This window comes from Emydura macquarii, unplaced genomic scaffold (genome assembly GCF_026122565.2).
Source record: "Emydura macquarii macquarii isolate MOO-44397 ecotype Brisbane River unplaced genomic scaffold, CSIRO-AGI_Emac_v2 contig_3485, whole genome shotgun sequence".
In the NCBI taxonomy this organism is placed as follows: Eukaryota; Metazoa; Chordata; order Testudines; family Chelidae; genus Emydura; species Emydura macquarii.
This window is the reverse complement of record NW_027133622.1, coordinates 906,729-971,168: the sequence shown is the minus strand read 5'-3', so window position 1 is coordinate 971,168 and position 64,440 is coordinate 906,729. Positions and strand designations below refer to the sequence as shown.

Genomic DNA, 64,440 nt, shown 5'->3' with positions numbered 1-64,440 from the left:
TGACGGAGCAGGGCTCCCGAAGTCTGTAACAGCTGCCACCTGCCCCGCAGCAGCCTCCCGCTGAGGCCAGTCCTGGCACCGCCAGTCTCACACTGGCTTTGTGGCTTGTTATTAGCTGTGGGGTGGCAGAGCCCAGGGGCCACCCATCGCACCAGGCACTGCACAGACAAACTCAATTGAGATCATGGCCCCATCCCACCGGATGCTGTGCAGACCTACCTGACCAAAATCGGGGCCTGTATTGTGTCAGGTGCTGTACGTACTCTGAGTGAGATCAGTCCCCCCATCATGCCCGGCACTGCACAGACCTCACCCTGACCAAAATGTGCATCCCCATCACATCAGGCAAGGCACTAACTCCCCTGACCAAGCATGACACAGCAGGAATTTAATGTAATATTTTAATGAGCCTTACGTATGCCTCAGTTTCCCCCGATATGCTGCATTGTCACTCAGTGTGTGGGAAAGGGACTGTTTATTCTCAGGGCAGGCTAGAGAAATATGCCTGGATGGCACTAGGAAATTAGGTTAGTAGTACTATATCGCTCAGGGGCATGAAAAATGCACTCCCACAAGTAACTTAGTTATACTGAGCTAACCCCGGGTGTAGACAGCGCTATGTCAATGGGTGCATTCTCCCATCAACCTAGGTACCGCCTCTTGGGGTGGTGGATTAACTACATGTGATGGGAAAAGAAAGGACTGGGGTGGTGGGAGCTGTGGGATAAGGGTTGGGTGCTGGACGGATTCAGGGCTCTCACCAGGTCAGATGGAGAGACAGACAGAGGTTGAACCTGGGGTTCACTTCAGCTTGGCTGGCTTTGGGCTGACCGGGATGGGCCGTGCTTTAAACTTCAGTTCTCTGTGCTCCCCAAAGGATCCCTGTGCTGTGTGCTAGGTGACTAAGAAACCTGGCTGTTTTGACAGCGCTGTGTGAGTGTCACTGCAAATGCAGGGCGAGATGTATTCATCTCTGCAGCGTGGACACTTCTCTCCCAGGAGTCTAGCTCAGTTGGACACGCTAAGCCGAGCTCATGGTGTGAAGCAGGGGTGCTGGAGCCCCAGAGGTCCAGTCTAAGAAAGTGGTGAAGACCTCACGAGGGGGTCCGACAAACTGAATGTCCTACAGACAATTCCAAAGCTGGGGCCATAGCACCAATCCTGTGTCTCTGTGAGAGGAGGTGGGATGCTGAATGCACCAGGAATATTTTGCAACCAGTGACGTGCAGCCATAAAACTAGGGTAGTCAAAGGAAATAGCAAGAGAATGGCTTATAAGCACCTACCTAAGAAGGCCTTTGCCGAACTGTGCAGGGAGGGAGTGGTGGGAGCTGGGAATCTCCACAAGGCGCAGCTGATTGCAGGGCTGGAAAACGTTTATTAGACAAAGAAGCAGATTCCAGACCCAGGTGGGAGCCACAAGGGTCCAAGGGCAACAGAAGCAGCAGCAGGGCGTCCTCCCGACCTGGTTCCCCGTTGATAGTTTTGGAGTGATGGGAGCTGACAGCAAAGGAGCTAGCTGGCCGGAAAAAGGAGGGGACTGACGTGTGAAGCAGCTAAAGCAGGCAGTGGAGATGGAAAAGGGGAGGGGCAGGAGAACCCACAGAGCAGTTCTAGAGGAAAGGCCCTGAACCTAGATACTAAATTGTTGCCCAGGTTTAAGGCAGTGGGGTGTAGATGCTGTGGCCCTGGCTGGTCAGATGCTAGCTATTGCCCAGGCAGTAGCCATTAGCTAAGAACTGACAAACTCATAGCTGGGGATCAGATCAGGTCACCTGTATGTTAGCTTTGCTCAAAATAGGTATGAGTCTTATACGAATGTGTTCAGTGTTTAGACTCTGTGAAATGTTGGTCTGTTACTGCCTGCCTTCATCTCACTTGTCATATCTGTATCCCATGTTAGAAGGCAATATTTAAGTGCTTGCTCTGTGACTATAAAAGTGTTTGCTCCGAAACTGGAACACCCCCCTCGCCTTCCTCTCCCAGTTAGGAGAGAAATATCACACAGTGTGAAATACTCATTCACCACTGGTGTTATGGTTCATCCGCCAAAAGAAGGCCAATCGACCTGCACAAATCCAGGCCAAGGGGTTGGATCCCCCTGTTATTCACAAGCCCAGTTCTCTCCCCCACCCCCCAATCTCACTCCTCTCCCCCTGGAAGGTAGGGGCTGGGACCTACATCCACACCCCACACTCACCCTGTAGCAGGGCCATAGCCAGTAGAGCTAGGGCCAGTGGGGCGCAGAGATGCCCCATGGTTCAGCCTTCCCCAGACCTGTCTTGGCCACATGCAGCTGCCTCCATTGCTCTGACCAAAGCCCAACTGGGGAATGCAAGAGCTGGGGCAGGTTTTTATGGGCACCTGTATGCCCTTCCCTGGATCGATAGAGAATAATGGGGTTGAGAGCATCATGGGGATAAGGGTATCATAGTGGTTGGGGTTATTATGGGATTGAGGATCTCATGAGGTTATCATGGGGATATCATGGGGTTAAGGGTATCATGGGGGCTGGGTTTGAGGTTATCGTGGGGTTGAGGGGAAGGCTATCATGGGGATTAGGGTTAAGGGTATCTTGGGAACTGGAGTTAAGGTTATTTTAGAATTAAGGTGAAGGGTATTATGGGGGATGGTGTTATTGTAGGGTTCAGGTTATCATGGGGGTTAGAGTTAAAGGTGTGACTGGTCTCTTGGGATGTTGGTAGGCTAGGTGCCAGGTCTCATGGAGGCTGTAGGCACCAGCTCAGCACTGAAAATTGATAGCTGGAAACCATTCCAGCTCACCTGTATGTTAGTATTGTTCTAGGTAGGTTTTAGACTCATAAGAATGTGTTTAGTGTTTAGACTCAACGGGCTGCTGCCTGCATTAATCTCACTTGTCATGTCTGTATCCCTTGCTATAAGATGGTATGTCAGTTTTGCTTTATGACTGTAAAAATGCCTTCTCTAAACCTGTGAACCCAGACAGGAGGAGTGGCCCTCCTTTCATCAAGAAGGACTATCAAAACTAAATGGGCCACTGTGGAACATCTCAATACAAAGACTTGTTAATGGCCCTCTTGCATGCATGGAGGTACTACCACAAGAAAGCCTGTTCCATCAGCTTGAATGCTGGAAGAAGGAGATAAAATGGGGACACAGCATTGTAGGAGAGTAAAGAGTTAAAGCTGGACAAATGGTCAGGCCTAAGCTTCAGGAAATGGGGTCATGGCATGGGCAAACTTTGTTTATCTCTCTTCTTTTCCTCCTTCCTAGCCATCTGCTCAGGGAATGAGGCTAACAAAATAACTATCTCCTCTCCCGTGCAAGGTCTTTGGTGGGAAGAAGCATTATCTTCTTTCCCTCCCTTGCATACTGTGTTCAAGGTAATGTGCCTGCGCTCTGTAAAGTAACTGTAAACAACAAACAGGGGTTGGTATAATTGTATTCATCATATAGTTGTTAATATTCATTTTATAGTTGTTAATGTAACCAAATAAAGGTCTATGGGGAGTTGCTGGAAACAGTGTTATGGATAAAAGGATTGTAAAGTAACCCCTCGTTGCTCACTCACAGCATCGAGGTGGAATGAGCAGGTAATAAAGGGCAGCTGTTGATCCCAATCCGCCTCTGGGACTCCCTGTTCTTTTTCTCTAACAGTTGGTAACTACATCAGGTGCCTGATACGTAATTGTGTTTGTATCAACCTATAAAAGAGAAATCATAGGAGGGGCACCTTTGTCCAGCTGAGGGGGCAGCAGAAAGTCCCACTGCTGACTGAGCTGGGTCCATTGTTGTGGGCCTGCATATTTTAGTGCATCTATAGAGTCTATGGGGTGCTAGGACCATGTTCTGTTGGCCAAACGCCTTCGCCACCCAACCGAGTCTGGGGTCTTTTTGGGTAGAGCTAGCAAGGTCTGCTGAGCCAGCTACCTGTGCAGGGCTGGGACGGCACACAGAAAGAGGACACACGCACGCCAAATACCACCTTGACATGGTTCACCCTCGGTGGGGAGGGCGGGGGGAGAGGGACAGCTACAACAAAACCAGCTAAGCCGTGTTGAACTCCAATTGGCCTGTCTGCTGGGGTTGTAAGACACATTATCTGACAAATTCTCTTTTAAAAAAATTCCTTTTGAACAGAATGCAAACTAGCAATGAAAGCCAGGGGAGGAGATGAACCCGCAAGGCTAACAAACCATGAGAGTGACTTAAAACACCTACTCCAGTTTTTGACCCTATAGGGCATCACATTTTCAAGCTTTCTACCCAACCAGGAGGGCTAGAATCTTACTTGTAAATGAAAAGAGATTCTCATGAAATCCCAGGACTTCGGCAGCTGGGGCTTTAAGAAAAACACCAGATGTGATAAAAACGCAGAGGACAGCAACAAAGGAGGCCAGTGCAGAGAAAAAAGACAGGCAAGATTATTTACTTCTTTCCTGAATGTTATTGAAACTTCAATCTCTTCCAGGTGATTCAATGGGTTTCGGAAAAAAGCTTCCAGAAAACAAATGGTGGAAAAAAGGATGACAGAACAGCAAGCCCAGTTTTCCAGAGCTCTATGCCGAAATTGCTTTATGTGCAGGTAAGGGAGGTAAATTTTCGCTCCCTGAGGGCAGGTTTACACTACTGCCTAAATCAATATAATTCACATCGCTCACAGGTGTGAAAAAGCCTCCCCACCCCCGCCAGCGACACAAGTTCTGTGCTGTCCACACCGGCGCTATGTCATCCTGCTGACATAGCTTCCGCCTCTCACGGATGTGGAGTAATTATGTCAATGGCATGGACAGCATCTTCACCAGATGCTCTGCAGCGGCGCAGCTGCACCGGTGCAGCTTGTAGGAGAGTAAAGAGTTAAAAGTTGGACAAGTAGTTAAGCCTAAACTACAGGGAATGGGGTCATGGCAAGGACAAACTTTGTTTCTGTTAAGTGGTATAAATTTTAGTTAGAGTCTGTTATTTCTCTTCTTCTCCTCCCTTTCTGCCCATCTGTGTAGGGGATGAGCCTATTGCTATTTCTGTGCAAGATTTTATGGTGGGGAGAAAGCGTTATCTACCCTCTTCCCCTGGCATGCCTTTACTTCAAAGAATGTTAGTGTAAAATTTATAGGTTTTAGGGTGATGTGCCTGAACTCTGTACAGTAATCCTGTAAACAACAGACAGCGGCGGGTATAATTGTATTCATCATGTAGTTGTTAATATTCATTTTATAGGTGTCAGTGTAACCAAATAAGGGCCTATGGGGAGTTGCTGGAAATGTATACATTTACATACCTTTATGGCTAAAAGAATTGTAAAGTAACCCCCTTGTTGCTCACTCACGCTATGGAGGTGGAACGAGCAGGCAGTAAAGGGTTCCGTCTCCCCAATCTGCCCCCGGGACAGCCTGTTTGATTATTTCTAACACAGCTGTGCCGATGTACCACTCTAGTGTAGAGTGCCTTGAGACGCCCTTCCTTTTAGTGCTGATCTGGTCAGAGAGAGTGAAGCGGTATTTCTACCAACTGAACTTTCCAAAGTGGCACCAACAGGTTCCCTGCAAAGCTTTGTGGGAGAGGCTGGGTTGCAGCCCCTTGGCCATTTGGGCAGAAAAAGTCACTAGGGACGGATCATCTAACCAATGTTCTCGCTGACTTCTCTTTGCATGTGTGGATCAAGAACTGATCACGTTTGTCGCTACAGTGGCAATGTAGTTCAAGGGACCCGCAGCTGACAATTGTTCCAGATGAGTTCAGAATTTCACGACAACAGCACTGCTTGGCCCCAGGGACTGGGCTCACTTTGGATCTGGTGTTTGGTTCAGAAGGGGAGGTTGGCAGAATGGCTAAAACGGAAATGGTCGGAGGGGACCCGCAGTCCCAGAGAGGAGAAGGGACTTGCCCACAGTCACAGCAGGTCAGGGACAGAGCCAGAGCCAGGAGAGAACCCAGGAGTCCTGTCTCCCAGCCCCCCTGCCTTTAATTAAGTAAAATCTCTCCCTCTTCCTATCTCAGCAGTGTGCCCCAGCATCTGGAAGGTGAGTGATTTCTAAAGTCTAATTCAATGTTTGCACTGATGATCTGAAGGTGGGGACAGGAGGGAGCCCTCCTACGGTGACGAGACTCGCAGATAATGCTAGATTAGGAGGGAATTGCAAGAACAGCAGCGAGCACTAGAAAAATACTCCAGCCTGTCCCTCTCTTTTGTTCAGCTGACCAACTGCTGCGAGAAATGGAGAAGCTATCCTCCAACAAATTTCCCAGTAAGTATCCCAGCCCCGATGGGAGAACTCTTTTGGGAATACTCACCTCTTTCTTACATTATCTATAGAGGTCTCCCCTTCCAAGCCCGATCCCAGCCTGACCGTGCTTAGCATGAAATTTGCCATGGAGACACACTCCAAGGTGAAAGTCATGTCCCATTCCACGGGGTAGGTGGGTGGGGAACAGCCATCTAAATTCCAGGCTGACCCTTTCAACTCCCCCATCTGCCTTTCCCAGGAAAGGAGAATCTAACTCTGGACCCAGCCATGGCCCATCCCCTGCTGGAGATCTCGGCAGATGGGAAGGACGTGAGGTGCCTGAACTTCCAGAAGAATGTCAACTGTAGTCTGCAAAGATTTGACACGGTCTACTGTGTGGTGGCCAGGCAGAGCTTCAGCGCAGGTGTTCGTGGGCTGGAAACGAGGCTGGAACCTGGGAGTCATCTCAAGCCAAGCAAAGATACGTGGACAGCTGATGCAGAGGAGACATTGGTAGTCATCCAAGGAGGTCTGCACCGAGGGCTACTGGATGATCAGCTACAATGGGCAGAAGGGCAGGAAGAAGTACTGGATATTTGACACCAACCCATGGTCCATAGACATCTGTCCCCACCCTGAGACCATCAGGATCTATCTCGACTACTAGGCCATGGAGATCTCCTTCCACAACGCAGATCACCCCAAAGCACCCATCCACCTGCACACCTTCCACAGCACCTTCAACAGAAACTCCATCTACCCCTGCTTCGACCCCTGCTGGCACGACAACGGGGGCAACACGCAGTCCCTCAATATCCTGTGACTTGCCAGCTCACTGATGGGGGATAGAGACTAAAGTAATCACAGCCATGAGATATCAGCGTAGCTATAAGGCCAGGTGTATTTATGCTGCACGCTTAGGGGGATAGTTGGGACTAAACCAGAGACTTCATGCTTTTCAACTCTGGGCCTGACACAGTTACATGACACAGCAGTTCTGCTACATCCAAACTCTTGTGTGGGTGGGTGGGAGGGCATTGAAAACACAGCAAGTTGAGATAATGAATGACTCTGTCGGCCCCTTCTGACACCCATGCCCATCGCTGACACCAGCATCACCCCCTCCGCTGAGCAGCAGCCAAACTCAGGGCTTTGCAGGCCACCTGGCTGATGGAGGAGAAATCAGTGACCTATCGGTGTGATGTTGGGGAGCCATACTGAGATGGCTTAAACAGAGCAAAAGTGCAAAGAATGGGGCAGGCAAAGCCCTAAATATTAGATGGTTTTTCTTCCATGAGCTATACCAAGCCAGCAACAAACAGCTTCTGATCACCTCACTGGTTATTCAGAAGATGAAATACAATTCCCTTAATGTTATCCAGCCCTCTGGCCTCCAGCTAGACAGCCAAGTCAAATATGATTGGGATTACTGAAAATCTTGTCTATCATATGTGAAAAAAGTTCTACCAACCCCAAAGGATTGGACACATTACCCACCAGGTCAATGAATAGTTCAGATCTTACCCAAATACATGCTTGAAGCCAATGCTTATTAACTAAACTAATATTTATTAAAAAAGAAAAAAAAAGGGAGAATATTGGTTAAATGACCATTGCACACACAAATGTGAATAAAAGTCATAGGTCAGTTTCAAAGTAGAGATGATAACTGAGCAGCAAAGTTCTTCATTTGCAAAGTCTCTGGAATCACCCAAACAGCTTGGGTGAGGAGGGGGGGGGTCGTCAATCCTTGTTTAGAGCTTCTTTGTTTGAAATCTAGTCCAGAGAAGTGAAGCAGCAAATGCAGACAAAATAGAGACGTTTTCAGGGACTTAAATAACCTCTGCCATATGGGAAATTCACAGATTGTGGAAATTCACAGAGACAAGATGGAGTCCGGATTAAAGGACTAAGTCACACGTCCTTCGATGCTTTGTTGAGTCCTAGGAGCAGCAATTACTTAGTCACTGGCTAAACTGTCCACAGGATAGCTCACCGGATGGGGTCAAGCTCCTTTTATCCATGCATCCAGCCAATTCTTATTAACTAAACTAAGATTTATTTTTAAAAAAGAAAGAGAGAGTGTATTGGTTAAAAGAGCATTGTACACACAGACATGAATAAAGTTCTTAGTCAGTTTCCTAGTAGAGATGATGAGTTGCTTAGTTGCAAAAAGTTCTTTCCAGAATCAGTTCATCAGGTTATAGTCCAAATAGGCAATCCATGTCAAATACCAGGGTAATCCCACCTGGAGCTGGAGACTTCAGTCTTGAGATTTAATCTTCCCCTGACAAAACCTAAGCAGAGCTGAGATGACAGAATCAGGGCTCTTGAGTTCTTTCACACACCTCTGGCAGGCTAGATAGCCTCTTGTCAGTAGTTAACGTCACAGGGATTCCTTGGGTGAAGAATGTATATGGTTGTTTTGAAACTAAATCTCTACTTCCTAGGCACACACTGGTAATTAGCTGCATTGATTAGCATAAGGTAACTGCCCATAACCAGCCAAGCACAGTTACAAACTTCAAAAAGAAAGAAAGACAATGCCCAAATTTCATCTAAGTGTTAATATCCCCTTTTGATCTCTGAATCCACAGAATATAGTGACAGAGAGGAACCATCTAGTTACATTGTTAACTTCTAACAATATAGATGTAAACACAGACAAATACAATAATCTTTTTCCAATTTTCTAACAATACAAGTCTAAATTTCAAAGTTCTAGTCTATCTAACATGGCTTTGTTAGCTATTTATAAGAAATGGCTCTAATTACCATTTATATATTCTTCTAATATGTGTTTAATGGTTGAATTTGGGACATTTAGTGTCAGGAGCCAACTCTTCAGACATTCTCCTTGCCTCTGTGTAGCCAGATCATAGAGACTGAAAGGCCTGTTGATTTCATGCCAGAGACTCTCCTCGTGGATTACTTGGTGCATCTCCACCAGTGACCAGCTGTCCGGTAAGTGACCGTTCTGTTGGGGTTTCAGTTCACCAATTTTAGTTTTAGGTTTTTGGGTTTTTTTGGGAAAAAGTTAAAATATTCCACAGAAACAAGCACCCGGTTTCTGACCAGCTCTATTCAAAACCCTTTTACCTGCTGTTGGAAATTTGGATCCTTATCTCTGAATAAGCCTCTGAGTTGAAATTTAGCCAAAAGCACATTTATTTCCCAAAGGCTGGGCTGCGTTACTATAGTAATAAATCGCATACGCTCTGTTAAGCATAACTATAAGCCCTACTAGACATGATAATACTAGAAACTAACAGCTGGTTACTGAAAGTAGAGCTAGGAGGATCCACCTCATTATTCAGGCGTTCCCATCGGTCCCGGCTACCAATGGACCTCCTGCGCTAAAGCTTGCTGCTTTTTACCGCCTGTTTCAATTGTGTGCCTAGGCTCACTTGTTTGTCAGTGAGCAACTGCTTGTCCCATGTATTTCCTCACAGCGGTTTTAGCTCGCTTGAACGAGGTCTGTGGTTTTGACTAACAAGAAAACAACCCCTTCTACCTTACACAAGCAACTTTCATCTGCCTAAAACTCCAAAGCGAAACATAACAAATTGGACTACTTACTAATTATCTTATTAGTCTTGTATCAATCACCAGTTTGAATTATCTAGGCCATGTCTACACTACAAAATTTTGTTGACCTAAGTTACGTTGGCATACGGTCGCCACACTAATTAAATTGCTTTTCTGCATCCACACCACGTTCCTTGTATCAGCAGCGCACGCCCTCCCTAGCAGCACTTGCATCAATGCAGAGAGCAGGGCACTGTGGGTAGCTCTGGCACTGTGCAACTCGCCCCCATCTAGCACAGGCCAAACAAATCATGCAGGGTGAGGGGGAACGTGATTTCAATGTCCCATAATGCAGTGTTCTTCATCCCATAATTTCATCTGCATCCCATAATGGTTCACCCCTCTTTTCAAAAATCCCCACAAACCTGCAGGTCAGTGCAGTCTGGGCAATGTGCAGAACGGAGTGGGTGATTTTGCAGCAAAGGGGTTCCCAAACTGCGTGGAGTGGTACACGGCACTCCTATCCCTATTTTGGTACCAGACCACCTTGCCACACAGCACAGCGCCAGAAAGGGCTACTTTTCTGTGGTATTTCAAGTGTTGGGGGACCTATTACTATTATCTGTGAATGATGTCAGCCACAGCCAGCATATGTGGGGAACTGATAAAGATGAATGAGTTTCCAAAAATAGATTTTTATGCCACCCCCGTGCAAGCGGTCTCATTTATAACTGAATGAAACTTTATAAATCCAGGGAAAAGACCCTTTGAAGGGAAAAGACCAGTCGTTTACGTTTACCAAAAAAAAAATCCTGCTGGCGTTCACAGCGCAGTGTGTGTGGCTCTGGGATTGCCTGTTCTCTCCGCAGGGTGGAGCGGCAGGGGCTGTGCAGTGGCCCTGGACGCCACGGGAGATGGGGTAAGAGCGTAGGGAAGTCCCAGAATGCAGTTCTCTATGGGCTATGTAGGGAGGCAAACACGGGACTGTTGAACCTGAAGGTCAACCACAGTCTGCAGCGTGTCTGTTTGCTGCGGTTAGAAGGTATCACACACTAAATGGAAACTTGGTGTACTGGACTCACTTCCTTTGATCCACAATTTGCAAGCACTACATTCTCACGTCTCCTTGGGCCTCATACAGCCTCAACCATGGTGATTATAGCCCGTGGGGGAGAGTTGGGGAAATAAGAGGGCAATAGCCCCCGGGCATGAGTATACACAGATAGGGTAACTGAACTGAATTCTGCACAGCCTCTTCTCCCGACAGATCCAGGAGATCCACCACCTCCTGTGTATTCCAGACAGGAGTGTGTCTGCGGCGTGGAGCCGGGCTGCTCAGCTGGGCAATTGGTCACTGAGCTCCCCATGCCAGGCAAAGAGGAAATGGAATTTCAAAAATTCCTGGGGCTTTAAAGGGGTAGGGCGTGTACCTGTGCACCTGGCCACTGGGCAGCGGAGTTCAAAATGGTGACCAGAGTGATCAAGGCAGGGCATTGTGGGACACATCCTGGAGGCCACTAAAGTTGACATAAGTAACGCAATGTCTGCTCTGACACTGCATCGACCTGACTACGTCAACCTAAACTCTATGCCACTCCTGGAGGTGGATCTATTAAGTTGGTTTAGCAGGTGAGTTATTTTGGCATGAGCAAAATTTTAGTGTAGACATTTACAGAGTTAGATGGACTTGAGCTGCCTTGCGTCAACCAACTCTGCAGTATAGACCAGGCCCTAGAGTCCTTCACCTGCCCAAAGTTTCGGAAAATTCTGGCAATATATTCTTCCCTCTGTGGTTTCTAGAGGTAAGAACAAGACTGGATCAAGAGAGAAAAATTAAAGGGGATTTTTATAGGTAGGACAGAATTAGTAAAAGGGAGAGGGAAAGTGAAGGAAAGTTAGCAGAACAAACATACATGGGAAACAACTCTGAGCTGCTTTTAAATAGTCACATTGTAATTTAAAGACATGCCAAGAAAAACACTGTCAACATGTGTTACCTGTAAAAGACCAAATATGGAAACTTGACCTGGCTGGTTTTCCATTTTCTGGTGACTACGTGACTTGAGACACTGAGGCAGAGGGATGGCTCATTCTGAAGGCGATAGCCAAAGAAATTGCAGGGATCTGCATTCTGTACAGCAGTCCTGGGCTCTTACTGGCTGAGACTTTCCAGTCAGCATGATTACAGTCAGACTGAATATCTAAATAAAATTAGTACAAGTCCCAGCCCCCAGCCATTCAGTTTTTTTTTCAATCAAACTAGCTGCAAGTGCCTGGTTGTCTTCGGGTAAGTCCTTCACCATGGTTGTTATCAAAGTCTTTAGAAGACATAACAGGGTTGAGGAAGCTGCACTGCCTAGTGAATAGTGTAGGAATGAAAGATCTTGGTTTTATTATCTGCTTTGACTTTAACTCCCTGTGAGAGTTGGGGGAAGTCACTGAATCTCTCTGTGCCTCAGTTTCCCTTTCTGTAATCAGGGATCAAGATACTGACCTTCACTTGTAAAACCTATTTGAGAGATTAAAGCTCGTTAGAATGTTTTTCAAACTAGTTTTTAAAATGTCAAAATGCAGCCTTTTTTCCAAAAATAATTATTGGTGAAAATCTTTAGATTTTTTTTCAAAATTTTCCTTTTTAAAAGAAGTTAGAAATCTTACATTAAAAATGTGGGTTGTTTCTGCCAAATGGGATTTTGTTTGTTTGTTTTAAGATTTCTTTTTTGCTGTGTGTCCCACCCCTTTTGTAACCCAGCATTAGCTTTTCAACAGAAATGGTACATCAGTCTCCTTGCAGGCACATGGAGCAGCATTTTTCTGTTGCTGTTGATGCTGTTAAAGTGTCCCATAAAACATCCTCATTTATATCGCACGGCTAGTGTGTATTGGTTTGTCTCAGACCTACCATTCCAGTGGCAGACAGCACTCCTAAGTTAGAGCTACCACAGTGAAAGACTGAGCGGATGCGGTTTAAAGAAATAAGGTCCCACGGTTACTTAGTGTAGTGTGCAGGGGAATAGGCTTGTATTCCCTTAAATACTTGCGAGCCCTCCTATGGTGCTTGCTGTGTTGTGTTTTAGAAGACATTAGAAACCAGTCAGAGCCACAGTGTGTACGAATTTGGCAGGGGCGCCATTTCAGCACACACTCTGCTACAAAATGACTGCTTGAGGGCAGTGGTTGCAGGGCGGCCATTTCAGATATTGGTAGGGTGGGGTTAGGTGCTGGAACTAAAGGTGCTGGGGGGTGGTGGGGGCAGTACCCCCTGGCTTGAAGTGGTTTCCATTATATACAGGGCCAGCACAGCGGCTATATGATCACTAGATCAACGGTTCCCAACCTGGGGGTGGGACCCCTTTGGGGGGCTGCCAGAGATTCCAGGGGGTCCGTGAGGCTTCAGTAACATTGAGGTGATTTAGCCCCCCTGAGCGCCACACCAGACACAGCAGCCTCAAGCTCCTTGCCAGCTGGAGCAGAAGAGCAGGCCCGCCGACAGCTCCCCCAGCCAGGCCCCTGACCACAGAGGAACACCCCCAGGCTGGTGGAGGCCTGTAGCAGCCCCGGCCTATCCACCAGAGCCGCCTCCATTACGCTCAGTCCCTGAGGGACAGGAAAAGGGGGGGGCACACAGGGCATGTGGTGGCGGCTGCACCAGGGAAGGCTTCGCTTCTTACTCAGTTAAGAGTCATTTATTACTATTATATAATGTGGTGGTGTTATTATTATCATGATATGTGTTTATGGCCGGTGAGGGGGCGGGGCAGGTCTGGGCAGTGGGGTGGGTGTGTGTGTGTGTGTTTTACCTAGTGTTCACTAGTGGGGCTTTCACTCAAAAAGGTTGGGAACCACTGCTCTAGATTATTCCTGGGCATGGTATTTTTGGAGATCTTTCCATCATGAAAGAAATTTTCAGATTATGTGCTGTAACTTGATCATCATTCACCACTAACATAAATGAGCTGATGCTAAACTACAGGACTTAAGATGAACATTTAAACATTTGTGAAGGGGGAAAGATGTATTAAAGAGAAAGTCTGTGCATTAATTAACAAATGGAGGAAGGGGTGAAATTAATGATGGCTCAAAAATAGCTGAGATACCAAATTTAAAAAAATAATCTCTTAAAAAAATCACTATCTAGAGCGTAATTAAATGATTGATGTTAGCAGCACGGATCCATAATGAACAAATTTTGGCCGCCAAATCTCACAAATGGTTTATGTAGGATTTGGTTTATGTGCACTGAAGGTTGGTTTTATGCAAAGAGTTATGATTAAATATTAAGCTGGGAAGGAGGTTTCTAGTGTTTTGCTGTAAGGATTTGAGAGAGCAAACATCACTCCAATGAAATTCACTGAGGCACTCAAGTTTGTCAGACTCTGCCCGCCTCAGAAATATTAAAGAGTAAGTAGAAAAGGAGCTGAGATTACTCACCAGTTGGAAGAGAAGGACTCACAGCACGGCAGACACACAGCTACAAAATGGCTGCTTGACGGATTAAAGAATTTTTAAAAATTTAATGTTGTTGGTAACTACTTATGTGCTTTACTTTCTGTGTTTCTTTAGCTCTAAGTGTAGACAATGGGGGGAAAAATCAATTCAACTCCTTATAATTCATTTCACTTTCAGTGTCCTAGTAAGTGCTCCAATGTTTGGGTTGCACACACTGCACAGGAATCTTATTCTAAGAACGAAGTCAGATACATTTCAGTCAGATACATAGCCTTTTTAAGCTGCAAACTCAGATGAAAGTTACCAGACTTAAACTCCAGATCGAAGAAATAAAAGAACAGCAAAAACTGTATCATCCTGGAAGTGCAGCTTCTCTGAACAGCAGAAATTGGGAGAGAACCTGTCCAGTTTATAACAATTTGGATATGTGTGGTAATTACATAGTACCAATGTTTAACCAGTTTAGTATCATACCCCAGTCCCAGAAAGAGTATGGATGTGAATCTCCTGGATTACCTGTAATCAACAGGGAGATTTGTGGAGAGGGGATGTATGTGTCTGAGCAGTCTATGGGAAGTGATAGTGAAACTTTGTTTAATCAGGTTATTACCATGAGTCAGTCTCAGGAGAATTATGACAAGGAAAGGAATGTTCCTAAACCTGTCTTTGAAGAATAATAACTCACCCATGGAGGGAGCTACCCTGATCTCCAAGTCTGTATTTGACCTGTGCGACAAGGAAGAGAGATTCCAGGATCTGGCCCACATGTCAGCTGAGCGTAGACATTCATGTTTTCCAGAGGGCATTCACTCTGACATTTAGCCATGAAGGCTATGAGGTTTTGTACCTAAGTTTCCCTTTTTTGCACAACAGTCTAAGCTTGCAATGGGTTTTCTGCTGCGGGGAGTTTTAGGGTTGGTTACAGACATTAGCTGTGAAATGTTAACATCATCAGGCTTTTCAACACAAAGTGAATTTTCATTTAACAAAACAGCATAACCATAAGGTTTTTCATAACATAGTGTGTTCTTATGTACCCTTTTTTCAAAAGATCATGCCCATTGTGCATTTTTACAGATCTTGATATCAGCAAGAAATTGGTTACAAAAGTTAACATTAGCATTAATTGTAAATCTACTACAAGCATGCATTTACAAGCACTTTTGTTATGCCATGCCTTCTGTTCAGATAATTTGTCTATGTTAGTTTGTTTAATAACCTTGGGGTTTTGGTGTTCTAGCCATAAGTGAGGTGAAACAATAAAAGTATTCTGCCTTCCCAGGATTAACTTGCTTTTCTCCTCTTTGATAACAGCTACAGGCAAATCTGTCTCCCCCCTGTCATCTGAAAACTTGCTGAGGGTGCAATCTATCCCATCCTCCAGATCATTAATGAAGATGTTGAACAAAACTGGCCCCAGGACCGATCCTTGGGCCACTCCGCTTGTGACCGGCTGCCAGCTAGACATGAAGCCACTGATCACTACCAGTTGAGCCTGATGATTTAGCCATTTCTCTATACATTTTATAGTCCATTCATCCAACCCATACTTCTTTAACTTGTTGATAAGAATACTGTGGGAGACTGTGTCAAAAGCTTTAATAAAGTCAAGGTATATCACGTCCACTGCTTTCCCCATATCCACAGAGCCAGTCACCTCTTCATAGAAGGAAATCAGTTTGGTCAGGCATGACTTGCCCTTGGTGAATCCATGTTGACTGTTCCTGATCACCTTCCTCTCTTCCAAGTGCTTTAAAATGGATTCCTTGAGGACCTGCTCCATGATTTTTCAGGGATTGAGGTGAGGCTGGCTGTAGTTCCCTGGATCCTCTTTCTTCCTTTTCTTGAAGATGCACACTATATTTGCCTTTTTCCAATCATCAGGGACCTCCCCCAATTGCCCCGAGCTTTCAAAGATAATAGCCAATGGCTCTGAAATCATATCAGCCAACTCGCCCAGCGGTCTCGGATGCATTGCATGTGGCCCCATGGACTTGTGTATGTCCAATCTTTCTAAATAGTCTTGGACCTGTCCCTTCAGCACTGCAGGATGTTCACCTCCTTCCCATTCTGTGCGGGAGCCTGGGAGCTGACCTTGTCTGTGAAGACAGAGGCAAAAAAGGCATTGAGTACCTCAGCTTTCTCCACGTCCTCTGTCACTCCTCTTCTGTCTGCCGCTTGGTCAGTGATGCAGACTTTCTGCCTTTCCTGTTGTTTTAAAACTTTCTTTGCTGCTTTTCTGAATTTATTTTCTCTCTTTTTGTAACAAGCTGAAAGGCTTTTGCTTTTCTCAGCAGTTCTACAGCGTCTCTCACTTTGTGTCTTCTTTAACCCCACCCTGCTTTATTTTCTCAAAAAAATGGATGTTCTATTATTAATATTTAATGCCTTTATTTTGAAAGACATACAGTTATTTTCAGACTATAGTTCAAAATATCCTAAATTCATAAAATTATTTTTCTCTAAAAACACGTTCTGTTGCTAATTTTAATGCCTTTACTTCAAAAAACATAATGATTTTTCAGCCTTTATTTCAAAATAACCTAATATATAAAAACATTTTTTTCTAAAAAGGCCTGTTAACATACTTCTGCCTTACCACTTTATTTCTCTGTTAATAAACTATGTTTAAAATTTACAAGAAGCGTATTTTCTTCTGAAAAAAGACTTTTTTATTCTAACCTTTAAAATGGCTGTAAAAGTGAAATACACACACACACACAAGCAGTCCTAATGTTCTGCATAAAAATATTTCAAAATGACCACCATGCCAAAAGTCTACATGTCGAAAAATGAGACTGGAGGGAAGGACATAAACCAAAAAGGCGGGGTGGAAATCTGTCAAAATTATATGGTGATGAAAGGTTTTGAGATCTTTACTGGAAGGGCCACATCTCCATTGGTCACAATTATCAATCTTCAAATCATTAGGAGCGTCACATGGCCACATGCTCATTAGGTTTCTGGTTTAGTGAGCATGGATGAGATTCTTAGTGAAGAAACCAAGGCACATCCCAGATTCGAAGCTTTGTCACTATGGAGTTATGGCTGAGGGGACAGAGCAAATTAAGTAAATTACATTACCAGCAGGTAGAAATGATCCCAAAGCCAAGTGTTATAAACCCATGAAATTCACCACCCAGGTTACGCGTAGCACAACGCAGACATGGTAAGGTCCAGGATGCAGAGACAGGGTGTGCAGAATAGATGAAAGCAGCAGGGCCTGAAAGGGAGACAGGGATGTGTGGGAGTGTGAGGGGGTGTGGGCACAGAAGGTGAAATGGCCTTTGGTATCTCTCCTTCTCTCTTGCTTCTTTCTATTAAGCCCCTTTTGAAAATCACGAGGTCCCTCAGTGTGAAGGTGCAAGGCCCAAAGGACTAAGGGAACTAATACTGACAATGAGGTGATGGCCATGGTACAGAGCTGGGAGACCAGGAAAGGACCGGTCCTGATCTCTGCTTAGCCCAAAGGAGTGAAATGCAAATTGCAGCAATTAACATACACCTAAGACACTGTGGGAGCTGTCAGTTCAAGGAAGGGAAAGGCCCCATGTCCCATTCCCTGCTCCAGCCATCACTATTCAGATGACAATCCCAAACTCTCTAGAGTCAAGGATAGAATCCTCCCTAAAAAGGAAGGCCAAAAGCGTTGCCCAGTTACATGAGAGTTCTTTGCTCTCTGTGGGGTGGAGATTCCCAGTGGCTGGGGGTCAGGTTCCTGCTGGGCAGGGACAGTTGAGACCTCGTTGTCTGTCCAGCAGAGAGACAAGCAGAGACAGCAGCTAATCTACCCCCAACATTGCCCGCTTTGGCTCATGCCATGATTTGAGACACAGTAGAACTCTAACCAGTTAAACCAGCTAAAACCAGGGCAAATCCCTGTGTATGTGGAGTCCCCCAGAATGCGCCTTGTCTTATGTTAGCCATGATCAGGACATTTACAGGCATAAGCTAACCCATGGAAGTAGTGCTGTCCCCTCAGCTATTCCCCTCCCCCCCCTAAAAAAAAAGAGGGGATCTATATTTGTTTGTTGGTCTTTAGAGCCCCCTTTCCAACTTCCCCCACCAAACCCCACGTGCGAGCGCTGGGAACAGGAGAGCTGGATGCTCACTGCTTTGTTTTAACACAGCGCAGCAATCCCATGCCTCCAGCAGCTGGGGATTGCAGGAAAACCCCAACTGTCCTGAAAAGCTGGCAGCTCTTCTGTTAATGAAAACCTGATAGATTTTGTCCAAAGATGGAGGTGTTAGGACTCCCTGCTCTTTCCCTCTCAGTTCCCAGACACAGTTTGCCAGAAAATAACAGTCCAGAGTCCAATCTGCAGGCTATGCGATGGGTTTATTGGGGCTAAACAAGCAAGCATAAAATCATAGCCCTTCACACCAGTTGGGCTTCCTTTTCCCTAACTGTATTTGTAGCCCTTCACACCAGCTGGGCCTATCTCCATATGTCGATAGTTTCATTCCCCCCCAACCATAGCTCCATGTCCTAACTATGGCTCCATATGCTGACAGAGCCCCATCCTTCCCTTCCTTCTTCTTGGTAGGCTGAATTATACCTGTATGGCCTACCTCCACCGGTAACACCCCTTGCAATATATGGTCACGTTCTATTCTGGAGGGAGTCTGGGGTCTTTAATACCACCTGAGCATCCTTTATACCTCATGGGAGGGGTTAGGGAGCGAGGTTACATTTAGCTACAGTCCCTCTCTCCTAGTGTCAGCGTTTCTCTCTCTCTCTCCCTGAGCTGCTTGATTACTGTAGAAACTCCTGCTGGGGTCTGTCCCCTTATCCTCTCTTATTACAGAGAAGCGAAACTCTTGCTCTGTTTGGGCAGGGGCAAATTTAACCTTGTGCCTTCATTTACATTCTTGTTTGCCTCCTAGTCTAAAAAGCAAGGCCAAAATCAGGATTATTACTTAGTCTTTCACCTTCTTTGTTCACAGTCTCCTAAGAGGAGGGAAATAAAAATCTCATTTTCCATCTATCTTGGGGGAAAAATCCATTTAGGATGAAAAAACGAATCACGCCGGCCCTGGAGCTCACTTAAGCATCACTGCTGGTAGGACGGGTAGAGCAGGTCCCATTCCGGGTATGTTGGTGGTTGGGAGGGATCCCAGGCTGGGAAATTGGGAAGAGGCTCCAGCAGAAAAAGAGATGACTTTGGAGCTCTGTCATCAAAGTCCAGCACTGGAAGAGGGGAGTTAGGGCAGAGCATGTTCTTTCCCCTTTCTGTGCCTCAGTTTCTCCACCCACGCCCAGGGCTTTACAGGTGTGAAAGGGTGATTTTGTTTTCACTCCACCAGGAGGAAAGCTCAGCTCCCAGCTCACTGCCTGATGGGAAGGAAGCTATTTCCTTGCTACGCCCTGAGCGTAGCCTTTCCTGAGGTTGAGCTCGGTGTCTCCTGGACTCAGGCTCCAGCAGCGACTGTGTCTCCCCAGCTACCCTTGGCAGACTGAGATCAGCCTCCTCTTGGGGGCTTGTGCCCCTGCCGGGAGTGACACAGCCGGTTATTAGCCCCCAGCACACGGTGTCTGACAGGCCGTGGGTAGCAGAGAAAAGCCTGGCTTCCCCAACAGCCCCATTGCTAGGGTTGCTGGGCACAAGCAAACAACACGCGCTGTGACACAGCCAAAGAATGTCAGCCATGCTCATGGGCTGGGGACCTCTCTTGGGGGGCGCAGGGATGCTGACAAAGAGCAGGGGGCTGTGGTGAATCATCAGCTCCCCGTGATCCCCTATGAGATGCTGAGGCCAAAACAGCTAAGGATGCACAGACAGGGGAATCACAAGAAACAGCAGGGAGGTTTATTTTCCCTCTGGATTGGGCCCTGGTGCGACGCTGCTGGAATCCTGTGTCCAGTTATGGTGTCCTCAGTTGAAGAAGGATGTCTCACAGGGGATGGAAATGGTGCACAGAGATCTGATCCGCGGGGCAGGTTCCTGTCTGGCTCAGGGATGGGGTCCCAGTTCTGACCTTGCTCTCTCCTTACTGCAGGGGCCAGCAGTTCAGCCAGAGCCAGGGCGCCCGGTACAGCTGGTGCGTCTGGATGAGGAAGGGGGCCTGATCCTGGATGAAGAGGCCCTGAGCCACTGCCTGGAGCAGGGTGAGGTGGGGGCTTCCCCCGTCTGCCTGGTGTCCATCATTGGGGAGCAGCGCTGAGGCAAATCCTTCCTGATGAACTACCTGCTGCGCCGGCTCCAGAGCCTGGTGAGTGTAAGCGGGGATGGGAGTGGGCCAAAAGAAATCTGATGAGGTTCAACAAGGACAAGTGCAGAGTCCTGCACTTAGGACAGAAGAATCCCATGCACAACTACAGACAGGGGACCGACGGGCTAGGTAGCAGTTCTGCATAAAAGGACCTGGGGGTTACAGTGGACAAGAAGTTGGATATGTGTCAGCAGTATGCCCTGGTTGCCAAGAAGGCTAATAGCATATTGGGCTGCATTAGTAGGAGCATTGCCAGCAGATCGAGGGAAATGATTATCCCCCTCTATTCAGCATTGGTGAGGCTGCATTTGGAATATTGTGTCCAGTCCACTACAAAAAGGACGTGGACAAGTTGGAGAGAGTCCAGCGGAGGGCAACAAAAATGATTAGGGGGCTGGAGCACGAGACTTATGAGGAGAGGCTGAGGGAACTAGGCTTGTTTAGTCTGTAGAAGAGAAGAGTGAGGGGGGATTTGATAGCAGCCTTTAACTACCTGAAAGGGGGCTCCAGGGAGGATGGTGGTGGCAGATGACAGAACAAGGAGCAATGGTCTCAAGTTGCAGTGGCGGAGGTCTAGGTTGGATACTAGGAAAATGTTTTTCACTAGGATGGTGAAGCACTGGAATGGGTTACCTAGGGAGGTGGTGGAATCTCCATCCTGACAGGTTTTTAAGCCGCGTCTTGACAAAGCCCTGGCTGGGATGATTTAGCTGAGGTTAGTCCTGCTTTGAGCAGGGGGTTCGACTAGATACCTCCTGAGGTCCCTTCCAACTCTAATATACTATGATTCTGTGAGCTGTGGGTGTGAGCGGCCCCATTCTGCCCCCTGCTGGAGGGCTCAGAGATGCACATGCATCTGTGAGCACCGCCCTGTCCAACATATTCATTTAGGTGGGGCTATGGCTGGACCCTAGCGTATCTGTTTGCCTGGAATTCTGTCTGATATTAGTGTCTGTCTGTCTGTCTGCCTGGACTCAAGCATGGCTCTCTGTCTGCCTGTGTGTCTGTTTAGAACTCAGTGTGTCTGTCTGTCTCTCTGTCTAGGTGGCAGTGGTTCTGTTGATCTGTCTGTCAGATTCTGGGCACGCCTGTCACCATGTATTCCTCCCCACCCCACACTAGTGCAATTAACCCCTGTTTCTGCCTCCGCCCCAAGAGTTTGCACACTGGGTGTAGGGGAGACCAGTCACTCTCCTCTCCTACCCTGCACGGTATCTCCCACTCCTCACGCCTGTGTTTCCTTCCAGCAGGCGAGCGAAGCGTCATGGATGGGCCGGGAGCATGAGCCCCTGGAGGGATTTGAGTGTCGCATGGACATACAGAGAGTCACTGAGGGTGTGTGGGCATGGAGTCAGCCCTTCTGGGTCCCGGACAAGGGGGGCAAAGTAAGTGGGGAGGAGGTCATGGGGGCGTGGGGAGGAGGAAAAGGGGAAAGAGGGAAGAGGGTAGAGGGCTGGGAACAGAGGGAATGGGAGAAATAGGGCAGGAAGGATGGAGACATGAAAGAGCCCAGGATAACCTGGTGGGATGGATAATGGGGGGAATGGAGAAGCGCGAGAGGCGGGATCTAACACTGGGGCGGGCTGGAACAAGATGCCAGGTGCCACAGGGGCTGAGCAGGGGACAGGCTGTGGGAAACAGAGGAGCCGTGACTTACTGCACAAAGCTGAGAGCTGACCTGGGGCTGTCACTGTTGTCCCCCAGGTGGCCGTGCTGCTGATAGACACCGAGGGCTCCATGGACATTGAAAGCAACAAGGAGACCAGCATCAAACTCTCCGCCTTGTCCATGCTGCTCAGATCCTACCAGGTTGGGGGCTGAGCAGGGGGTGCTGTGCTGCGCTGCAGGGAGTGGGATGTGGGTCCAGCAGGGGGTCAAGTGCTGTAGGGAGTGCAGCGAGTATTCAGTAGGGGGCGCTCTTCCTTAGCAGACAGGGCTGGCCCCAATGCCCCGTGCGGCACTAGGGGTGTTGTGCTGCCCGGGGGCTGACATGGCCTGGGCGGGCTGTCACTGCTCGTGGCTGTAGCTCTGTCTGTCTCATGATTATTTGCAGATACTGAATATTGGCAGTCAGGCTAAGGACACGGATCTCGAATACCTGGAGGTGAGGCAGAGCAGGCGACACAGAACATGGCCATGCCGGTTTCTCCGTTGGCCCCACAGGATTATTTTCCCTCCCAATTGGTCCTCTGGGGAAACTGAGGCCCAGAGAGAGAATCTGACTCTCCCATGTTTACGTAGGTCTCTTGAGTCAGCCCACACAGCCCAGCCTGGCTCTCTGCTCCCAGGTGTCCGGGGTTGGCCACTGGGCCAAAGTTAGGATCCACCACTTCCTGCCAGCCCCGCTTTGCCATTGATGGGAAGGCTGGTGGGGCCAGGGCCTGGGGCAGTCACTCTGCACCTTAGTCTGCTTTGCTCTTCTCTTCAGGCTCTTATCCAGCAACAGCCCCGCTGGGTCGCGCCCTTAGCGAGGTCACTACCACCTGCAGCTTCTGCCACGTCCTGCCCTCGGACATACTCTGGGGGGTGGAATCTCTTTGCATGGGACGGGTCGGCTCAGGAAGGGATTGTATCCGTCCATGCTGCCCCGGGTCTAGTCACTGGCAAAAACCTGGTTAACACAGAGTGACGGAGACCCGGGGAGAGCCTAGGTAAACGCGGCATGGCTGAGATCATTTAAGCCGTGAGCATAGCCGTGGTTTGACCCTGGGGCTCTGCAAAGAGTGTTGGCATCTGTCAGCCTGAGGCAGTGCTGTTTGTGTGGGGAGCGGGGTGCATCCCGGGAATGCCTCAGGGAAAGGACCCCCACATTGGGATCACTGATCTGACCTGCGTCCCAACTCCACAGAGCCCTGGTACCAGACTTGCCCCTCCATGGGGCGCAGTGTGTGGAGGAGGGGTGTGCACCGATGGCCATCCCCTGGCACCAGATCTCTGTGGCCCCCCAGCCTCCCCACACACTCCCTTGGCCGGGTGCAGCCTGCTTCTCTGCGGCCTGTGAAAGCGTCTCTGTCCATCTCCAGTTTTTCTTCATGCTCGCTGGGCCTTGCTCTCTGTGACGGGTGAAGGGAGTGGCTCAGATGGGGGGATGAGGCTGCAAGACCCCTTTCTTTCCACAGGCAGCATCCCCTCCTCCCCATGGTAAATGCCTATGGAGCCCCAGACTCACCCTGCACCCTTCTCTTTGCTCTGCAGATGTTTCTGCATGTGGCTGAAGTGGTGGGAGAGGCCTACGGATTGGAGCCCATTCAGGTGAGACAGCGTCATGCCTCACCACCTGCCCTGCCCCACATATCCCCCCATAGCACCTCTCCCCTATGCGCATCGTTATAGGGACTTTCTATGCCACTCCGCTGCCAATACTTAGTAACACAGCATCACCCCATCTTCGCTGTGTGAGTGAGTGCTTCTAGCCAGCCACTTGGGATTAGAATGACCCTGGCGAAAACGCCCCCGTCCCAGAAGCAACCCTAGGAATTGCCATTTTACAATTACATGCTGCACAATGCACACTGCAAGGTCATACGTTTGTCAAATTACCGAAGAAATTGATATGCATCAGCCTTGTCACTTGAAATGGAATTCTTAACACACTTCAAACCACACAAACTGCTTTAGATAAAACAAACAAATGTATTAAGTACAGAAAGATTTTAAGTAGATCAGATTTTACAAGGTGAAAAAGAAGCCAAACGCATTTTAAACTAAGGTGAACACTTTCAGCAACCTTTCAGTCTTAGATGACTCTCACCACAGGCTGGCTGGTCCACCTGCAGCCAGTCTCTCCCCAGGTCAGCGTTTCAGCTCTTTGGTCATGTTTGAGGATGGAGGAGGAAGAGAGAGAGATAGCAAAACATCTCTTCTTTTAACATGTTTCTTCGCCACCCCCTGGGGTCAGGTGACAGATAATGTCCTATGGATTCCTCCATTTGAGTCACATGAGTACCCCTTATCAGTGCTTAGGCTAGTCTGTTGTTCCTAGCAGAACTGGGTTGTTTTACGCATGCCTTTGTGAGGCATGAGCTACCTCTTTGCTTTTGGAGGGTTTTGCCTGAATCTGCTTCAAGCCATGAGGCACACATTTGGGAATATTACATAGCAGAGCTTCATAGCCATACATATGATATTGCAAAAAACATACTACTATAACAATAAAGTTCAGTACACCATGAGCATTCCAAAAACATGTTATGTGACATACTTTGCATTACACAATACACAATTATGTTATACTTGTAAAAGAAATGATCAGTGGGATCTGTTCAGAAGACAAGCCAATTTATTGTAAATACAAAAAAATTCTTAAAAGGCTATTGCATTCACATTCACACACCCAAGAGTTGTGGAGGTGGATATAGTAAAATTACCAGTCCCTATTATGCATTGCTCAAGCCAACCTACTAACCAGATAGGCTGAGAACGAGCTGGGAGCCAGGCCTCTGTCGGTGCGCAATCCGATGGTCCTTGATGATAATTGCAGAACGAACCCAAAGTTTCCATGTTCTCAACCCATTTTTATAGTCACTGGCTCTCATGTAAGTCTATGGGTCTTGATGTGTCCTGCTGCCTTCAGATTCTGTATGGTAGCCAGGCACCAGTCAGTGGCAAGCGTGCCCTCTCCTTTTCTTATTTCACATTTTGTTACATTCTCAGGATGGATTCTCCCGTGCTTTAGGGTTGTTTTCTGCATTCTTCGGCCTTCAGGGTCAGGGTGATAGTTGCAGCTGGCATCTTTATTCCCCTCTTTGTTGTCCGAATGGTTTGTGCTGGCATCTCTCGTTATCTATTTAAACCCCACACACATTCCTCACTCATACCGAAAGAGCAACTAATCCAAGGTTCAGAAACACAGCAGAATGAAGAAACCTAACAAAATGCAGTTCACTTATACCAAGCAGAAAAGAAATTCATTAAACAACAGATAATCATTTCTAATATTACATTAAAAATCACACAGGGCAATTAGCAAATATCAATATATAATTGGCAAATATTAGTAAAAAAATGGATTCAGATCTGGTTTGCTTACACATCTCTCTGGCTCACAATTACACTATTAGGATGAACAAGAATGATACACAATCACACCACAAGGGTGTACATGCTGGGGCAGTGTGTCACACCAGGTGCTTCAGAGGGGACGAACAGACCAGGCAATCATCGAGTGATCCATCCAGCTGTTTCTGAGAATCAGGCTAAAGAAAAACACGTGGTTGGGCAATATTGAAAGAAAAATTCAGATGTTCTTCTCTTTTGAACATCTCTAGCCCCCTCCTGCTTCGGAGCAGGCACTTGACATTTGGCTGGGGGTGGCCTGTGTGTCAGACATATGCCCTGGGCTGTTCCCAAGACAATCCCCCTACATTTGGCCAAGTAACAAGCCAAGCCAAGTAATACTCAAGAGAGACTTGCTAGGTCAGTGTCTCTCAATCTGGGAGGATGTGACCACCAGGGGGGCTGTGGGATGGGTTCAGGGCTCGCAAGTGCAGAGCCAGTGTTACTGGGTGGCAAGCAGGACAATTATCCAGGGCCCCCTTGCCACAGGGAACGCCGCAAGGCTAAGGTACATGCTTCAGCCCAGAGTGGCTCAGGCCCAAGGATAAGATGGGGGGAGTCACAATTTTTTCAAGTAGGGGGGTCACAGTTGTGTTTGAAGTTCAATGTGGGTTGCCAGTACAAAAAGGTTGAGAACTCCGTGCTAGAGTTTATTTGCTGCAGTCTCCAAAGAGTCCGTCCGGGGCTGCAGAAGCAATGCTGGAGTCTCCCTGTAATTCCTGCCCAGGCTAGGTGCCAGAACTGAGAGCAGGGGCACCTTCACCCCGTGTTTACAATGAGCCCAGGCAGCGTGAGGAGGAAGTGGCTTCATTGCAGTGTGGAGAGGTGAAAAGCCCGGCCAGGGGGTGGGAAAGGAGCAGGCTGGGACAAGGTGTCTGGAGATGCTGGGACCTGGGAGGGGGAGACTGGGACTGAGAGCCACTCCTTCCTCTTCCTGCCATCCCCTGCCTCGTTCACTGCACCCCTCCCAACATCTGCCACAAACCAGGCAGGGCTCCTCCAGACCCTCTCCTACTGCCCAGCAGCTCTGGCTAACGCTAACACTGTGTATCGTGTGTCAATGTAACGATTCCCCCTGGCTCTGGAAGATGCTGGCGGCGATGTCCCCTTGCAAACACCCCAAGGCCCTGGAAACGCTGAGCAGAAGCAGCACTCGCTGTTACCTGATGCCCTTTCCTGGCAAAGGGATCATGACTGGCAGCGAGGGAAGGCTGAGAGGTAACGGACCCGACAGAGCGGCTCTGACCTCCTTGCCATGTGCAGGTCAATGCGACTGGGTTGCTGCTCCTGCCCACGCGTGGAAGGTGGAGAGAAAGGGGATCAGACAGGCCCTACATTCCCCACCGTCGTCCATCCTTTCTCCCCTTTGCAGACATGGATGAGGATTTCCAGGGGAGTCTGAGGGGCTACATCACCGCCCTGGTGGGCTCGGTTGGGCAACACGTCCAGATGGACCAGCATGGGGAGCCGCTCACCGGGACACAGCTCGCTGCCAAGATAAAGGTGGGGACAGGACAGGTGTGCTGCAGGGATTGGGATGGGGATGCTCTCACCTGGCAGTCGATGACCCTACGACCTATGCACCATCATCGAATCCTATAAGATTAGGCTTCTAAGGGAACCCAGGAGGTCATCTAGTCCCACCTCCTGCTCAAAGCAGGAACAAACCCAACTAAACCATCCAAGCCAGGGCTTTGTCAAACCAGGCCTTAAAAACCTTTAAGAATGGAGATTCCACCACCTCCCTAGGTAACCCATTCCAGTGCTTCACCACCCTCCTAGGGAAAAACATTTTCCTAGTATCCAACCTAGACCTCACCCCCTACAACTTGAGACCATTGCTCCTTGTTCTGTCATCTACTACCATTGAGGACAGCCTAACTCCATCCTCCCTGGAAACCCCCTTCAGGTAGTTGAAGGCTGCTATCAAATCCCCCCTCACTCTTCTCTTTTGCAGACTAAACAAGCCCAGTTCCCTCAGCCTCTCCTCATAAGTCTTGTGCTCCAGCCCCCTAATCATTTTTGTTGCCCTCTGCTGGAGTCTCTCCATTGTTGACTCATATCCAACTTCTTGTTCACTGTAACCCCCAGGTCCTTTCCTGCAGAACTTGTCCACATCCTTTCTGTAGTGGGGGGCCAAAATCTGGACAGAATACTCGAAATGTGGCCTCACCAGTGCTGAATAGAGGGGAATAATCACTTCCCTCCATCTGCTGGCAATGCTCCTACTAATGCAGCCCAATATGCTATTAGCCTTCTTGGCAATAAGGACACACTGCTTATCCAGCTTCTTGTCCACTGTGACCCCCAGGTCCTTTCTTGCTACTAGTCAGTCATTCCCCAGTCTGTAGCAGTGCAAACAGGTATCACTGTGTGACTGTTCCCCAGCTTACCCCACCTTCAGAGGGGGCTGCATCTCAGCACTGTTCCCAGCCTTTCTAAGCCCTGTGGAGTCTGTGACATGATGGTTTGTTTTGGTTCCTTTGCAGAATTTATCTGATGTGATGAAGAAATTTCACGTTGGCTTCTCCTCTCCCTGTCAGGTACTTTCTCTGCCTCTGGCCTGACCGTGGGTGTCTCCCGTCTCCTCTCCATGTCAGGGCTGCGGTGGTGTTGGGAGCTGGGTCCATCCTGCTGAAGGCAGCTGGGAAAGGATCTGCTAAAATCTCAGGTTTTTGGACTCTGGGGTAGGAGAATTTAACTAGACTAGAGGGTCACTGGTTCTGGACAGGTCACCCAGCAATGGACATGTCTCCAGTCAGTGAGCCCCTAACATGAACCAATCCTGTGGGTATTAGTGTGAAAATGAGAGCCCTTTATCAGAGCTGGCCGGAAAATGGGGATTTTTTTTGTTTTTCTGCAGAAACCATTGAGTTTCCTCCAATCCCCACAAATGGTTTCATTTGGCAGTGTCACCAAGGTGGCTCCTGGGAACTGTAATTCACATTCCTCACATGCCCCTTTCTTCTCCGTGGGTCAGGCACTCTGGTGGGAGAGCAGCTCCCATGAGCCCAACCTCAGAAGACAATGGAATCAGGGACTCGGATCCCAGGGCCCTACAGGGCTGGAGGGTCTGAGCCAGAGTCAAGCTGGAAGTCAGAGTTCAAGCCCTGTTGTTTTCAAGTGTAGACACAGCCCTGCTGGACTCATCCTCTGGGAGGCCACTGAAAGTATCCCACAATCCCATAGGTCATCTTTCTTTCTCCTCTGGTCAGTGAAGTTAGGAGGACAGTCCAGTTTTCCCAGGCTGCACCACCAACAGGGGGAAAGGGCAGCCATAGCTGGGGAGGGAAGTTGGGAATCTGGGATACGGGTGGTTGCACCCAGACCCGCCTAATGCAGTGTAGATGCTGGAGCCCCAGGCTGGGACCACGGCTGGATTAAACTTTTGTGGGCCTCCCACTCTGCCCAAGCTCTGCCCTGAGCCCTCACCCTTTTTCTGCCCCTTCTTTCCAAGTCCCTGCCATGCTCCATCCCCACTCAGCCTCTCCCCCTAAGGCCCTGCTCACCGCTCCTACAGAGCGGAGAGGATCAAGCAGGGGAAGAGAGGGAGAGGGGGCAAAGAGGAAAAAGCCGTGGGCAGGGCCTCAGTGAGAAGCGGCCAAGCGGGGGTAGGGTCTCACGGTGGAGCATGGGTGTGGGGGTGGGACCACAGTCCGGGCGCTGGCCTCTTCTGAGTGTGAGCCCAGCACCATGGCACCATTGTAAACCTGATACAAGCTTGGGTGTCAGCTGGGACAGGTGCTACATAGGCCCTCTTCTAGAGGAGAATTGGTGTGGGGAGGGCATATCTATACAGGGGAATAGACCGGCCTAGCTATTCCGGAATAACTACTCAGCAATAGCCACTCCAGAACAGCGCCACAGCAGAGACTATTCCGGAGTCATTCCTGCTTCATAGCAAGGGTTCAGTCAGCCCAGAACAATACCCTTCCCCCCACCCCACACCAGAGCTGAGATTCGCACCCAAACAATCTGCCTCCCCGAGATCGACAACAGCCCCCAAATGCCAGCAGACCCGCAAGATCCGGTGTCACTGATGCTCTGTTGGGCATCAGCCTCAGGCCGAGCCTGGCTGGGGCAGGGGTTTCCACAGTTCTCAGCTACAGAACGGAGCCACAATAGCAAAGTGCAGGTTGGGGCGGGGAAAGGACCTGAAGCTGGGCCGCCGTGAGTATCAAACTGGAGACCAGCGGCACTAGAAGCCCCAAGTCTCTGCCACACTGGATAATGGTGTCGTTCTGTTACATGAATCTGCTGCAGTGGAAGATATGACCCCAAGGTGGAGACAGGGTCCCATAAACGGTAGCTCAGCCCAGTCTTGTTCTCCCTGCACAGCTGGCCATCACCTTCCACAACCAGAGAGCCATGGACAGAGCCTGCATGGACCACGCTTCCTTTCTAAGTGAGAAGGTGAGTCTGTGCAGGAGGCTGTGTCTCCAGGTAAGGAACCCCAGGACACCATCCCGGCCAGCCCTATGGGCTCCTGGCTTTGGGGAAGAAGATGGGAGTTCATATCTCTTGCTCCCAGGGTGGCTGCAGAGATGAGAGACCCCAACTCCAGCAGAAGGGGGACCCTGATCTCAGTCAGTGGAGTGAGGGGAAGTTGCTGTGCTGTAGCCAGAGCGGCCATAGATGAGCCAGGGGTGCCGACTGTTGCCTGATTTTCAGCGTTTTGTAATTGAATGGGGTTATAGGCTCGTCAGTGGATCTGATCAGAAGATAATGAGGTTCTAGTCCCAAAATCAGGCTACAAATAGTTTTACAAGGACCCCTGGGGTGCACAACAGGAAAGCTCACACTGATATCCGAATATGCATAATTTACAGGTTTTATTGAATGACATAGAATGATAGACAAATGACAAATCTAATGGATAATGGTTAGAATTACAGTCCTGTTCTAAGGCACATATAATACATATATATATCGTATACTTTGGATTAATATACTCACACCCTCCCCTGATAACTCGGTCAAGAGAGATGTTCAGTACCTCAATTCTTGAATGGAAGGGGGGAGAGCTAGAGAACTAAGAGATATAAGATTAAGACTACAGATAATACTAAGTATGAACTAAGGATAAAAGATCCTAGCAAACACCAAAAGAAGTCTAAAAGAAGAAGAAGCTCAAAGAAGGATTAGCTGACGATCGCACCCAAGTAACCTGGTTTTCCCCTTTTATACGTTGAATAAGATGGGTATATGGGTCCTCCTTCTATGTCCAAACTTGGCTTCTTCACCCCCCAAATTATTAGGGTACACTTATTGTATAGGCTGGCAGGTTAGTGCGTTTTATTGACGCATGTCTTCTTTCCAGATGGTTCACTGATCTTCCCTTTGTTATTACGGGCTATTGCTAGGGATTTTGTAGTGTGATTGTGAAGTTTATTTGGGGCATAACCTGGGTAGCCCCCCCCCTGTTTTGGTGCCTCCTGTCTTATCTAGGGTAAAGGTTATGACCATATATGCATCTTATCCTTTAACACATCATTACTTATCTGGGCCAAAGGTCCCAAACATATGTATGCAAACTGCATTGGCTTTCATACAGAATGTGGTCTGCAGGCCTCTTGCATTACAGCCTCTGCCTTTTTGACTGATGTTTGGCTAGTGGCTCCTGTACCTGGCCCAGCTGTGGGATTCCTCCTGCTGCTGTGATGATGCTGGAGCAACTCAACTAAGCGGGGTGCTGAAATGGGAAGGCTGGCCAGGTCACTTTTAAAAGAGGGGGTGCTTTTGGAAAGCTTGCCTCTCTCACCAACCGAAGTTAGTCCAATAAATTACCTCACCCACGTTAATGGGCAGTGAGTACAATAGTCCGGGGGGGTGGGGGTTGGGGGCACGGGGACACACAAGTCTCTCTAAAAGGACACGTCATAAAAAACTCACACACAATTCCTGTGTGAAACGAGGAATCATTGAAATTCTTGGATTCCTTTATGAACTGTACTGTACCACAAATACCATTGAATTAACTACCCTACATGCACAGCCCAGCATGTTCAGTGATCAATTAAGAGTCCCTTCAAAGACACTCATTTGTTTTCCAGTTAAGGGAAATGGAAAATAAAATTTAAGGGAAGAAGCAGCATGGCTTGGTGTTGAAAGCTGAGCTAGCAATGTGAAGATTTGGGGTTTTATTAATGGCCCTCATCCCAGACGTCCCGTGTGACATTGGACCATCCGTCATTTAAGGCTTGATCGCAGGCTGGTGACAATTAAGGGTAGGGGTAGTGCTGCAGTTCTGGGGAGGTTGGCTGGGCTTGGCGGGAGGGCAGTGTGTTTTGGGGAGCGCTCAGCACTGTGAAGATACCTGGGGTTTTTCAGTAGTAGTACTGGGGGCTGAACAAGCATGGGACAGACATGGGACAGCATGGGACAGACCCCAGCTGCACGGGAGGGGTGACTGCAGCAGACACACGCCAGAGCAGCACCACGGCACAGGACAGAGGGAGGGTGTCCAGCCACCCACCAGGACTTTTTGCTGGGATATGGAGCTTCTCCCCCATCTCATCTCATCTCCCAGGGGTGCTGCAACCCTCCTTCCTCCTGCCCAAACATCTTGTGTCTCTTCCAAGCTCCCTGGGGGGAGGGGTCTGTTTAATGTACTCCTCCAACACTTGGGTCTGTAGGTACGGTCACTGCCCATAGTCAGCCAGGCAGGGAGGAACAGGCTGAGTGAGTCGTTCTAGGGTGGCTCCCATCTCGTGCTGACCTAGTTCTTGCCTACGAGGCACACATAGGTGGCAGCTCATGCTGGAAGGGGAGCGGGGAGGGTAGGGGGGAAGGAGAGGAGAGGAGGAGTCATCCAGGGACATGTAGGGAGATGCATGTGATGGAGAGAGGGAGGTGGATCCTGGGGAGGGGCCTTGGGTAGAGCGGGGATGAGTGTGGGCAGGGCCTGGGGCAGAAGAGGCAAGACAGGGAGCTAGTCTTCCTGAGGAGAAGCTTCACCAATCACCCATGGCAATGGGATCAGGCACTCAGCATTTTTTCCAGTGAGGCTGCAGAGCTAAGCCTTCCCGAGGCAGTGGCCATACGGGTTGGGGTGGGGGTTGGGGTGAGCACTACGGCTGGGATGTATGTGGGTGGGGAGGTGAGTGGCAAGTTGCAACATCAGGTGGCAGGAAACCAAAAGAGCTGCAGCCTCCCACAGTGAAAGGGCATCGCCATCAATACAACAGTCAGACCATGAGCCCCTGCTATGTGATTTTTAACTAAACACCTTCCAGGGGGGCCTCCAGCTGGGACTGGAAGCCATCAAGGCACAGAGAATCCACCATAGCCATCGGGAGTTTGTCCCAGTGGTTACTCTCTCGCGCTGTGAAAAACTGGTGCTTTATTTCTCATTGGTTTTTGTCTGGCTTTAACTTCCAGCCATTGCTTCTTGCTCTGCCTTTCTCCTACGCTAAAGGCATGTGACAGCTGTAATGCAAAGCAGTCCGAAAATAGGCATTGCCAGGATCAAGATTGCCTGCACAACCTTAACACTGCCCCCTTATGTGTGTGCATTGGCATGTAATTACATGATCACATTCTGTTGTTTTCCCCAGGATTCAGTGCTTGGTGTCTGAGATTTTGTTTTCTCCTCATTGTGCAGTGGGTGGCCTCGAGCCTTATTTCCTACTCACTTTCACACCCTGCTCTGAAGTCAGAATGATCAATTTCTTAGAAGATGGATTCCAGGGAGACCCTGAGAAAAAGACACCTCGGCTTTTAACAGGTTTTCCCAACATCTCCTGGGGTTAGATGATGGGGTTGCAGGGACAGAGCAGGGTCAGAACTGGGATCCCACCCCTCAGCTAGCCAGGCCCCTCTACCCCAGACCAAAGTCACATGTCCCGTTCCCCACCCCAGGAGCCAGCCAGTCCCCCACCCTGCAGCTGGATCAGAGCTGGGTTTCCTAGGGGGGTTTCCAGCATCCCCAGGTCTCACCCACTCTGTATCTCTCCCCTCATGTGGTGTGTGTCTGATTTTCTCCACCAGGCTTTGACCTTTGTGTCCGGGATAATTCTGTGCACGGAACAGGGGTGATGGCACTCGGGGCACAGGTACATCTGGGCTGCGATGCAGCCCCAGCAGAAGTTTAAGCTGTGCAATATGAGGGAGAGTTTTATGGTGTTCTTGCCATTGTGGTTTTAATTTGTGTGTTTGTTGTGCTATGCTGGTGTGAACAGGATAGATGGTGCAATTTTAGACAAATGTTGCAGGATTGTACTCCTGCCAATTACCATGTGGCTGGGGGAAGATGCTTTGGAACTTAAGATAATGGCTTTTTGTAATTTTGAGGTGCAACTCACAATTGTCATCAAAATGAGTACCCCCACCTAGAGGAAGCCAGCCGAGATGATTTGAGTTATCTATACAGAATGAACTGGACTGGAGAGGAAAGGAACACCACACTACTATGGTGTCAAAATCGGTCTAAAGTAATTTACAGCAAAGCCGATTTTAGTTACTACTACATGGGGATATTTCGTCTGATGAAGGGAAAGACACCTGTTACTGCGCTGAAGATATACTATCCAAAATGGGTTTTAGTGAATCCCTCTGCCAGTGTAGTGATGTACATAAACACCTATCTGAGTGTAGTTGTACATTGTGCTCCCAAGCCCAAAGAATACGATGTCGGGGACTTGGTGTTAAAAGAAAATTATAGAAGCCAAGTGCTGGAAACCCCAAAGGTACACCTTGTGAAAATACATGTAGGCATGCAAAACATGCTTTAACATATCTCACCTACATCCCCCTTGCGCACCAGTTGTAACACCCTTGGTATGAGATTGGCTGCACTGGATGGACACCTGTGTAGCACACAATGCTAACACACATGCACCGCCCCAAGCGAGATATTAGAGGAGATATTTTGGGAGGTATAGGAGCATCGGCAGGGGTGCTGAATGCAATTAATGAAGAAGTTTGACGAATAAGTTAAGCATCCTAGGCAAGAGCTTTGGAGCCTTATCAGATCCCATAGTACACACACATTCAGCCTTGGGATACGGAGAAAAGTTACTTGGAGATATATTGGTACCCTGAGAAATGAATAATGAGAAAGCACTCCTGAGCCTCTTGCACCTCACAAAAACCGTAATAAATGCTACCTCCAAAGCTTTAGGCTGCATACAAGCACAGCTTTGGGCTCAAGGAATAGGTCCAGGTATTATTCGACAAGGACTTAGTGGAGTCCTACCTGATAAAATAAAGAAATTGATTTGGGATGATGCCACCACCCAAGAAAGGGCCTTAAGCCATTGGTGGAAAATGTTAAATTTTACAGTAGATGCCCAAGCTCAAGTGATTAGAGCGTATGTAATGATATTGTCTAATGTTCGCATCATAGACATACACAGAGTTGTCCCCCTAGGCCTCAGTGCAAAAACTGGAGTGTTATGGCCTACCGAACACTTGACATGGGGATTGAAAAAAGGAAATGAAATTTGATTGGTTAATTTACAAGGTTGCACACGTGAAGCCATGTTAGGATCAGAATTGGGATATATTTGTGAAGAACCACTGAGACAATTTACATACCCCTGTAAGAAAGATGAACTGGATGTATGAAATTGTCAATTTGCTCTGCTACCCAATAGTAGCATTAATTCTACCATTGTGTATATTGGACAAGTTGTGTTTGTGTATGCACACAATGTACTCAAGCTGTAATTAATGGAATTTACAAAAATGATGTTAATCCTGCCCAAAATAAATGTTATTGTAATGTTGCTGTACTGGAATTTTGTGATGTAGTTTATGAAGTACTAAAAATATATATTTTAGTTGTTAGTAGCAGATATTAATGTTGTAGAGCAGGTTCAACCCATGTGTGACCCCTCCGTGCCTATGGTTGCCCCCTAAAAATGCCAAGGGCACCACTGGTGGGTGACACTGAAGTCAGACTTTCCAACAAGCTACGAACAGTGCTTCTGATTCCCCACACTGGTTATCAAGAAGCTAAAATAGAAATATACACAACCCCCTTTACTGCATTTCAGTCTCTGGCTCCCAATCAGCCACTAGGTCCAGTAAAGAGACCAGTTATTTAAACTCTATACTCTTTACCAAAGAGGTTCTCCTAACCCCAAAGGGTCAGCCACATCACCAGATCATTACAAGTTTAGATCTTACCCAAAATACCATGCTGCCAGCCAATCCTTTAGTAACTAAAACTAAGGTTTATTATAAAAGGAAAGAAATAAACTATAAGAAAAATGTTAAACGGTGAAAGCAATCACATACATACAAATGATTGGAAAGTCCATATATATCAGGTTTCTAGTAGAATTGTGGTTTGCAGGCTTGTATAGGCCCTCTGATGTACATCCAGTACCTGGATGGGTCTCAGTCCTTTGTTTCACAGCTTCAGTCACAGATGAGTTGATCCAGAGGAACAGAGACCAAATAGTCCATGTGCAGAGTTTGTTCAAATTCTCCCATGAGACTTAGAAGGGTGATTCCAAGCTGGTGCTGGGATCTCAATCTTGCGATCCAAACTTTCCCTAACAAGCTTGGACAGATTTGAGATAAAAGGATCAGTCCCTAGAGTCTTTTATAGATCCATTTGGCTGACTGATACTTTCTTGACAGCAGGTATCTCCTTGAACAATTAATAGATGATTACTTGGGACTCTGAAGTACCATCTCCTATGTCCCGAGCACACCGGTAACTAGTTACATTAGCACAAGGTAATTGTCCATTTACAGCCATTCACAGGTATTCACTATTTAAACTTCAAAGGGAAACACAAAGAATAGTATTGTTACATTCAAAATTCCATCTCAATGTTCATATGTTCCTGTTGAACTCTTAATCAATAGAACAGCGACAGACAGGAAAGCAGTTTATCTACCTCGCTAACCTCTAACAGAGATATGTAAATAACATCAAATATCTACCAACAAGACACTTGCATATAAAAGCTCTCGGCTACTTATAAGGAATGAGCCTCACTACCTTTGTATTTTCCTATAATGTATCTTGAAAGGTCAGAGTTGGGCCACGCAACTTGCAAAGTTGCTTGACTTTTTTGGGCCTAGCGTCACACCATGATATTGGGAGGCAGCACTGATTTGGTACAACGCATGCTAACACACTCAGGTATGATTGCCCTGATTAAAGGACAATTGAGAACGTAAATTTGATGGTCAAACATGATGGGACTAAAGGAATCAAAGTCCAAGGGTATGTCTACACTGCAGAGTGACGTTGATTTATTTAGTTATGTAGGGAGATGATTTGGTTAGTGCAACGCGCAATATCGGGCCCAACGCATGGGAAGTGGAAGACTTTCTCCAGGCTGGGTGGTACAGCAGGTCAGATGAGATGATCCAAACATCTCTTCTTAGAACCTGGGGCTCGATGTCTTCCCCGCTCCAGGGTGGTTTGTGAGTGACGTGTCTGAGTCACGCTGCAGCTCCATCACCCCATTCGTCACCCGGTTCAGATCAGGGGCTTCTTGTCAGACGGATCCTCAGTGTCTTCCTCCTCCTCTTCCTCCTCCTCTCTTTGGCTGCCAGCACCCTTGGCCCTCTTTATATCCTTCTTGGCGATGTTCCCACCAACTCCCCCGCCCACACCCCCCCCGACGCCTATCCCAGCCGCGACGCCCAGCCCGACTCCAGTGAGAGCAACTTCAGCAGCAACAGCACCAACAGCGATCCCGGCACCGACAGCTCCACCCACTGGTGCCAGCGCCAGCGCCCCTACGCCAATGCCCACCCCAATGGCAAATTTCTTGAAGCGCTTCCCATAAGTCTTCAGGAATTCCTCAGCCTCCGACGTCAGCTCCTCCTCCAGCTCTGTCAGCAGGGACCCTTCCCCCGGTTCCGGCTCCCACATGTCTGTCTGGCACTGCTCCAACAACAGCTCGCGCCGCTCTGTGAACTGCTCCGCCATCTCGCTCGGCCGCACCTTCAGACAGGTGATCATATTCCGGGAGTCGCCGTCCTGCACCCGCCAGGAGAGGAGATGGCCAAATGTGTTACAAGGGGCCAACATTGCATAGACCCCGCCCATCCGCCCGCACCCTCACACGCTGGATGCAGCAGAGACCTGGACTGAGATCAGGGCCCCCCATTGTGCCAGCCGCTGCACACAAAACTCAGTGAGAGACCTCCTCCCCCAAAAAGCTCACAGTCTAAACACCCAAAGGCAGGATCATTCTCTCCATTTTATAGATGGGGAAACTGAGGCCCAGAGAGACTCAGTGACTAGCACAAGGTCACACAGGGGAGTCTGGGGCAGCACTGTGGACAGAACCCAGGAGTTCTGACACCCAGTTCAGCCCATTAATCACCTGGTCCATGATGCCACCACTACTGCAGCTGGCCAGAGGGGGGTGACCAAGAGCAACCTTCCTCCCCCTTCCCCCTTGGTGCAGAAGTTTGAATCTCCCATCTCTGCAGCCACCCTAGGAGCCAGAGGTATGAGGTCCCATCTCCACGGGGCTAGCCAGGAAGGTTCCCTGGCATTTCCCTGGCTGGGAGCACAGCTTCTCCCAGACTCACTTTCTCGCTCAGAAAGGCAGCGTGGTCTGTGCGGGCTCTGTCCATGGCTCTCTGGTTGATGGTGTGACTCTGATATCGCCTTCCATAGGTCTTCAGGAAGGTCTCAGCCTCCTGAGACAGCTCTGCCTCTAACTCTGCCAGTAGGGTCTCCTTCTCGGGCTCCTTCATCAGCGCCCGGCACCGCTCCAGCAGCAACCTGTGCTGCTCCATGAACTGCTCCCCCACGACGCTCGGTGTCACCTTCAGACAGTCCATCCTGCGCTGGGACAGGCTGTCCTGCATTGAGCGGGAGAGGAGGGGGTGAGAAGGGGGCCCAAGGCTGTTAGAAGGGGTGGGTTGTGTAGCCTATAGGACTAACCTGCTTACTTGCACATATACACATTTCCTTATAGATTTAAGCATAAAACATATGTTTTATAATAATAGAGTCATAGATTCATATTAAAGTATTATAGCTGTAATGCAAGAGGCCTGTAGGCCACATCCTGCATGAAAGCCAATGCAGTTTGCATACATATGTTTGGGACCTTTGGCCCAGATAAATAATGATGTGTTAAAGGATAAGATGCATATATGGTCATAACTTTTACCCTAGATAAGTCAGGAGGCACCAAAACAAGCGGGGATTACCCAGTTTATGCCCCAAATAAACTCCACAAGCACACCACAAAATCCCTAGAAATAGCTCATTATCTTCTGATCAGATCCACTGATGAGCCTATAATCCCGTTCAATTACAAAACGCTGAAAATCAGGCAACGGTCGGCAACCCTGCCTCACCAATGGCCTGTCAGGCTTCAGCACGGCAATTTCCCCTCACTCCACTGACTGAGATCAGGGCCCCCATTGTGCAGGGGTTCAAGTCTCCCAACTCTGCAGCCACCCTGGGAGCCGGAGAGATGAACTCCCATCTCCTGCCCCAAAGCCAGGAGCCCATGGGGCTGGCCGGGATGGTGCCCTGGGGTTCCCCTGGCTGGGGGCACAGCTTCTCCCAGACTCACTTTCTCCCTCAGAAAGGCAGCGTGGTCCGTGCGGGCTCTGTCCATGGCTCTCTGGTTGTGGAAGGTGATGGCCATCTGCACAAGGAGGATAAGGCTGGAGTGAGTCATAGTTTGTAGGACCCTGTCTCCACCTAGGGCTGGAGCTTCCATCACAGCTGCCTCACGTAATAGAACATTATCCAGTGTGGCAGTGGCTTGGGGCTTCTAGTGCCGCTGGTCTCCAGGTTGATCCTCATGGCAGCCCAGCCTCGGCTCCTTTCCCTGCCCCGACCCGCACTTTGCACTTGTGGCTCTGTCCTGTAGCTGAGAACTGTGGAAACCCCTGCCCCAGCCAGGTTCAGCCTGAGGCTGATGCCCAACAGTGCATCAGTGACACAGGATCCTGCAGGTCTGGTGGTATTTGGGGGCTGTTATCCATCTCGGGGAAGCAGATTGTTTGGGTGCGACTCTCATCTCTGGTGTGGGGCAAGGGGAAGGGTATTGTTCTGGGCTGGGTTAATCCTTGCTATGAAGCAGGAATGACTCCAGAATAGTTTCTGCTGTGGTGCTATTCTGGAGTGGCTATTGCTGAGTAGTTATTCCGGGAATAGCTAGGCCGGTCTATTCTCCTGTGTAGATAAGCCCTCCCACCACCAATTCTCCTCTAGAAGAAGGCCTGTGTAGCACCTGTCCCAGCTGATCTGAGTCTGAGACCCAAGCTTGTATCAGGTTTACAATGGCGCCATGGTGCTGCGCTCACACTCAGAATGGGACCCAGCACCCAGACCCCCTCTGAGCAGGGATGGAGGATAGGCAGAGCCTCGGGAAGAAGGGGCAGAACTGGAGGCAGACTCAGGGCTACAGTCCAGGCACTAGGACCAAAAAAAAAAAAAATCTAGTCGTGGTCTCAGCCTGGGGCTCCAGCACCTACAATGCATTATGCAGGTCTGAGTGCAACTACCCATATCCCAGACTCCCTAGTGCTCTCCCCAGCTGCAGCTGCCTTGTCCCATTGCTGGTTGTGCAGCCTGGGAAAATTGGACTGTCCTCCTAATTCCACTGACCAGAGGAGAAAGGAAGTCGGCCTGTGGGATTGTGGGATACTTTCAGGGTTGTGTCTACACTTGAAAGGAACATGACTCGAACGCTGGCTCCTAGTTTGACTTTGGCTCAGACCCTCCAGCCCCATAGGGTCCTGGGACCCAGGTCCCTGATTCCGAGCTCATGGGAGCTGTTCTCCAACCAGAGTGCCTGACTCATGGAGGAGAAAGGGGCATGTGAGGAATGTGTTCCTACATTTCCCAGGAGCCATCTTGGCGGCACTGCCAAATGCACACATTTGGGATTTTGCAGGAAACTCAACAGTTCCTGCAGGAAAAACAAAAATCCTCATTTTCAGGCCAGCTCTGATAAATGGCTCTCATTTGTACACCACACCCGCAGGGCTGGTTCATGCTAGGGGTCTCACGGACTGGAGACATGTCCATAGGCTGGGTGACCCGTCCAGAACCAGTCACCCTCTAGTCTAGTTAAATTCCTCTATCCCAGAGTTCAAAAACCTGAGACCCTTTCCCAGTTGCCTTCAGCAGAATGCACCCAACTCCCAACACCACCCCAGCCCTGGCATGGAGAGGAAAGGGGAGACACCCCACGGTCAGGTCAGAGACAGAGACAGTACCTGACAGGGAGAGGAGAAGCCAAAGCGACGTTTCTTCATCACATTGGATAAATTCTGCAAAGGAACCAAAACAAACCATCATGTCACAGACTCCACAGGGCTTAGAAAGGCTGGGAACAGTGCTGAGATGTGGCCTCCTCTGGAGGTGGGGTTAGCTAGGGAACAGCCGCACGGTGATACCTGCTTGCACTGCTACAGACGGGGGACTGACTGGCTAGCAGCAAGAAAGGACCTGGGGGTCACAGTGGACAAGAAGCTGGATATGAGTCAGCAGTGTGTCCTGGTTGCCGAGAAGGCTAATAGCATATTGGGCTGCATTAGTAGGAGCATTGCCAGCAGATGGAGGGAAGTGATTATTCCCCTCTATTCAGCACTGGTGAGGCCACATTTGGAATATTGTGTCCAGTTTTCGGCCCCCCACTACAGAAAACATGTGGATAAATTGGAGAGAGGACAGTGGAGGGCAACAAAAATGATTAGGGGGCTGGAGCACAAGACTTATAAAGAGAGACTGAGGGAACTGGCCTTGTTTAGTTTGCAGAAGAGAAGAGTGAGGGGTGATTTGATAACAGCCCTTAAATATCTGAAGGGGGTTCCAGGTAAGACGGAGCTAGGCTGTTCTCAATGGTAGCAGATGACAGAAGAAGGAGCAATGGTCTCAAGTTGCAGTGCGGGAGGTCTAGGTTGGATGTTAGAAAAAGTTTTTTCCCTAGGCGGGTGTGAAGCACTGGAATGGGTTACCTAGGGAGGTGGGGGAATCTCCATCCTTAGAGGTTTTTAAGGCCCACCTTGACAAAGCCCTGGCTGGGATGATTTAGCTGTGGTTAGTCCTGCTTTGAGGAGGGGATTGAACTAGGTCCCTTCTAACTGTCATCTTCTATGATTTTAGGATTCTATGATGCCGCACAGTTATTAGGGTCATCAGTGACTGCCCGGGGAGAGTGCCCCTGTCCTACATTCTGCAGCACACCTGGCCTTTCCCCACCTTTATCTTGGCAGTGAGCTGTCTTCTGTTTAGCGGCTCTCCATGCTGGTCCCTCCGGATGTGTTTGCCAACTGAGCCCACCAGGGAGGTGACGTAGCCCCTTAGGCTCTCCCGGAAATCCTCATCCATGTCTGCAGAGGGGAGAGAGATGGACAATGGGCGTCAATCCAGGGCCTCTCTGGTCCCCCTTCTCTCTACCTTCCATGCCCAGGCATGATCAGTGACCCAGTCACATTGCTCTGCACATTGCAGAGGGGTCGGAGCCACTCTCCTGGGTCCGTTACCTCTCAGCCTTCCCTCGCTTCCAGTCATGATCCCTTTGCCAGGGAAGGGCATCAGGTAACAGCGGGTGCTGCTTCTCTTCAGTGCTTCCAGGGCCTTGGGGTGTTTGCAAGGGGACGTCGACACCAAATCCTGCCAGAGCCAGGAGGAATCGTTACATTGACACACGATACACAGTGTTAGCGTTAGCCAGAGCTGCTGGCCAGTAGGAGAGGGTCTGGAGGAGCCCTGCCTGGTTTGTGGCAGATGTTGGGAGGGGTGCAGTGAACGAGGCAGGGGATGGCAGGAAGAGAAAGGAGTGGCTCTCAGTCCCAGTCTCCACTTCTCCAGCTCCCAGCCTCTCCAGGATCCTTGTCCCAGCCTGCTCCTTTCCCTCCCCTGGCCTGGCTTTTCTCCCCTCCACACTGCAATGAAGCCACTTCCTCCACCATACTGCCTGGGATCACTGTAAACATGGGGTGACAGGCGCCCCCGCTCTCAGTTCTGGCACCTAGCCTGGGCAGGAATTACAGGGAGACTCCAGCATTGCTTCTGCAGCCCCGGGCTGAAGCATGGTCCTTACGAACGGACACTTTGGAGACTGCAGCAGGTAAACTCTAGCACAAAGTTTCTCAACCTTTTTGTGCTGGCGACCCCCTTTGAACTTCAAACACAACTGTGACCCCCTGAACAGAAAAAATTGTGACTCCTCCCATCTTACCCTTGGTCCTGAGCTGCCCTGGGCTGAAGCATGTAACTTAGCTTTGCGGTGTCCCTTGTGGCGAGGGGGCCCTGGGCAATTGTCCTGCTTGCCGCCCCGTAACACTGGCTCTGCACTTGTGAGCCCTGAATCCATCCTGCAGCCCCCCTGGGGGTCACATCCTCCCAGATTGAGAGACACTGACCTAGCAAGTCTCTCCTGAACATTACTTGGCCTGGCTTGTTACTTGGCCAAATGTGGGGGGATTGTCTTGGGAACAGCCCAGGGCAAATCTCTGACACATGGGCCACCCGCAGCCAAATGTCAAGTGCCTGCTCTGAAGCAGGGGGGTGCTAGAGATGTTCAAAAAAAGGAACATCTGAATTTTTCTTTCAATATTGCCCAACCACGTGTTTTTCTTTAGCTACATTCCCTAGAGGGGAAAGGCCCCGTAACCCAGTCCCCCCACCATGAGCCCCAGAGTCACCTGTTTGACGTTTCTCAGATACTCCTTCCCACCCTGGTCTCCAAAGACCCTGGAGCTGCTCCAATCCCGCACCAGCAGGTCTAGGTGCTGCAGAGGAGACAGGAGGGGAGGAGGGTCACTGTGGGGCTGGAGGATGCTGGGATGTGGAGAAGGACAATGTCAGGAGGAGAAATTGAACCCTTAAGGAATGGGGCAGAGGGTGCCTGGGGCAGGAGCAGGCTGTGGGGAGGGGGAGGGGTCTTCAGTGTATGCGCAACGTGCCCAGCCATTTGATAGCATCGTCGTCAGCCAGGTGGAGAGCTGACAGCCTGTCGTCAACATAAGTCAGCAGGTCCTCGTCAAGGCTATACACCGTAGTCTGAAGATGAGCACAGCTGGCTCGCAGGTTGTTAGAGCCACCCCATCTGAAGTGACCGGCTACACAATTGCCCTGACCTGTTTGAAACCAGCTCAGGTGCCTTGGTCCAAACCTGGTGGTCCGATGGTAAGGTCAGTGATGACTAAGAGATTCGCTGAGCGCTCATTGTGCCAAGAGATTCCACCCGCATGCCCTGCGGTGCCATAAAATGACCCTAAAGGGTGTTGGGAAGGCAGGTGAGCTGGTGGGTTGGTGGACGAGGTCTGCATAGAAAGGCAGGTCGCCATTTTCATGGCTCGTAGCCAGCAGCATGAATACGGGGCGATGCTGTGTTACTATGTATTGGCAGCCATGGCAACGGAGTGGCATGGAAAGTCCCTAGAACAATGCGCATAGGGGAGGGGTGCTATGGGGGGATACGTGGGGCAGGGTGGGTGATGGGGGGGGGTGATGTTGTCTCACCTGAATGGACTCCAGTCCATAGGCCTCTCCCACCACTTCAGCCACATGCAGAAACATCTGCAGAGCAAAGCAGGGGGATGGTGAGTCTGGGGCTCCATAGGCATTTACTGTGATGGGGAGGGGACCCTGCCTGTGATCAGAAAGGGGTCCGACAGCCCCATCCCCCCATCTGAGCTGCTCCTCCACCCATCACAGAAAGCGAGGCCCGGCGAGCATGAAAGCAAACTGGATTTTGACAGAGACGTTTTCACAGGTCACAGAGAAGCAGGCTGCACCCGGCCAAGGGAGTGTGAGGGGACACCGGGGGGGGGGGGGGGGGACACAGAGATCTGGTGCCAGGGGATGGCCATCAGTGCACACCCCTCCTCCACACACTGTGCCCCATGGATGGGATGTCTGGTTCCAGGGCTCACTCCCTCTCTCCAGGGCGCTCCGTGGAGGTGACAGGTGGGTTGGGTATGTGATCCCGATGTGGGGTCCTTTTCCCAAGGCATTCCCGGGATGCACCCGCACCCCACACAAAGAGCACTGTCTCAGGCTGACGGACGCCACCAGCACTCTTTGCACAGCCCCGGGGTCAAGCCATGGCTATGCTCACACCTCGCAGAATTTACCTGGGCTCTCCCTGGGTTACCATCACTCTGTGTTAAGCAGGTTTTTGCCAGTGACTGGACCTGGGGCTGCGTGGATGGATAGAATACCTCCCAGAGCAAAGCCATCCCGTGCAGAGAGATTCTGCTCCCCCAGGCCACGGCTGAAGGCAGGACACGCCAGATGCTGCAGATGGTAGGACCTAGCTTAGGGCATGACCTGAGGGGGCTGAGGCTGGGTAAGAGCCTGAAGAGAAGAGCAAAGCAGAGCAGGGTGCAGAGCGTTCCCATCAATGGCAGAGCTGGGATGGAGGGGAGTGATGGGTCCTAACTTTGTCCTAGTTGCCAGTGCCGGACACCTGGGAGCAGAGAGCCAGGCTGGGCCGCGTGGGTTGACTCAGGACCTTTATGGGACCATGGGAGACTCAGTTTCTCTCTCTGGGCCTCAGTGTCCCCACAGGACCAATGGGGAGGGAAAATAACCCTGTGGGGCCTGCAGAGAACCTGTCATGGCTGAGTTCTGCATCACACTGCCCAGCCTCACCTCCAGGTATTCAAGATCCGTGTCCTTCACCTGACTGCCAATATTCAGTATCTGCAAATAATCAGGAGATGGACAGAGCTACAGCCACGAGCAGGGATGACCGGTGCAGGCCACATCACAGCCACATCACCCACCACGCAGCACAGCCCCCATAGTGCCACATGGGGCATTGGGGCCAACAATTTTTGCTAGGGGAGAGCGCCCCCTGCTGAATGCCCACCCCACTCCCTTCCACACAGCACAGCACACCCTGCTAAGCCCCCATCCTGCTCCATGCAGCACAGTCCCTCCCCACATCCCCACTTGCTGCTGCACAGCATCCCCTGGTGAGCTCTCCCAACCTGGTAGGAGCTGAGCAGCATGGAGAAGGCGGAGAGTTTGATGCTGGTCTCCTTGTTACTTCCAATGTCCATGGAGCCCTCGGTGTCTATCAGCAGCACGGCCACCTGGGGGACAAGAGTGACGGCCTCAGGTCAGCTCTCGGCTTTGTGCAGTAACTCACGGACTCTCCAGCCTCCAAAGCCTGCCCCCTGCTCAGCCCCAATGGCACCTGGCATCTTGTTCCAGCCCGTCCCAGTGTTAGCTCCCTCCTCTCGCGCTTCTCCATCCCCCCATTATCCATCCTGCTAGGTACCCCTGGGGCCTTTCCATGTCTCCATCCTTCCCTCCCTATTTCCCCCATTCCCTCTGTTCCCAGCCCTCTACCCTCTTTCCCCTTTTCCTCCTCCCCACGCCCCCATGACCTCCTCCTCTATTACTTTGCACCCCCCAACACAACCCCACTTACTTTGCCCCCCTTGTCCGGCACCCAGAAGGGCTGACTCCATGCCCACACCCCCTTGGTGACTCTCTGTGTGTCCATGCGCCACTCAAACCCCTCCAGGGGCTCATCCTCCCGGCCCATCCAGGACTCTTCGCTCGTCTCCTGCCGGAAGGACACACAGGAGGGGATGGGTGGGGATGTCAGTGCAGGGCGGGAGAGGAGAGTGACTGGTCCCCCTCACCCCCAGGATGCAACCTCTTGGCAGGGTGGGAAATGGGGGTTAATTGCACTAGTGTGGCATGGGGAGGAATACATGGTGATGGCTGTCCTCAGGCTGACAGACAAATCAGCAGAACCACTGCCGCCTAGACAGAGAGATGAACAGACAGACACACTGCGTTCCAGAAAGACACACAGGCACACAGAGAGACATGCCTGGGTTCAGACAGACAGACAGACACTAATATCAGACAGAATTCCAGGCAGACAGACACGCTAGGGTCCAGCCATGGCACCACCTAACCTGACAGGTTGGGGAGGAGGGAGGGACGCTCAAAGATGCATGTGCAGCTCTGAGCCCTCCATCAGGGGGAGGATGGGGCTGCTCACACCCACAGCTCACTCCTGCTCCTGTTTACACTCACCTGGCTCTGGAGCCGGCGCAGCAGGTAGTTCATCAGAAAGGATTTGCCCCGACGCTTTTCCCCAATGATGGAAATCAGGCAGATGGGGGTGTCCCTCATCCCATCCTGCTCCAGCCAGACGCTCAGGGCCTTCTCGTCCAGGACCACAGCCCCTTCTTCATCGAGATGCACCAGCTGCACTGGGTGCCCCAGCTCCAGCTCAAGCTCTGGCCCCTGCTGCAGGGACAGAGCAAGGTCAGAGCTGGGACCCCACCCCTGAGACGGCCAGTCCCCACTCACCCCAGATCAGTGCCCTATGCCCCATTCCACAGCCTCTCGAGCCCCATTTTCCCTGCCCTGGGGCCGAATCAGAGCCAGCAGTCCCTGGAGGGGAAAGATCCCTATATTCTGTTTGGGACACATCAAGGGAGATTGAGCCAGGCTGGGGAAGACGCTTAAAAAAAGGGACACTCAGGTGATCTTCAGTGGAATTGTTCCTGTCCCTGGAGGAGGAGAGTGAAGACGAGACAAGATGATGATGATCAACAGATGGCTCAGGCAGTGGGGCTAAGCAGGACTTGGGATGTTTGCCCACTGGGAGGTGCTCGCAGACAGAGGACTCTTCTCATGGGATAGACTCCACCTCAGCAGGGAGGGAGATAAACTTCCAGGAGGGAGGTTGGCACAACTGATTAAAAAGCTTTTAAAACTAGGAATCCTGGTTGATGTTTGTGGAATCTCCATGCCTGATTCTAACACAGAGCGGCAGGAAAATCAAGTAGGAGAGGCTGCAGCAATGGAGAAAGGAACGAGAGAGGGTTGGAGAAGGGACGACAAGGGGAACACTAGTGCCAAGACGAACAACACTGGGTAGCTGATACTGGCAGTAAAATGACTGTACCTCCCAGGGTGAGAGATCTGGGCAAAGCCAAGTGGAAGCAATAAGATGTCTGCTCAGCAACACAAGGAGCCTGAGTGAGAAAATGGACAATGAAGTGTGGGAGTAAAACCAGATATTATCAGGATAACAGAAACATGGGGCAATCGAAGACATGACTGGAGTACAGGAAAGACAAAAGAAAGACAAAGGTGGTGGGGTAGCACTGTGTATTAATGAGCAGCTGAAATGGGAAGAAATTAGAAGTGATAAGAATAGATCAAACAGAATCTGTTTGGGTCAAAAGCGCTTTGGGGAAGAAAACTACCAGAGGCTGCCCTGGGATAGAGCTTGGGGTCTAGGATCTGGTTAGGATATGGACAGAGACTTCTTTAATAGTCTGAATGAAATAAATCCCCTTGGGAATTGTGTGGTTATGGGAGACTTTAATTTCCCAGATATAGACTGGAGGAGAAGCGCTACTACTAATAATGACAGTCCAGATATTCCTGGATGTGACAGCTGACAGATTTCTTCCCCAAATAGTCACCAAACCCACAGGAGGTGATACCAGTTTAGATTTAGTATTGATAAGTAGTGGGGACCTCCGTGAAGAACTGGCTGTAGAGGACAACCTTGGCTGAGGTGACCAGGAGCTAATTCAGTTTAAACTAAATGGAAGGATAAACCAACCTAGGTCAGCAGCTAGAGTTATGGATTTCAAAGGGCAAATTAAAAAGTGAAGGGATTTAGGTAGGGAAGTGGACTGGCCTGCAAAGCTGAAGGATTTGGATGTGGAGGAGACTTGGAATTACTTAAAGTCAAAGTTGCAGAAACTATCTGGAGTCTGCATCCAGGGCAAAGCCCGCAGGGAAAGGTTGCAGCTGACAAGCTGGATGAACAAGGATCTCAGACAGGGGATTAAGAGAAAGCAGAAAGCCCACAAGGAATGGAAGATGGGAGGGGTCAGCAAGGAAAGTTCCCTCTAGAATGTTAGAAAGTGGAGGGAAAAGTTAGAACTGCCCAAAGCCACGCAGAGCTGAACCTTGTAAAGGAAATTAAAACCAACAGGAAAAGGTTCTTTAGCCATATCAATAAAAAGAGAACAAGGAACAAAGAAGTGGGTCCACTAAGCACAGGAATGGCCGATTTCATGGGCCAATTTATTTAATATTCTTGGGAAGAGATAAAAGATACTTTGCCTCAGTTTTTAATAATTGTAAGGTGAAGCTTGTGGCAAGGTGGCTGATGGGAACAAGAATGTGTAAGTGGAAATTATGACTGAATTGGCTGAAATGGAAGCCAAATTCGAACAGTTTAACAGTACCAAACTGGGGGTACTGGATCATCTCCACCCAAGAATATTAAAGCAATTGGCACATGAAATTGCAATCCGAATAGCAAGGATTTGTACTTAATCTGTAAAAGAAGATCTGGACAACCTTGAAAACTGGAGTGATAGAAATGGGATGAAATTGAATAGTGAAAGGTTCAAGGTCACGCATTTAGGGACTAACAGTAAGAAATGTTGCTATAAACTGGGGATGCATCAGTTGGAAGTGACAGAGGAGGAAAAAGACCTGGATGTATTTGTTGATCACAGGATGACTATGAACCACCAATGCGATGCAGCTGTGAAAAAGTGTAATGTGGTCCTAGGATGCTTCAGGCAGGGTACTTCCAGTAGAGATAGGGAGGTGTTAGCACCATTATACAAGGCTCTGATGAGACCTCATCTGGAATTCTGTGTGCAGTTCTGGTTCCCCATGTTTAAGAAAGGTGAATTCAAACTGGAACAGTTGCAGAGAAGGGCGACTAGGATGATCTGAGGAATGGAAAACCTGCCTTATGAGAGGAGACTCAAGGAATTTGGCTTGTTTAGCCTAACGAAAAAGAAGGCTGAGTGGAGATATGATTGCTGTCTATAAATACATCAGAGGGATCAACACCAGGGAGGGAGAGAAGTTATTTAAGTTCAGCGCCAGTGTTGGCAGAAGAATAAATGGATATTAACTGGCCAGGAACAAGTTTAGACTTGAAATTAGATGAAGGTTTCTGACCATCAGAGGAGTGAAGTTCTGGAAAAGCCTTCCAAGAGGGGCAAAAAACCTAACTGGATTCAAGACGGAGCTTGACAAGTTTGTGAGGTGGATGGTATTATGAGACTGCCTACAATGGGATATGGGCCATCTGCGACTGCAAGCAGCAAATGCACCCAACAGCCAGTGATGGGACACTAGATGGGCAGGGCTCTGAGTTACTACAGAGAATTCCTTCTTCAGTGTCTGGCTGCTGAGTCCTGCCCACATGCTCAGGGGCTAACTGGTCACCATATCTGGGGTTGGGAAGGAATTTCCCCCTGGGTCAGATTGGCAAAACCCCTGGGGGTTTTTAACCTTCCCTGCAGGTCACTGGCTGGGCTGAACAGGAGTGAACGGACATGGTGTATTCTGTGCAATTTGCTGTCTTTAAATCATGATGTGAGGACGTGAGTAACTCAGCCAGAGGTTAAGAATCTATTACAGGAGTGGGCGGGTGAGGTTCTGTGGCCTGTGACGTGCAGGAGGTCAGACTAGATGATCATGATGGTCCATCCTGGCTTTCATGACTATGAGTCTGTGTGTCCCGTTCCCCACCCCTCTAAGCCAGCCAGTCCCCACCCTGAGGCCGGATCAGACCCGGCTTCCCCTTGATGGTAAAGTTCCTTTCCCTTTATCCAGCCTGTCCGGTCTCACCTGCTCTGTCTCTTTCTGCAGCTGCTCAGTGATTTTCTCCACCAGTCTTTTGACACGTGTGTCCGGGATCATCCTGTCTTTGGAGCAGGGAGCCCGGCATTCAGGGCATTGGTAGCCCTGGGCCGAGACTCCGCTCCAGTGAGTTGAGAGGCAGCCCCGGCAGAAGTTGTGGCCGCACTCGATGGAGACAGGGTCGTTCAAGGTATCCAAGCAGATGGAGCAGGTGACATGCTCCCGGAGTTGTTCCATCCTTCCGACCCTGTAGGCTTGGGGAGATCCACTGGGTCAGAATCTAGCATGTGGGGACACCAGGGCTAAGATGCTAGCGCAGGGGGGCTGGGACTCAGGACTCCTGGGTTCTATCCCTGCCTCTGGGAGAAGAGTGGGGTCTAGTAAGTAGAATGGGGGAGACAGATCTCAGACTGTGCTGCCACTGAGATACCTTCAACCACGGTGTGACGCTGTCTGGAATATGAATGACTCTTTGTAATATTATTTAATACCAATATGACAAAATTGCAATGATTCTCGCAAGCTAGGCCATGTCAGGTAGCACTGCAAAGGCTATAGTTTGCTATGTATGATAGTGCTGTTAATGTGTATGTATTGTCATCGTACTGTAAGTTATGGAGATGTGTGTTAGATCTGTGTCCAAACACTTGTGCTGTGCTACTGGGTCGCATCCCCCTGGCAGACTAGTAATGATTCATGGAGGGCCTCAATGATACAATGAGCCTAGGGAGAGAAGCCAGGCTGGAACCTATGGCTATGAGGACCTGTAGGGACATGCCTGTGGTCAGGAGGGCCGCAAGTGCCTTTCCCTGCCCATGGACTGTGAGCTTGTGTTTGAAACAAGCCACATGGCAGACCAGAAAATGCAACTTCACCCTCTCCGCCTTCTCTTCATTCCTGCTTCCTACCTCTGGATCAATTCACCTACAATTGAAGCTGCGAAACAAAGGATGGAGACCCATCGAGGCCCTAGATGTACACCAGAGGGACTGTACCAGCCTGCAAACTCCAATATTGCTGAGAATCTGGTATAGATGGACTTTGAAGTCATTTGTCTGTATCTGATTGCTTTGATCATGTAACATCTCTTGTCTTTTTTGTTTCTTGTCTTTTATAATAAACCTTTAGTTTTAGTTACTAAATTGGCTGGCAGCGTGGTAATTAGGGTAAGATCCAAACCCATATTGATCTGGCAATGTAGCTGGCCCTTGGGGGATCAGGAGAACATTTTGGTAAAGTGAACAGAGTTTTTTTAAGTAACTTACCTCTTTACTGGACCTTTACAGTTGCTGACTGGGAGCCGGAGACTGAAATGCAGAAAAGGGGGCTGAGTAACTTCTTGTTTTAGCTTGATAACCAGTGTGAAGGATCAGGAGCCCTGTCTGTGCCCCTGGTTGGTGAATCTAACTGCAGTGTTAGCCATCAGTTCTGGGAGAATCTGCTCTCCTTTCTGCAGCCTGCCCTGAACTAGGCATTTTCAGGTTGGCTGCCCAGTCACGGATGGGTCACTCATGGATCTTAGCGCTATCGGTACCCTTCAGCCCCAACCCTCAGCCCCTTCTATCCCAGCTCTGGGCTCCTCCCACCACAGCTCTGTCAGTGCCCCTCACTCCCAACCCACAATCCCCTGCAAGCCCAACCCTGGGCCCCTCCCACCACAGCTCTGTCAGTGCCCCTGAATCCCAACCCGCAGCCCCCTGCCAGCCCAGTCCTGGGCCTCCTCTCCTCCCAGCTCTGCTCCTGTAGCTCACCCCGGTGCAGAGACTCGAGCGCAGACCCCAAGGTTAATTCTTCCTTTGTCTCTGATTTTTTCGTTCTGCCTCCTTTGCTCTCTTCGTGTCTTTCTCTGCCTGTAGTTACTGGAAGGAAGGAAGCACCCCCCTCAGTTTCTCTTTCACTCACTGGTTTCATAACCCGATGCACAGCTCCGGTGGAATAGCCACTAGTAAAAGGAACAGAGGCCTCGCTCCAGCTCTCTTTACCGAGAGGCCGACCTGCCCAGTCTCCCCTTACACTCCCCCGTGAGGCATTTTAGTTGCCCTTCTCTGTACCTTTTCCAATCCCAGTATAGTTTTTTTCAAGACGGGAGGACCAGCTCTGCAGGCAGTATTCAAGCCATGGGTGTACCATGGATTTATATGGTGGAATTTTGATATTTGCTGGTTTATTATCTAGACCTTTCCTAATGGTTCCCAACACTCAGTTATCTCTCTGACTGCCACTGCCCATCGAGCAGATGTTTTCAGAGAACGGTCCACAATGACACCAAGATCTCTTTCTTGAGTGGTAACAGCTAATATTGATCCAATCATTTTGTAGGGATAGCTGGGATTATGTTTTCCAAGGTGCATTACTTTGTATTTATCAACATTTTAGTAGCATTTTTATTAATGGACTGGAAGAAAACATAAAATCATCACTGATGAAGTTTGCAGAAGATACAAAACTTAGGGGAGTGGTAAATAATGAAGAGGACAGGTTATTGATTCAAGAGAGAAGTGGATCACATTTAAAACTGGATACAAGCAAACACTGTATGTTTTAGTGTGGCTAAAGGTAAATGTACCATCTAGGAGCAACGAATGTCGGCTATTCTCACAGGCTGGTGAAATCTCTCCTGGGAATCAGAGACTGTAAAAAAGATTTGGGGGGCAGGGTAGATAACCAGCTGAACATGAGCACACAGTGCGATGCTGTGGCCAAAACTGCTAATGTGATCCTCAGATACTTAAAAGGGGGCCTCTCGAGTAGAAGTAGAGAGGTTATTTTATCTCTGTGTTTGGTATTGGTGCGACCACTGCTGAAATCCTGTGTCCATTGCTGGTGTTAACAATTCAAGTAGGATGTTGATAAGTTGGAAAATCTTCAGAGAAGAGCCCTGAGAATGATTAAATGATTAGAAAACCTGTCTTAGAAAGACAGACTCAGTGAGCTCAATCTATGTTTGTATCTTAAGAAAGAGAAGGTTAAGGGGTGACTTCATCACAGTCTTTAAATGCCTATCTGGGGAACAAATATTTCATAATTGGTTCTTCATTCAAGTAGTAATAGATCTCATGTTATCCAATGACTGCAAGGAAAAGTTAGACAAAATCAGACTGGAAATATGGTGCAAATTTTAACAGTGAAAATGATTAACCACTGGAAGAATTTACCAAGGCTCATGATGGATTCTCTATTGTTGACAATTTTTAATTCAAGACTGGATGGTTTTCTAAATGATCTGCTCTAGGAGTTATTTGGGGGCATGTGTCTGGCTGGTGTTAGACAAGAGGTCAGTTGCCAACCTTGCATTTTTGTTTTTACTGACATGAAGGTGTGAAGTTCATTTTTTTTACTGACACAGTAAACGTTTTACTGACATCGCTAAAATATCATAAACAATACAATAATGTCACAAAAGTGTGTACTCACTCACTGAACACAGGAATTTGAATTATGCAACTATTTTAGCTGCAGTTAATTGATCAATCAGATTCTATGGGCATGTGCAATAATAGAAAACAGGAAATTGATAAAGTCATGGTCAGTGTAGTTTTATGGTACAAGAAATGATTCTGAATGATGACAATCAATGTCAAAATACCACACGTTTTATTTCTGTCCAATTTTATGGACATTTTAATTTATTTACAGATTTACGGACAGTGTTAAAATTGTATATTTTTTACTGACTGTCCATACATTTATGAACGGTTGGCAACCATGGGTCAGACTAGATTATTGCAGTGGTGCCGTCTCACCTTAGAATTTAAGATCCCCTTTATCTGAACCCCCATTGTTATATTAGCCCCCTGATAACCTTCCCCTACCCCCTTGCTAGTCTTAATCCCATGATATCTTTATCTCCTTGGCCATCTGTTCTTGACCCTTTCATCTCCAACCAAACAGTGAAGAGAAACTCACCCCAGGCATCCACACTGCTTGGTTACATTTGATTTTCATTTCATTTTCTAGGGCACCCATAGGGGGCAATCCCAGGCAGAGCAGAATGCAAACAAACTTGTTTCCTTGAGTGGCTCATCGTGGGATCAGTCACATCTGTTCTCTGTAGACCTGGGGAGAGCAGAGGCACGAGCCATCTCTATAAAAACCTGCCTTGGTGCGTTCGTTCCCCAACCGGGCTTTGATCAGAGCGATGGAGGCAGAGTTTGGCCAAGACAGGATCAGGCAAGGCTGCATCATGGGGCATCTCTGCTCCTGCTGGCCATAGCACTGCTAGCAATGAGCCTGGTGCAGGGTGAGGGTGGGATGGAAATGGGAGACTGGACCCTAGCTCCCATGGGGAGGTGAGAAAGATACGGGTTTGTGGGGCAGGGAATTAGACTAGTGAATAACAGGGAGCTCCAACCCCTTGGCCCTCCATTGATCCTCCCCCTCACCCATCTAGCCTGGATTGCTGCATTCAGTCCTGAGCCACCCCATTCAGATCAATGGGGACTGTTAACCCTGGAACCTACAGAGGGTGAGTTGAATAGCGACACTGCTAAGATTTTTAATCATTGCTGAGGGTACCAGGGCTGTTTCATGAGAGTGGGTGGAGCCTGGGTACTGTGGGTGGAGCTACTGGTAACCATTGCCCCAGATACACCCTGCAAAGTGTATAACTCTCCCCACACATTAATATCTGTGCCTTCCCTTTCTTCACTCCCCTGGGTGCTCCGCGGAGTCACAATGGGGCAGGTAAGACACCCACAGCAAAACACCAGCCTTACCTGCCCTGGGCATGTGGAATGAGAATGAGACTGGGAGCCAGGTATCCTGGGTCCAGTTCCTAGATCTGAGACTTGAGTGGGGTCTAGTGAGTTGGAACAGGGTGGATACTGGGTTTAGGGTTAAGGGTTCAGGTTATCTTGGGGTTAAGGGTATCACTGGGTGGAGGTTACCACTGGGGTTCTGACAAAACTTATCATGCTGTTAGGGTAGAAATTTAGGATCTTTCTTTCTTTCTTTCTTTCTTTCTCACATAGTAGCAGAACTAAGGCAGGATGAGTTAACGTTTTCCCAAGATGGCTCATGTTAGTTTAATTGGCCTACGTAAATAATACTTCTAACTTTAAGTGCCCTGGTGCTGAGCCCACAATTCACAAGGGAACCCAAGTCTTTCCAGCCTCATTGCATTCCACCTGCCAGAATTAGCCCTGGGAGTTCAATGGGATGCAGTGTTCTCTTTTTCAGTGTCTGTTCCCCCTTGATACCACCTCAGACCTAGCCCTGATGATAACCTTATACCCACGATAACCTTAACCCTATGATAACCTTGTCCCAAATCCCATGAGAACCTTACCCTAACCTCCATGGTAGCCTCAACCCCATAATAATCCTTGAAATGCCTGATCTTTCTTTGCACTCTAAGTGCTTGCGACATAGACATACCCAAACTCTCCCAGCCACATGCCGGCAGGGATATTATTTCTGTGCCCAACCATTTACACTGAAAGGGGCTCCTGGGGTCTCTGAGGTTGAGCTGATTGTTGTGGTTACTGTGAAATGTTTGTGTGAGGAACAAGTTTAGATCTAGGTAATGCAGGATGTTGTGTTCCAAATGCAATGGAGGGTCTGAAAACTGGACACAGCCTCTGTGTAGTGTCTGGATGAGATTTACAAAGACAAACGAACCCCCAGAGAGTGCTTGGAAGAGGGGGGCTCTGGGCTAAGAGACAATATCTTGGGATTGGATAAGAGCAGAAAGTTTGTCCACATGGTTATCCATTGGGGATGAGGAGAGGTAGGTCTCAGCAGCTGTGGCAGTGGAGGTGTTCACAGTAGACCCCCACGAGCTGCAATGATCATTTTCAGGAAGAATTACAGCAGCCTGTGGATTACAACCCCATCAAAGATGACATGATGTGTGCCTATAAATGCTTTTCTGTGGTGAGATTCTCTGAGCAAGATTAAGGCTCATTTTGCACTGGGTGATGCACAGACTCCGACCGAGATTGAGGCCACCATCATGCCAGATGCTGCACAGACCCTGACAGATATTGTTGTTCTTGGACCTCTGTCCATGTTGGTTTGGTTTTGTGTGTCGCAGGGACCCACCCAAGCGTGGGCCTAGATGGAGGCGCTGAGCCCTGAATTCATGTCCCAGTGTTTAGACAAGACATATCTTGGCTTGAGAATGCATCCATAGAGCATTAAGTCAGCAGGGTCTATTGAATCATCCAGCCTGGCCTCCTGTATTATCCAGCCCTCAACTGCACCCAGTTACCCCTTCACTGAGCCCAGAGACTTGAGTCTGGATAGGGCGTCACCCAGAAAGGCAGCCAGTGGGGATATGAAGCCATCCAGAGATGGAGAATCCACCACTTCCCTTGTGGATGATGGAGACGGGTCCCCCGCAAACCTCATTTCTTTCCCTGTCTCTCAGGTGACTCTGTGGGACCGCTGGTGTGTGAAGAGGATGGGACCTGGTACCTTGTTGGGATTGTGAGCTGGTTACTGACAACAACAGTGAATGAAACAATCAGTGTGGCCACCAGTTACCCTGGGTCTACAACCACCCGAATGCCCATGATTGGATCCAGGAGAATGTGCCTGGTGTGATTTTCAATAATTATTGGCTGACCCCCACATTGTTTGCGCCCCCCCCCACTCAAATTTTCCAGAATTGTGAAAATTTAAATAAATAAAAAATATTTTAAGAACGCTGAAATGCCACTATTTTGCACAAGGGGACACGTGGGGAGCCAGCCAGTGGTCATGTCTGGGCTCTGTTCAGACACAGGAGGATTAAAGTGCATGGGGACCTGTCTACTCAGACTCTCACACCGTAGCCTGGTGAGTGTCCAGCAGGGAAGTTCTACTGGGGCTGTGGGCAGAGGAGAAAACCCTCCATGGTGAGCAGTACAGTCTGAGTTCCCTGGTGCTTCCCCATCTGTCTGTCTGTCTCCACCTGGTATCTTTTGTCTTAGATTGTAGGGGCTGGGGTGTATTGTATTGTGTGTCTGTGCAGTGCCTGGTAGAATGGGGCCCTGCTCTCTCTCAAGGTATGTGCTGCACCTTGCACAATGGGGCACCAATTTCGGTCAAGGAAAGCTGTGCAGAGCCTGGTGTGATGGGATTTCCAGAGTCAATAAGGGGTGTGGATTTGACAGAAGGAGACAGTGAAGACACACAACGCGATTTAATTATAGCAGTGGCTGTATGCGGGCAAAACTTTTGTCGACAAAACTTTCTAGTGTAGACAAGGCCTTAGTCTCTTAGTAGACACAGGTACCTCTGATTCCATGTGGAAGTAGAGCTCGGGGATTGACAAATATCAAAATCCTGGTTCTAACATGCTAGTAAAAACGGTTAATATCTCTTCAGAACAGAGTCCTGCCTTGGAATTGCTAACAATGAAAAGTTTGAAGACTAGTAAACAAGCTAGTGTCTGTTTCGTTGCTTATTACCTGGCTGACAGGAGGGAGACAGGTCTGACTGTAGCTGTTAGCAAAGAGGAGAAAAGCAAGTTAACCCTGGAAAGGCAGAAAACTTTTATTGTTTCACCTCACTTATGGCTAGAACACCAAAACTCCGAGGTTATTAAACAAAGTAACATAGACAAATTATCTGAACAGAAGGCATGGCATAACAGAAGTGCTTGTAACTGCACTCTTGTAGTAGATTTATTGTTAATGCTAATGTTAACTCTTGTAACCAATTTGTTGCTGATATCAAGAGCTGTAAAATGCACAATGACCATGATCTTTTGAAAAAAAGGTACATAAGAACACACCATGTGATGAAAAACCTTGTGGCTATGCTGTTTTGTTAAATGAAAATTCCCTTTGTGTTGAAAAGCCTGGTGATGTTAAAATTTCACAGCTAATGTCCGTAACCATCCCTAGAACTCTCCACAGCAGAAAACCCATTGCAAGCTTAGACTGTTGTGCAAAAAGGGAAACTTAGGTACAAAACCTTATAGCCCTCATGGCTAAATGTCAGAGTGAATGCCCTCTGGAAAACATGAATGTCTATGTTCTGCTGACATGTGGGCCAGACCCTGGAATCTCTAAAAAGGTTCACAGAGTGTTGACTAAATTACGCTCTCTTCCTTGTCACACTGGCCAAACAGACCAGGGTAGCTCCCTCCATGGGTGAGTTATTACTCTTCAAAGACAGGTTTAGGAAATTTCCTTGCCATAATTCTCGTGATACTGGGTCGTGATAATAACCTGATTAAACAAAGTTTCACTATCACTTCCCATAGACTGCTAAAATTTGTTCATTATGGATCCATGCTGTTAACATCCATCATTTAATTACACTCTAGACAGTGATTTTTTTAAGAGATTATTTTTAAAATTTGGTATCTCAGCTATTTTTGAGGCATCATTAATTTCACCCTTTCCTCCATTTGTTAATTAATGCACAGACTCTCTCGCCAATACTACTTCCCCGCTTCACAAACATTGAAATGTTCATTTTAAGCCCTGTAGTTCAGCATCAGCTCATTTATATTAGTGGTGAATGATGATCAAGTTACAGCACATAATCTGAAAATTTCTTTCATAATGGAAAGATCTCCGAAATTGCCATGCCCAGGAATAATCTAGAGCAGTGGTTCCCAACCTTTGGGAGTGAAAGCCCCACTAGTTAACACTAAGTAAAACACCCCCGCCCTCTGCCCCGACCTGCCCCGCCCCCTCACCGGCCATAAACACACATAACCCCTATAAACACATATAATAACAACACATGATATAATAATAATAAATGGGTAAGCAACTAAACCTTCCCTGGCGCAGCTACCACCGCACGCTTCGTGTGGACTCCCCTCTTTCCGTCCCTCAGGGACTGAGTGTAATGGAGGCGACTCTGGCAGGTAGGCCTGGGCTGCTCCAGGCCTCCACCGGTGCGGGGCTGCTCCTCTGCGGTCAGGGGCCTGGCTGAGGGTGCTACTGGGGACCTGCTCTTCTGCTCCAGCCGGTGCAGAGCTCAAGGCTGCTGTGCCTGGTGTGGAGCTCGGGGGGCTAAATCACCTCAATATACTGAAGCCTCATGGACCCCCTGGAATCTTTGGTGCCCCCCCACAGATCATGCAGCCACTGTGCTGGCCCTGTATATAACGGAAACCACTTCAAGCCAACACCCTTAGTTCCAGCACTGATGACTTATTTTAAAAAAAAACAAAGTTTTAAAACCATAGAGTACAAAAACAGATTCCAAGGCCTTTTTAAAATGGCTACGTGTCTGAGTGAAAATGGTTCTTAGACCAAGATTCCTGTGCAGTGTTTGCAACCTAAACATTGGAGCACTTACTAGGACATTGAAAGTTAAATGAATTACAAGTAGTAGAACTGATTTTTCCTCCCATTGTCTACACTTAGAGAAATGCAGAAAGTAAAGCACATAAGTAGCTACCAACTACATTAAACTTTTAAAAATTCTTTCATTGCAGTTGCCTAACTTGTCATTATTATCTGCCTAGTCAGATTTGGGATTGGGAATTTTTTGCTGTATTTTCTCCTGATTGTTCTAAATTTACAAATAAACTTAAAATATGACTTTAATTGGTGTTTATTTTTATCTTTATATGGGAATTAGGTACAGTGCTCCTGTCAGCTACATTTCTAACTTATTACTTGCCAAAAAATCTAGAGTTTTCCAGTGCCTGTGTTATCCCTGGAATCATGGTAAAAGTTGCCCCACCCTACTAATATCTGAAATGGCCGCCCTGCAACTGCTGCCCTCAAGCAGCCGTTTTGTAGCAGAGTGTGTGCTGAAATGGCTTTCTGGCTGACTGGTTTCTAGTGTTTTCTAAAACACACAACACAATGAGCACCGCTAAAGAGTTCACAAGTATTTAAGGGGATACAACCCTATTTCTCCACACACTACACTAAGTAAGCGTGGGACCTTATTTCTTTAAACCTCATCCGCTCAGCCTTTCCCTGTGGTTGCTCTGACTTAGGAGTGCTGGATGCCACTGGAATGGTAGCTCTGAGACAGCCCAATACACACTAGTGGTGCGATATAAATGAGGATGTTTTATGGGACACTTTAAGAGCAACAACAACAGACAAATGCTGCTGCATGTGCCTGCAAGAAGACTGATTTACCATTTCTGTTGAAAAGCTGAGGCTGGGTTACAAGAGAGGCCGTACAAACAACAAAAAAGGAAACTTAAAACAAAGAAGCAAACCCATTTGGCAGAAACAACCCACATTTTAATTTAAAGTTTCTAACTTCTTTTTAAAAGGAAAATTTTGAAAAAAATCTATAAGTTTTCACCAGAAATTCTGTTTTTGAAAAAACGCCACGTTTGACATTTTAAAAACTTTTTTGAAAAACATTCTAATGAGCTTTAATCTCTCAAATAGGTTTTATGGGTGAAGTTCAGTATCATGATCCCTGATTATAGATAGGGAAACTGAGGTGCATAGAGATTCAGTGACTTGCCCAAACTCTCACTGGAAGTTAAAGTCAAAGCAGATAATAAAACCAAAATCTTTCATTCCTACACTATTCACTAGCCAATGCTGCTTCCTCAATCTCTGTTGTGTCATCTAATCATGACTTTGATAATAACCATTGAGAAGGACCTACCCAAAGACAGCCAGGCACTTGCAGCTACAGGTTTGATTGAAGAAAGGTCTGAAGGGCTGGGGGCTGAGGCTTGTACTAATTTTGTATAGTTATTCAGTCTGTCTGTACCCATACTGACTGGAAAGTCTCCTCCCTTAAGACCTCAGTGTCTCAAGCCATGTAGTCATCAGAAAACGGAAAATATTCAAATCCAGCCAGGTCAAACTTCCATATTTGGTAGTCTACAGTTAACACATCCTGACAAGTTGTTTATTTGGCGTGTCTGTAGTTCATGATATGACTATTTAGCAAGCAGCTCAGAGTTTTTTTCCTGTGCGTGTTTGTTCTGCTAACTCTCTTTTGCTTTCACTTTTACTAATTCTACCTTGCCTACAAAAATCTCCTTTTAATTTTTCTCTCTTGATCCAATCTTAGTCTTACACCTCTAGAAGCCACAGAGGGAAGAACATAGGGCCAGAATTTTCAAAAGCTTTGGGCAAATGAAAGAATATAGGGCCTGGCCGACACTGCAGAGTTAGGTCTATGCGAGGCAGGTTATGTCAACCTAACTAGGTAAGTGTCTACACTAAAATTTCACTCCCACCAATATAACTCACTGTGATCGTACACAGAACCTCTGGGGTACCGCCTGGCAGCTGGGATACCACTGAGCCCTCTGTCTGACCAGCTTAGGCTCCTTCTCACTCTGTGATGCTGTGAACACTTTCCAACAACTCATGCCTTCCTGGGTTTTTTTCCTCTGCAATGTGGGGCATGGGTCACTTGCTGGTGAATTCTCTGTACCTTGAAGTCTTTAAACCAGTGGTTCTAACAATAATTTTGCTGGTGGCCACATTGACAATTTTTCCTAATATACTCCATTAACATTAGGAAAAATCAAAGAAATATGCACATATACGTCAAATAATTGTAATTTATTTATGTAGTATTTTCTCTCTTTTTTCAAACTCAATAATAAAAATAATGTACAGTTGACTCTATTCTTTGCTGGGCCTAATAAACAATAATAAAAATACATGAGGTTCTTTGCACAGTCTCATCTTTTTTGTTGTTTCTTTTACTTTTTTGGTAAAAGATGGATGTCTGTACAATTCTTAACCAAATTTAAAATGCTTTACACAGTAACAGTCCAAACAATAATGAAAAAAAAATCTACAAATGTCCAAAATCACTTTCTCTTTCACAAAAATAGATACAAGAATCAATCCAATCCAATAATTGCAACTAGTAACAACAAATATAATTCTGTTATATTGTATGTTGCAACTTATTTCCTAATTTATTTTACTTTAGATAATTTTGATCTGTTGAACATAGTTCCAAATTTAGTTTGAACTGTCTCCGTTTGTATATATTTCCAGTATGCAAACTTTCCTATTTAAGAACAAAATAACACATTATTGTTCAATTTATTTATTGTTAAAATAAAACAGTGTGATAATGAAATCACAGTTCAGGATTTTGATGCATTAATTTTGTAGATCAGAATATTAGCAAAAGTTCAGGAGCTCTTTGAATAGAAAGTCTGCAAGATCACGGGTCTCCTGTGAAACTAGAAGGGAAGCTTCCAGGTTAGAATCAGTGATGCGGTTTCAGTACTTGTTCTTCAGAAAATGCAGTGCACTGAATGCCCTCTCACACAGCACAGTAGTAGAAAACAGGGACAAAAAAAGCAAAGCAAAGCAAAGCTAGGGGCTTGTAGATGTTCTCAAACAGGTATACTGTACTCCAGAACTCCTGTACTGTAACAGCAGGCTGACTGAAGTATGTTTTCATTCTTGCATCATTGTGCATGTGCAGTATGAGGTACCTGAGATTCTTTAAATCTAAAGAATCAAAGGAAGCTAATCTGTCTTGCAAGGCACCTAATTCATTTGCAGGCAAAAAACCAGAACCAGAGTTGCTAAAGGGGTTGGTCACAAAGGTGTACTGACAGAAAAAGTTTCCCTCACTGAAACGATTTTCAAGATCTTCCAAGAGGATAGTCAAGTATTTGATTATAAGTGAATCGACTTTCGCTGTACATTCTCAGCCTGAGAGCTGAGAAACTGACGAAACCTGTAAAAAATTGAAAAGTCACTTTCATCTTGTAGGTGCTGGACAATGTCAGTGATTGTCATTCTGAATGTGCTAATCACGTCAGTGTTATGAAATATCGTTAGCTTCAGGTTTAAGGAAGCAAACTTTAGTAAAAACTCTTTCCAAAAGAACAAACAACCATGTACTTCTGGATCTTGTAACTTTTGGGATGGTTCTGGGGAAACTGTGTTCAAAACTTCATGAGCTCTTCTCAGAACTCCAACAGCCTCTGTACACTGTCATTAGAACTAAGCCAGTGGACCGGGTTGTAATACAGCAGCACCTTATGACTTTGTCTACCGATTCGGCAGCAATAGACAGGAGTTACGCAAAGTATACAAAGAACTTGCATAACTCCCGTCAACTTCTGTGCTTCTCTTCTGTGCGCCTTCGTCACCGCACTGAGCCGATGGGAACTGGGTTCCCGTCAACGCAGCACTATGCCACTTGCAGGGGTGGTCTAACAGCGTCAACTTCTGGGTCGACTGAGCGGGTCTTCACTGACCGCTCAGTCAATCCAGAAAAGTCGATCTGACGGCGGCAACTTTGTATGGCCAGAACAATTTTCTTCACAAGTTCCCCATCAGTGAATGGTTTCCTTGCTTTCCCCAAAAGTAGTGCAGCTTTAAAAGTAGCCAGCCTTATCTGATTCACCTTATTCACAAATATTCTGAGCCGTTGCTGTTGTCTTTGGAGATTGGTTTTTGCATCATTTAACAGCTTGCTTCTCTGAAACATGCTGTGGTAATTCTTCTCAACGTCCTCTGCATGTGTGCCATAGTGACGCTGCATTGCATACGTTTTAATTTGATGAATTTCTGCCTTACAAACAGCGCACGCTGCAACTTGCTTGGAAACAAAATCAGATGGCTTCAGAAACACAAGAAACGGCGTTTCCCACTGGTCCTGAAATGTTCGTTTTTCTGCCTTCCATGTTCGGCTTTTCTTAGCAGCAGGTGGCTTCTCTGGGGCCATCTCTGTTTCACAGTCAGAGTCATGTTCTGGCACTGATTTCTGGAAAAACTTTCTGATATCCATTTGTCTTTGAAACATTTCACCTTTTTGCAATGCGCAATATCACCCTGTCCAAATACTGTGCAGCGACTGCGCTGACACTGACGTTCTGCTAAAGTGATGCAAGATGTCAACTTAGTGATTATCCAATTAATTCACTTTCGGACTGGAAAGAAAACCAGGCCTGTGAAGTTCAGCTCTGCTGCCTGCACTAGGGAAGGGAATGAGTGTGAATTAGGATTTATGGCATTTCCAAAGCAACTCCCCATCCTCCCTTCAGTTCTAGCCCTCCGGAGCTTTTCCTCGGGCCCCGGCCCCATGAGCCCCCCCCCGGCCACCCTCTCCCCATGCACCGAGCCGGCTGCACAACCGATCGAGGTAAGCCCAAGCAGCGGGGGGCAAGGCTACGCCCACCTCCTGGAGTACGTGCTGGGGGGTTCGAAGGGTGGAGAGCCCCATGCGCCGAGCCAGCGCCTGGGGGTCCCCCCAGGCTCTCCCATCATAGTCCAGGAGATCTCCAATTTTGGTGACTCCTGCCAGGACCAGTCTCTGTTGCAACAAGAGGGTCTCTGCCCCCTGTATACTGTATTGGGGGTTGTGTGGCAGGGGCTTCACTAGGAGATCCTCCCCCTCAGTGGCCATACGGGGACTGGAGACCGAGACCAGCCTCCAGACCCGGAGGAGGTCCTGGTAGAAGACCGGCAGCTCGGAGAGGTCTCACAGAAGACCTCTCGGATGGAGATAAAAGAGCTGCAGGTCGTATCGGAGCCCTCAGAGGAGGCGGAGGAAGGTGTGTGCC

The 64,440-nt window shown here is 48.3% G+C and overlaps 2 protein-coding genes across 2 annotated transcripts; one reads left to right on the top strand and one right to left on the bottom strand.

The window, feature by feature from the left end:
• Positions 1-17,589: 17,589 nt before the first annotated feature.
• Positions 17,590-30,303, top strand: LOC137144808 (RING finger protein 112-like). The gene is given in 11 exon segments (XM_067535294.1): positions 17,590-17,598; positions 20,183-20,395; positions 21,643-21,780; positions 22,100-22,204; positions 22,449-22,499; positions 23,591-23,647; positions 26,539-26,668; positions 26,823-26,953; positions 27,940-27,993; positions 29,789-29,863; positions 30,280-30,303. Coding segments are annotated over 11 exon segments (987 nt in total).
• Positions 30,304-36,893: 6,590 nt separating this feature from the next.
• LOC137144788 (RING finger protein 112-like) lies at positions 36,894-50,252 on the bottom strand. Its single transcript, XM_067535278.1, has 12 exons — positions 50,004-50,252; positions 46,413-46,628; positions 45,793-45,930; positions 45,347-45,451; positions 45,006-45,056; positions 43,872-43,928; positions 43,052-43,138; positions 41,888-42,017; positions 41,604-41,734; positions 40,619-40,672; positions 38,962-39,036; positions 36,894-37,400 (listed from the first exon to the last, which is right to left on the bottom strand). Exons 1-12 carry the CDS (start codon positions 50,250-50,252, stop codon positions 36,894-36,896), a joined length of 1,800 nt encoding a protein of 599 aa, XP_067391379.1.
• Between the last annotated feature and the right edge of the window lie 14,188 nt (positions 50,253-64,440).

Bases quoted from the DNA above. Each gene is read 5' to 3' on its own strand.
- LOC137144788 (XM_067535278.1), bottom strand. From the start codon at position 50,252: ATGGAACAACTCCGGGAGCATGTCACCTGCTCCATCTGCTTGGATACC. The intron at 45,931-46,412 runs GTGAGTGTAAAC...TCCTTCCGGCAG, and splicing joins TGCGCCGGCTCCAGAGCCAG to GAGACGAGCGAAGAGTCCTG. The intron at 39,037-40,618 runs GTACTGTCTCTG...CTCCTTGTGCAG, and splicing joins GCTTCTCCTCTCCCTGTCAG to ATGGCCATCACCTTCCACAA.